This window comes from Amphiura filiformis, chromosome 9 (genome assembly GCF_039555335.1).
Source record: "Amphiura filiformis chromosome 9, Afil_fr2py, whole genome shotgun sequence".
NCBI lineage: Eukaryota > Metazoa > Echinodermata > Ophiuroidea > Amphilepidida > Amphiuridae > Amphiura > Amphiura filiformis.
Window position 1 is genome coordinate 69684648 of NC_092636.1, and position 72089 is coordinate 69756736.

Here is a 72089-nt window from a genome sequence, read left to right on the forward strand (position 1 = left end):
AAACTTAACCAACTTTACTCCTCTCGTAGTAAAATAAAGATAAATAAATGGTCAAAATGAGAGGTTGCCCAATAAGAATTTAGATTTAACTATTATTGGGCAAGCCGTGACCAACAAATAAGTAAAAGAGTTTGCCCAACCAAATAGGTAGAAAGATTTGACCAACTTTTTTGCAGTGTACAGTTAAAAATGAGGGAAAACCAATATTTGATCAATAAATCAATAACTACTTGCCTTGAGTTGCTGAATTTTCAGTGCAGTAGTTGTAGTCCTTGCCCCTATAATATACATATCTTACTTGTTACCATGCGCTATAATTTTTGAGAAAAATGCAAAAATAGGCATAAAATTGGCCAGGGGTGTAGTACCCCCTTAAATGAAGAAAGAAAGAGAGGGTATAGTCAGTTAAATAAGTAAAACATAAATAATTGAATTAATTAATGAATTAATTAATGTCATCCGAGGTCAAAGGTCGTCAGGTAGATGTCAGCTGAGGTCAAAAGTCATATGGGGTCAAGGGGATAAGCTTAAAGTTTGTTCGGCTTATATAAGGCGGAAATTATTTGGCTTTTACTGCGCGCATCAATAAAGTCCCCTCACGCTCGCGTAAATTCACATAAGCGGGCGCCAGTCACACATTACGTAATGCACAACTAGCATAAGTACTGCACCCAACTGCTTGCATGCCATTCTATATCAATACACACAGTGTTATGAGTCCACCTTCTGTAAACCAGTTTCCGGTGCAATAACCGCTCTTGTTGAGCCTCCACCAGTTTCCGGTGCAATAACCCCTCTTGTTGAGCCTCCACCAGTTTCCGGTGCAATAACCCCTCTTGTTGAGCCTATAGCTACAGCTCCATGAAAGTACACACCTGGCTCATGCACATGTCAAATTAATGGTATTATGTTTTATAAAATGTCATAAAATGTTTGATAACATATTGATGAGAAAAGGAAATGTTTGGAGTTTTTAGATGGGTAGGTTTCATTTCAAATATAAATCCATTTAATTGACTTGTCATTACTTTTACATAGCTACAGCTTGATCAAAGCACGCACCTGGTTCATTAATGTCACGCTAACGGTATTGTGTTTTAAAAATGTTAATCAGAATGTATAAACGAATAAAAACTCTGCAAAATTGCATAAAATGCACACATGTACCGTACGATTTCATATGATTACAATCGTTGTGAAATATTTATTAAGAAGGGTAGGTTTTCATTCAAAACATCAATCCATTTAATTTACGTTTTTTACCTAGCTGCAGCTCGATGAATGTACACAGCTGGTTTACTGATATCAAGTTAAATGGTATTATGTTTAAAAATTGTTATCAGAATACAAAAAGCGCATACACACTCTGCAAAGTTGCATAAAATGCAAAATATCAGACAGGGGCATAAAGTCTCAAAAAGATCAAACACATTGTGTATGAACTAAATGTCTATATGTGTACAATACATCCATATCAAAACGATGCACTTGTCGGTTGGTACATGTGTCTTATTTCACACAATAGCTAGGAATAAATACTAGACCCATCTCAAGTGAAGGTCACATCAAATCATCCCCAAGTCACATGGTTCGACAGGAAAAAAGAGAACATGCCTGAAACCATATGATTTGGGGATGATTTGAAGAGACCTGCACTCCAGACGTATGCGGTACTTATTCCCAGCCATTATGTCAAATGAGACACATGTAGCAGCCGACAAGTGCATCGTTTTGATATGGATGTACACATATGTGACATGACCTGGTCCATGGGGGCCAAAGGCAGTAAATTTGAAAATATGGAGTAAAAAACAATAAAATACATAACAAAATACACATCACAAAGCTTCAGAACTTGAAAACCAAGTATGCTAGACCATTGGTCTTTTCAGTATATGATAGCCTATTGTTTGTACAAGGTAATATACATAGTAACTCAATTTTCACAAATGCCTCCTTTGGCGCCCATGGAGCAGATCGTGTGACATATTATAAACTAAATGTGTATATTGTATGTACTTCCAATACTTAGATGTTCAGTTTAATAAACGTGTACACACAAAAAAATTCCCAAAAGATTTCGGAGCCTGTTGAAAGTGTTTAATTAAATATTCACCTCTTAAGCTTCTACCATAACTGTGTAAATCCCAAGAAGAGTTTAAGAAGTATAAATTAAAGATATGTGTTTACACCCTGGTTACACCCTTATGATAATTGCTAACAAATACCTTATCAGTGCGCCCTCTCCTGCCAAAGTTGGCCAGCTGATTTATTCCCATGAATTTTTTTGAACAAATTGTGCTCGGAGCGAGCGACAATTTCCATATTATAATACTAATATGGTAATGAACAATGTAAATTTCACACCTTAAACAGACTCATAATGTGTATCTTTTTTGGAATATGTGTGAAGCATGCAAAATGTTTTTTACTAATTACCATGATTAAGCAGTACATTGTTCACAAATAAACTGCACATTTATGCCTTTCTTCACACCAATTTGCCATAATTAAAGTAAATTTGTGATATTTGCTTAAAAAGCGCAGTGTTTACAATCCTCCGGTCACATGAACACTACGCTGAATGAAGATGCCGTGATGGTGTCACAAGCTAAGTCGCTGCTAACCAAGACTCTGAAAAAGGTAACTTTTTAAGCAAATGTCAAGAATGACAGAGTCCAATATCAGTATCCATGCTGCTAAATTTGTGATGTGAGTCGGATGTCGGGAATATTGATTTTGAGATATAACCAATAATGTTATTCAACTTCCTTTGTGTTTTATTGTTCTGAGCAACACGCCATATCTCTGGAACCATAAATTTAATTATAACGGGTTTTGAGTAAAATAAAGCTCTGAGAATGGCTCATTTAATGAAATTGAAAACTGAATTTTGATTTTGATCGACATCAGACTCATTTCGCTTTTTCGCAGTGGTAGTCTGGGTCCCAGACAGCTTGACCAGTATTGATTTCATCTGTGCTACACATAGCTGCTCAGTGTAGACTTTGAAAAGGCTACAGAGCTGCTCAGTGTAGACTTTGAAAAGGTATACATGTAACCCTGGCATTATAGTCTGCATGTTTACATTAGGCCTAAAAATAAAAATTGTTTGATTGGCGTAACATAAAAAAATATTAGGGTACGTTGGTCGGTCTGCAATTTTTTTTCCTTTACTTTTTTTACACACATTTTAAGCGGTAAATTGCGTATGATAAAGGCCTCGGAACTTTTTTGTTTCTTTTGTTTTTTAATTTTCTTTTTTTTTAATTTTAGAAAAAGAAAAAAGTCTAGGGTCGGACTTATTTTTAGGGTTGGTCGGATTACACCAATCAAACAATTTTTTTAGGCCTTATGGGTGATGCATCAGGATCACTGTGATCAGGATGGTGCAATACACCACCTGTTCATATTTATAGCCATGCTTTGCAGACTGTCAGCATTCAGCGGGTCTCTGTGTATTGAAACAGGTCTACTACTTGTCTGGGGAAACTTTTACTACAGTCAGTCTACTCTGAAGTACAAAGTACCGATGCGGACGCACGCATTGTGCCGACTTTGAAGGCACGCATACCTCAGCAGAGACGCAGCACTGGGTACTGTTTACGCGCTGTATACGCGAGCATTGTCACTTTGTACTTCGGAGTGAACAAACTGTACATTTGTGGAATAGCTGGAAAATTGGTAAGCTGTTTTGCTTTTATTATATAAAATAATATATAAAATCATGTAAAACTAAAAAAAAGGTACTATGATATGAAGTATATGTTGATGTTTGTCAGCCAATTCCGATTAAACATACAGTGATGTGTATATTAATAGGCCGTGATATATAGTATAGACGAATCCAACAAGCCAAATGATGATCAGAATTCAGTCGGCCATTACTGGGTCCCGCCTGCACAAAACTGGTGTTGTTACTGCCCAATTGGGTGGATTAAATGCGCTTAAAAATCAATGTTGAATTGTATTGTGTTGTAAACTTTCATCATTCTTTTGTCTACGTGTAACACGGGTGATGGAATGCAGTTTAATATCCCCGCCAAGGCCACATTATTTCACATTTTAGGTGGAATAGACCTATGGGGGGGACCCAGTTATGGCTGCCATTGAGGTGTGGGAATGTGTGAAATTGGATTGGTCTATATAGGCCTACTGGAAGTATCGTAGTTTTCAAAAGTAGGTTATGGGTAAACCAGAACAAATAAACACATTGAGGATCAATTTAATGATTCATGTTTTTCACTAAATGAATGTGTTCAATTCAAAATAACTGCACAATTCGCTGTCGTAGTGCATGTTAGTAACCTTTGGTTACTGCTCCAAGCCTGGGCTCATACACCTGTTCCAAGTTTTGATATGCCATAGGCTTTGTGTTGTGATCATTTCGATCAGTGGTTCGTAACAAAGAAAGTGTGATCCAGTTGACCTAGCAACGGTCATATTCTAACGTGCACTACGACAGCGAATATAAGCCATGCCTGGAGTACTAGGCTATTTCTGTCAAGTTAATTTGGTATATAATGTATTTTTCACAAAACTATAAATAACTAGATTTCGCGGTTCTCGGGTTGGGCGGTTCTCGTGATAGGCCTATCTCTAATTACCCAACACCCGTTACCCATAATACTTGTCCTAACCTTTCAAACTACTACGATATATGCGCTCAATGATTAATCAACTCTGTTAATGTTTTGTAGCTGTGACGCTTACTTCGGTAGGCTACCCATAATCTGAAAACCCATCGTTCGCCTCTTTCAAACCCTGTCCTGCTACCACATTGGAGGACCCCAAAATACCCCGAAATACATCGCAAACGGGTTATACCATAACTGATGATTTTTATGTCAATGTTATGTCTTGAAAATAGGCCTATTGGTCCGATGAGATGCACCTGTCATGCCTGTTAGTCACACTGTAATGCTTTTCCGATGCGCGAACTGTACTCCGCGCACACTCCCGTTGATACTCGCGATAGCACACCGCGAAAGCACGCGATAGTGAACGCAACGCGCTTGAACGCGATAGCGCATGGACAGAGGACGACGGACACGCCGTAATTAGTATTAAGATAGCTAGTGTTCATGAATTACATATGAATTTGTTTTTACTGAATTTGTGCAGCTAGAGTGTTGCCTAATGGTTAGGGTACTTCAGTGCCTTTAGTGCATGAGGTCCCCACGGTTGTTTGATGTATATAGAATTGGCTTCATTATTAACTAAATGCAAACTAAAGATGGCGCTATTTATCCAAAATCCTATTTCTTTATTTGCAAGGGTTAGGTGAATAATACTGCCATTAAAACAGCTGGAATAGGTGAAACAAGCAACAACGAAATTTTATAAACATATTTTATCAAACAATAAAAGGAATTATTTGTATTAAAAGCTTGAAAGAGTAATTTCCAGTAATTAAATAGCGCCACCAATTTTGTCATTAATAGATACATTTTATATCCAAAAAGCTTTAAAAATACTATAAAAGTGAATAATTTTGTAAAAGAGGGGAAATTAAAGTTGAGAATGACTCAAAAGCTTCTGGATACATTAGCATGATATCACTTTTAGCTGTTTAAGCCTAAAATTTGGTTGTACATTATGTTTTGTTTGAAAAACTAATAAATGATCATATCAAACAACCGTGTCCCGGGTTCAATTCCCAGCAGTGAACATTTGCTGGGATATTGACTTGGGCGAAAAAATATCTGAAATTAATTGGCAAATGACCTCTGTAGATTAAATTCGGACTTCCGCTCTCCACATGAAGGGGGTTGCATGTCCCCTCCACATTTTGGGATGGGGGACACAATATCAAATATCACCCCCCCCCCCCATGTTTTGGTAAATATTTCCCTGTTCTAAGTAGGCTTACTGTAAAAATACAGGCAATATTCGGTAAATTATACCTTGATTTTTGGCTAAAATAGTATGAAATTGAAAAGTGTCTCATGCTCCGCGGACACTTCATCCTCTATAGACTTTAAATTCACCGTGACTGTGGACTAAAATCGTTTGACAAGCTTTGCGTGAACAATACATGCAGTTCCCATAAACTTGACTGGTTAAAAAGCTTTGCCTACTGCTGATGTCTTACCCCTGGTATGTCCTTCAGAATAATTAATGCTTACTGGATAAAAAGTCCAAAAAATCAACTGCAAACTACTTCAATTGGGCCTTGAACACTTTACACAATAATAGTGTAAAAGGTGACCACCAAATGCCTTCATTTGGCGCTCATTTTGTAAAATTTTCTAATGACTGAGGCACCTCAGACCCGGGGTGGTGTACTCAAGTTTGATTTTGATTTTGGAAGTAGACCCATAAATATACCAATTTTTCAAGAAATTTGGACCCATTGATATACCAAAAGTCAAAAATTTTGGCAGAATTTACCCAAAATTGTCTTAGTTTTTACAAATTTTCCCAAAATTTTGGGAAAATTTTGGCTGGATTAAGGAAAAATTGGGCTGTTTTCCGAAAAAATTGAGAACATTTTGAAAAAAGGGCCCATTCATATACCAAAATAGGCTTTGAAAAAGGGGTCATTGATATACCAGAAGGCTGAAAATGCTACCCATGTTTGCGCACGTCCCTTATGGTCATTTGTACTGAGTACCCCCGCCTCAGACACCCCCTGAAAATAATCATTTCTTTATAATAGTTGCACTACCACTAGCAATTTTCGAGGAACAGTGATAAATTAATAATTAATACTAGCATTTGAAGTCAAAGCCGCCGCACCGGCCGGTTTGTGTTCCTTCTTCATGTGCTTGTTATGGTTCAATATTTTATCATCACACTAGTAGATTCAAGTTTGTTGTAATAAAAATTCATATAATTTATGGAATTCAGTTCAAAACCTGATATTTACTTTTTCACCCATTTCACCATACTCAACATTATCAATCATCATAACAAACAAATTATGTCCGTAATCTAGCTTACGAATTATGCATCGTGCAGGCAAATAATATGTGAGAGTAAATGTGGACGACAAACTGGCAACTTGTATTGTGCAAATATTACAGGTGCTTCTGTCAATAATAATATCATTGCAACTTCTGTTAATGATCATATGTGATTACACTAGAGGTCAGGAAGATGTCAAAAGTGAAACTAAAACAGAGTGAGAAGCGTGTACGCTTCTTGCCCAAAAAGGATACACTTTCTTTTGAACTAGAAGTATGTAATACTTTGAATTTACTTCTACGCTCACCTGTAATGGGTTTGAGCACTTTTAATTCCAAAGTTAGTCACCTGAAAAACAATACTTGTTATAATTCATGCATTATATATTACCAAATTACTTATTTGGACTATTGAAGTGAAAAAGCTACATGTGTATATGCATGCATGGACATATGGACCACACCAGGGGGGATGGGGGAAATGCGCTCCAGTCAGAACTATTACCCCCAGTTGCCCCCCTCCCAGTAAAAACCCAAATATATGACTTTTCTGCAAAATTTGTTGATTCCCCCTTCAAATTCACTTTGCCCTCCCTATGCAACAACAAAATTTCTTGCGCCGCCACTGCATGAACTCCAGATAAACGATCTTGGCATATATACATGCCCAACTTACACCAGCCAAATATGTTGTGTTTGTCAGGTAGGCACGACAGCGCAATTATGATATAATGTTGTATTCTAATAATAGACTCAAGTTACCAGGGGCGGATTTAGAGGGGAGCGCACCCGGCGCGCGCCCCTCTATTTTGTGCAGATCGGCGCCTGACTTTGTGTATTTTTGCAGAGCGGCACCTGACTTTGTGTGGGCGCCTAGCTGCGGCGGTGGCTCGGCGCCCCCTCTATTGAAAATTCCTGGATCCGCCCCTGGTTACTGATGTCTCAAATGTTTTAATTGACAGATACAATGACTGTGCGTGGAGTACGGGTAGATTTCCAGAACCTTAATGTGACCATTGATGAGACAACTATACTGAAAGATGTGAGCGGATATGCATTGCCAGGCCAGCTGCTGGCTATCATGGGGCCAAGTGGTAAGAATGATCAATTATCTAAGATTCAGATTCAGATTCAACTTTATTTAGCCACGGTGGGCCCACTTCAACCCTAGGTTCTTCTTCCTTGGGGCGTGCATACTTTTTGGCTATTTTGGAGTCTAGGGGTGGGGCCATGGTGTTAGCTAGCCACCCATCATTTTGGACGGGCAGTTCACTCCTGGGACAGGCGAAATTAAATTGAATTTAGTTCTGTGTCAAAACAAGACCAAATGTTGACAGGCAGTTTTGGTGAAAATGATGGACCCTTGTCAAATCCTAGCTAAGACTAGTGGGGGCCCTTTCATTTCAAGGTGGGTATCATGCTTGTTAAAACTTTTTTGAAAGGATAGTATTTCACAGGCAAGTGATCTACACACATACATTGTTTAGGGTGCAAAAAAGTCAAAAATCACGAAAAAAGGTTATGTATATTTGACAGGACCTCGAACATGAAATATCAAAATTCATAATTAGTGTGTCAAAAATCAGAAAAAGGTATGTCTAAAAGGACCTTGAACATGAAACATCACAAACTTGCAAATTAAATGACCATTTTCTGCTGTGCTAGCAAACACAAAATAAAAAAGTATAGGTTGTTTCCACATTTTGGCAAAAAATTCAAGTATATATCGTATTTTGCCTAAATCGTGTTCAAATTTATATCTTAAAACATCAAAATATTAAAAGAAGTTCTTATTTTCGAGAAAATTGCTTATTTGTGCGTTTATTTCTATTCACCTCCTTTATTGACCATGTGTATGTTATAGTTTTACCACTAGGGTTGTAAGTTTGTTCATTTCGTAATATACCATCACGTCATATCCGTCACAATTTTGTGACGGATATGACGTTCGCCGATGATTTTACTATGAGAGAATCATTTCCGTCATGTTAGGCATGTTCATAAAATTTTAAAATTTGATAAATTCATCTAAAATTGCTTTCATTAAAAAGAGAATCATTTAACTTAAAAAATGAGGGGTCAATCATGTATGTAGGTCTAAAATTGGCAATGTTATGAGGAAAAGTATGCTCGCCTGAATGTCCCAAATTTGGTGTCCCAGCATTATCAATGGCTTCCTATGTCTTAACATGTGTGTATGTATGGCTAAATTTTTGAGCACGAAGGGCCATTTTACAAAAATGCGCTAATGTTTCATGAAATGTGGCTTTCACTACTTGAAAGTATTAAATATTATTCAAATGCATTTTTACTAAAATTAATGCAGGTTGGAGTTTTGAGGGTCAAAATCCAAATTGTCTTCATTTTCCTATTGGATTACACAGTTAAGACAGGATCTTGGATCACAAGAAGCTTATAATGACGCCCTCCCACACATTTTAGAATGTGATCATGCCTAGTCATGTTATGGAGATGATACAGCAGAATTTCCATTCATTGACATCATCTCTGTCACTCTACAGATAATGCCCTGCTTTGACCTTAAAACTGGTCAAATGGAAATGTAATGATATGTTGCATAATCTTGGTTATACTCCCTTCCTCTGTAGGTAAAAAACAAATGTTCTATGTGGGACACATTTTTGGTATCAGTTGAACTTCGTTGCAATTGTGACGGAGATGACGACGGCGACGGAGATGACATTAGCTGCAGAAAAAGCCAAAAAAATACACCAAGCTGCTAATAAAGATTGAGCCAAACACTTTTTTACTACACTGGAGGCATATCTCTTTCTTAATCTGTAAAAAAATTAACAGAAAAATCATTTTGAAATGTCAATTTTCCAAACCTTCAAATATGCACCTTACCGAAGAATGACCCGGGTACAGTCAACATTTAGAACCAAATTTTTGGAAGGTCATTTTGGGGTCACCAGGGGTCATCTGAGGTCAAATTAGTTAAAACTGTTGTATGGGCATAAAACTTGGTGGGTATACCGGTACAGAATCGTCAAATATGGTTAACCGCCTAGTATCTATATGATTCACTAAATGACCCCCTTTTGCACATGAGAGGCTGCCCAGTAGACCCTTTCAGTAAATCCTGAAAACTGCTGCGACATACGTCACAGTGATGCCACTGTGTGGATGATTTCACACATTGTTACTGTGTACTTCACCATGCGTACTAGGGATGTGCATATCATTAAATCGCATAGGCTTTGGGGATCTACCAAAATGACCTGTGCGGTACCAAATTTGCAAAGTCGTTGGATTTTAATCATCTCACCAATTATATTTTGTTGACTCCAGCTTTTATTGTGAAATGATATATTTATATAATATTGGATGGCTTTGAGTGTGATACGAGAATGTACAGCATGAGTCATGAAAATACAGACTGAGCTGGGCTGAGCTGGAAAAATAAACCATCCAATATTATATTATTACATATAATATGAAGCTTTTACGAGTGCCCAAGTACCAAAACTAACATGTTGGTGCCAGTTGGAAACCAGTCATTTAGTGTAACAGGGGTGTGATTTGTCTGCATTTTTTCAGAATTTTTTGTGGCCAAAATTTACGCAGTTTTATTGATTTTCAGCCCATTTTAGGGTATTTTTGCCCAATTTCATGCTGTTTTTTTGGATTTTTACTATTTTCTGGATATTTCACAAGCTTTGAATCACATTCCCGGTGTAATCATTTTGATGATATTTGCAGGTAGAACATAGTGCTCAACAAACTGTGTATCACAATCAATTACACCTGCTCTCCGCATGTACGGGTATGCTTGCACACCTGTTCAGTATTTGAATATCAACGGTATTACTGTGCAGTAATAAAAATTTGTGATGTTACTATAAATAGCGAAATGTTGTGACTGAGTATGTGACTGACTGACTATGTGGGTGAGTTAATCAAAGGCTCTGTCAGTTTCGATCCAAATGTCGCCAAATTCATATACGGGGGATCAAGGAATATACGGAGATGGAAATGGTCAAGAATTGGCCTCAAAATCAGTAAAAACATGAGTTTTTCGGGCAGATATATAGAGGTTGTTTGTTAACGGCCTATGCCAACCAACACATCCACATGTCTATCGTAAACCGTGCCATCGTTAGCGCACCACTTGACTTGCACGCACGGGTGCGCAAAGCCAACTTGCTTGCATATAGGGTTATGGTTTATGGTATACGGGATGGGATAACAGGATTAGGCCTACGAAGACTATAAATATCGTCAGGGTACAGGAGGAAGAAGGAAGCAAAAATAATAAAGAAAGAAATAGAGAAAGAAAGAAAGAACAATAGAAAGAAAGAAAAATGAAATTTACCTTTTCAATGAGTCTACCTGTTCATTAATTCCTCCTGTTTGAGTGAACGCTCCCATTTACTCATCTAGCAGGGACCCAAGCTTAGCGCGGGTGGTCCCGCTAGTATTGCTAAAAGCTTCATATTATATAATATGGAACTGTAATTTAAAGTTCTTCGCCAGAAACCGTCTGGCTTCCTCAAAGCAATTGATGTTGTTATTGATCCATCTGCTTGGAGCGGGAATCAAGACCGGATGTTATTGTTTTACCGGAAGCACTCGATCCTGATGAAACTGTCAGTAGGAAAACAAACGTTTTTTCTTTGATCTTGACAAAGAACTTTAAATAGCTGTTTAATCAACTTACAGACCTGATGAACCTCTTCAGTCAAATATGCAAAGTCTGTGTTGAACCTTTTGTTGAATTCCTTGCACTGATATAGGTTCTGGCAAGACCACTCTACTCAATGTGTTGGCAGGACGGTATGTTGGCACACGTACAGGGGACATTCTGATGAATAAATCACCACTCAACAAGAAACTGAAGAGAAAGATTGCATTTGTGTTACAACAAGATATTCTGTTTGAGAATCTCACCCTTAGAGAAACTCTCATGGTAAGTCTTTGAGCTCTTATACCATATTCGCTCTGCTCCTAATTCCAGAAAAATACAGCACTAATTGTTTGGAATTAAGAAAATATTATCTTGTTTTGCCCAATGAAATACCGTAGAATTCCATCTAGAAGTAAATATGCCTCTAAACAAGGGTTTTTTTAAACGAAAGATATGAAAGGCCAATACCCTTCTCAAAAACATTGCAATAGATTGGTCTTATATACATGTTTGTACAGCTGCCTTTATCAGTAATATAGTTGTTCAAACTCCAAATAAAGTTTTTGTTGAGAGTGTCTGCCTCTTGTCTCTTGTGTCAAAAAAACCTCATATAGACGGAATTTTACGGTATAGTTGAATCGTAATCTTTAAGTTAGTTCTAACTGGCAATAAAAGTACAATTTTTACAATTTGAGGGAAAAGGGCCAAAAATATGCACTTTTTACATGTTTTCTCACAATATTGTAAGTCATAAAATGAGTATTGGTAAAGAGTTGGTTCATAATTTTGACAATTATGCTATTTATGATAATTGGTTATGAAATAGATTAGAAAATGTGTTTTCCAAAAATTAGAATGCGTAACTTGAAATTAGTCTTTGTAAAAGTCTTTGGGATTGATTATCATCAACATATAAAAATGCTCCCCAAAACTGTTTTGGCTCTTTTTTCCAAACATTTACTATATATTAAAATTTTACTTTCATTGAAAGTTAGAATTAACTAAAGGATTAGGATTTAGCTATGTTACATTTGGCAAAACATGGTGATATTTTTTTATCCAAAAATATTAGTGCTGTATTTTTCTGGAATAGGGAGTAATTAAAATCCCCTCGTTCATATACGCCCCACCATTTGTTTTCAACCAAACTGTTCCATAAAAAGAAGATTTTTACCACATCATAATGCATGCAAGTTTCAATTGACCATGTACACAAAGAGGGCTTACAGCAGCAATGTCACTGGTGCTGCTTTGAATGGTATTAAAGCCATAATGTACGATCTTATAATATGAAATTGGTTAATTTTTTCAAACCTGATTTTTTTTGCATATTTGTAATGTTTACACATGTCCCAACTTGCACCTAAATGGAATCGGCCAAATTTGTTGTCCTTGTAGGTCAAAAGAGCAAAGTTCGACATATTATCATAATATAAAAATTATGATAATATGTCCTCCCATAGAACTGTGTGTGAAATGGCCAAAATAACCAGTGGGGTTTCTTTCACTTTACCTTGTTATTTCAACCTAAAATGGACAGCAACCCTTACCGTCAGTTATTACTAATATTATATTATTTCAACATGTTGAATAAAGAATAACAAAATCAAAATTTGACGGAAATCGTACATTAAGGCTTTAATGGTTAACTGGGGGTCGCATGTTCTCATTGCAAGTGTTCAAAAATTAAGAGATATCAGACTGTTAAGGGAACTGGAATGAGCGTTTTGAGCATTTCGACAGCATTTTTTGTGGGACATGAGAGCACATCAGACCTATCGAATTGCATTCTGAATACGAAGAATGTCTTTCTGATATCAAATAATTTTCATTTTATGAAATTCACGATATAATACAAATTTTATGACAAATTATTAAAATTTGATATTTTTCACATTTTGAGATATAACAGTCCTCAAGTAAATTTAATAAATTTAATGATATAGTCTTAAAGTGTATGTAGCTGGGAGGAAAAGCCGACGATCAATTGAAAATTTTGACCTTTCATATTGAAGATATGGATTTTTTCCCAAAAAGACCTAATTTTTTGTGTGTTTTGGGAAAAAATCCATATCTTCAATAATGAAAAAGGTCAAAATTTTCAATTGATCGTCGGCTTTTCATCCCACCTACATACACTTTAGGTAGAAATCATCAGATTTATAAAGTTTACTTGAGTACTGTTAAATATCAAAAATATCAATTTTGAATGATTTGCCATAAAATGTGTATTACATTGCGAATTTCAAAAAATCAAAATTATTTGATATCAGAAGGCCATTCTTCGTATTCAGAATGCAATTCGATATGTCCGATGTGCTCTAATGTCCCACAATAAATACTGTCCAAACGTTCATACCCCTTCCCTTAAGTCAGGCCAGTAACTTTGATTGATTTGTTGTATGTTGCATGGGATCACATATAGTTAATAAAGAATAATATATTCCAAATGATACAATTAATATTTTGAATTAATTTGTCATCCAGTACACAGCCCGTCTGAAGCTACCAGGTGAATTACCATACGCAGACAAGGTTCAGAAGGTTGAAGACATAGTAGATACATTGGACATCAGGAAATGTCTGGACACAAGTAAGGATAAGACCTGGCGTCTTTGGGATTCAGATCAGTAGCGTAGCTAGCGGGGGGAGGCAGGGGGCAGAGTGCACCCCCTGACAAAATGAAAGGAAACAGTGCCCTCTGAAAAAAAATAGACCTGGCGTAAGGAAGGATAAAACGTGGCATCTTTAGGAGTCAGATTTAGGATTATGGTTAAGATTAGGACTATGTTGAGGTTTAACAGAAGGATTACAGTAGGAATCCCAATTGAATTTGGATAATACTAACCAATCATGAGTGCATTGTCATGGTTGGACTCACTTCTGCTCATGCACAGTCGCACACACTGGCGTACATCTAGCAAGGTACGCAAAAATTGTCACGCTATGTCAGGCTGTGTTTATTCAATTGAAATTTGCACTGTAGTTAGAGTCAGGAATAACATATATCAGAAGGTTGAGGACATATTGGATATTAAATTTTAGATTAGATTAAGATTAGGATAAGGATTATGTTAGAAGGATTGGGGTCAGAGGATGAGGACAAGGGATATAAATATTGTTAGACATAATTGCAGAAGGAAATGTATGAACACAATGAACTAGTAACATACCTTACTTGAATTTTGGTGTTATTTTTAACAAAAAGGAGAGTTACAAGTTTTCATTACCCTTCAAAAAGACCACAAATATTTATTCAAAATAAAACAAAAGTACCCTAAGTTATGTTTTTAACATACAAGAAATCAAGCATTTTAATTTATTTTGTAAATCGTAGTCAACAATTTTCATCGATGCACGGTCAAAAAGATCAAAGATCCTTCTTTTTGTTAGGACATGTCTGGACACAAGGACAAATGTGACACAATCAAGGGAAATGAGTCGCATGTCGCTAATATTGATTTTGAGATATTGGCACAGAAAGTGTTCATGTTCTTTTGTTTTATATTGTTTTCAGCGATTGATAAATTGACATAACTTTCTTAACGAAAAGTCGTATCAACATGGGGTTTTCAGTTTCTGAAAGCTCTAAATGTCCTCTTTAGAAATGTATGTAAAACCCATTTTGGACCAGGGTCGACATGTGACTCATCCCCCTTGATCATGTCACAAATGGGCTTCGAAAGATGTGAGGGAGAGGACATAGTGGATACAGTGGACAATGTCCAGGCAAATAAAGGCAATACTTTACAATGATGGGCAAGGCTTTGATAAAGATTAGGGCTAGGTTCTGGGGTTAGGATTAGGACTATGTTTAGGATTAACAGAAGTACATCTCAAATGAATTTCAGAAGATTTAAAGATATAATGAAGAGCCTGTTATCATGATGTGATGACAAAACAGTGGCAGCAATTAGATTAGATTTAGATTCTTATCACATCCGTAATTCTGACTTATTGATCAAATGATTTATTTTTGTGAGTTATTTTCCTACATTACCTTGCTTTTGTTGCTTGAGACATCTGTTTGTGTGTGTGTGTGTGTAAATGTATGTATCTGTATTTGAGTGTAATTCTTAATTTCTGTAATTCTAGTATTATATTTATTAACCTATAATATTTCTTTTAAGGTGGTGTAACGCTCAATTCAGGCTTTTGCCTTTTGTTACATCTCGGCCATCTTTTTTTAAATTCTATTTTGCCATTTTGTTAAACTTGCTTGCATGTATTTTGATATGATGGAAATAAATAAAATATGTATGTATATTAGTATGATGTCATTATGAACCACTTTACTTGACACTTTTTAAAATGTAAAAACCTTATGTGGTTTTTGAACATGACATGAAGAAGTCCGATTAAATTATGCAGATCTCTTATTCTCTAAGGGGACTATCATTTTCTTTGGAAAGTGGGGGGGGGGGGTCCCAGAGCACGCCTTCTTTACACTTACGATTGAAATTTGAATGCACTCTGCAGGTCACTTTCTTCGCTATTAAGTTTTGGTGCGCTCCGCACCTTTGTTCCGGCAATGAATAATTTGTCTTGAGTCTGTGTAGGCAAAATGGGGGTTGGGGTTGGGTGTCATAAAAATCATCCCAAGATATAGATAGGGGGGAGTTGTAAAAAATTTAGCCCGCAATAGGGGGGTCATATTGACTCCAGTCACTGACATAATTGGGATCCCCGCTTCCGACGAAAATGATAGCCCCCTACACTGGCACGTCTGGAACCTCAGAAAGATTATGTGATTTCTTACCTTTGGCCATATACATTTTAAGTTGCGGGTAACAAGTATTTAAAAAAATGGTAGCTTTGAATTAATGTGATGGGATTAAATTTTATTCAATATCTATGCTGACCAACAGATCATTCTAAGGTTTCACAATTAAAATTAATATCCAATATAAATATAGGCCTAGTCTGAGATGCATGCATACATGTGAAATGAAGGTTAATGATTGATATAAGAGTTGAAAAGTGAGCTGTTGTAAACGGCTTATCCACAAAAATAGCGTATTAAGTAAAATTTCAACGTTTTAGGGGCCTGAGCTTTCGATCCTAGCTCTGCCTTTGATAAAGATCCTGCACTCTGCATCCTCCACTCCACTCTGCATTCTCCACTCTGCTCTGCCTTTGATAAAGATCCTGCTAGGCCCCTAAAAAATAGAAGAGATTAACTTTATCGTGCTGGTATCCCTATGTACGTATTAATGTTTTTTACAATATTTATTAATGTTCTTGCAAAGCGGTAATAATATAATAGTTATATTAAATGAAATCGTCTTCATCCAATCGTCTGTGTCCATACTTGTGTTATCTTTAAAGCAAGTAGAAGTAGATTGTCAATGCCACATTATGAAGTATGTATTATTTAAAAATGCATTGACTTTCATCAGTGAAAAAAAGTTCAGCATCCAACAAAAAGTAATTATGTATAGTATGTCATATATGATAAACATATTTTCTTTCTGAATTGGCTGTATTTTTATGTGTAAGAATATCGATCGCATTATCATGTTCACTCTAGGGTAAGTTGGGTCCTATTGGACTCATTGGAACGTTCTAAACGATCCCTTTGTCTTTGCAAGATAAAATGAATTTATTGCAGTAATATCATATGGATATCAGTGTGACATCATGTTCAGCCATCTTGTGCCTAAATCAATATAATTACCTTCTGAAGTAAAAATTAAATCATGTGATAACCTAGAGATGAGCATACAGATATATGAGTATTGATTTATTACCCACAAGATGGCGAAAGGCTAACAGCCTCTGTTAGCTGAAAGTGTAATCCATTTTAAAATTTCACCTGATATTTTTAAAAGGGTTGTTATAAAGAGAAGGGCTTATCAGATTCTTCTTCTTTCCCACAATCACAATGGCAATCCATCGCTGTCTATATATCATTTACAACTGATATTGATTATTATGATTTCAGAAATTGGTAACTCCATGGACAAAGGTTTATCTGGGGGTGAGAAGAAGCGTGCCAATATCGGAAGTGAGCTCCTCAATGATCCTGCCATTCTCTTGTTGGATGTAAGTGTAAAATATGCTAATAGTCAAGTGAGGTTATAAAGAGAGGAAGTAGCTTCTGGTGTCAAGTTCATGGTTCAATAATACAACAGTCCTTTGAGATGTGCATACAACATGAAAGATGATTCTATGTACTATGATTGCATTTCATTGTGTGACCCTTAAGGGTATCCGTAGGGAGAACACTTTGTTTTACGGCCAGGTCTGGCCAGGTGCATGTTTGTTCGCAGTCTACAGGTGTAACTAGGTTGTTGTATATTCTATAATTTTCCTGGTGTGTTAACTGTGATTACATCTAGACACCAGTTTATTTTTTATTTGAACGGGACCCTAATTTAATGAGAAAACGCCGAAAAGAGAGGCCCGGCAAAAGCCGATTTGCAGACAATTTTGTAGCTACAGACAGCTCAGTATTCCATATAACAACTACGGAAACCAATCAGTGCCAGAAGTGTTGATTTATATTTCATCCACTTAGGTTTGGCTTAACCCACTAAAAGGTAAAACTTTAAGGCTGATCATTTTAATTATAAATGTAGTGTGTGTGTAAAAGTATATTTCTCAAAATGGAGGAGAGCGCCTATGACTATTGTCCATTCTGTCTACATGGTCTATGATAATTATTTTCTTACCGAAATATATTCACTTAACACAGACCACGGTTGCCAAACAAATGAGGGCAAACCGCTGGGTCAAATCATTGAAAAGTCGCCTAATATTTTTTTTATCAACCGTTGGTTTCTATGAGATAAAAACTACCAGAAGTCGCGTAAGCCAATGTTGAGAAGTCATGCAATATTTTTCTTAACCATCAATTGGTGTCTATAGGACAGGAAATTGTCGCGAGGAAAATCTTCAAAACTCATCCTATTGACCTAGGCCTATTACATCGCGGGTTTGGCAACCCTGCAATATAGACGAATCCAAGTAGCCAAGTCATGGTCAGGATTTGGTCGGACATCTTTGGGTAGCCGCTAGCACCAACCTGATGCTTTGAGCGTCCGATTGTGCAAATAAAAGCCGCCTAACACCTAGAGAAGATGCAAGGACGAGGAGGGTTAATAGAATAATAGCTAATAATATATATAATGGAGGTAATTCCGCAGGTAATCCCGTCGCATCTATTCATACATATAGTCCTTTTGTTCGCAAGTACATCAATGCATAGATACCGCGTGTAGTTAATCCGATTATTATGTCACTTCAACAGCGAATAGACCATGCTGTGTGTTTTGTCAAGGAACTGTATTGTGTTATTCTTTTGTCTGCCTGTGTTTTCATGAAGGTGTAAAACGGGTGATGGAATGCAGTTTAAAATTTCCGCCAAGGCGAATCATTTCACATTTTGAGTGCATTGTAGCCGACGGCTACCCAACTAAAGGCTGCTAGTCAGGTGTAGGAATGCGTGAATTTAGATTTGTCTATATACAGTTATATAACATCGCACCGCATTGTGAGGTGAACGAACTGAATGTTGACATTGTATTCAGGATTTAAAACAAGAACTGTCTTTAACCAGACAATGCGGTTGGTATAAAACATAGGGTGTGATATCATGATATCAACTTCAAAATCTAAAAACAAAAGTAAAGAAATAATTTAGGGCTAAATAAATAAACAGCGACAGCAGGTGCTATCTTGTCAATAATGATAAGAGGAACATGAAAAAACCAGCAGAGAGCATGCACCCCAGTAAAGAGTTAAATAAAGCAAGGAAAAATCATAATGTGCAGAAGGCCTACTTTTCGGATGATATTCACAGAAACAAAAATAAAGAACTAAAGATCTAAAAACAAAAGTAAAGAAAATGAGGGCGAAATAAATAAACAGCGTACAGCATGTGATGATAATTATACACTTCACCAAAAATTAAAAAATACTTAACACGCGACATAAATAAACAGCCATCTATCAAGAATGACAAGAGGAACATGAAAAAAAAACCACCTAATATATGAGAGCATGCACCCCAATAAAGAATTGCTTTAAAATAAAACAATGAAAAATCATGACATGTGAAATGTATGTTGATACACTTATAAATAATACTCAAGGGTGAAATAAAAAACACCTTATCTACCGATATTTCCACAGTTAAACATACTCAGTGATCACTTGTACTAAAACAAAAATAAAGAAATACTTCACAAATGATAAGAGGAACACATAAAAAATAAATAAGCGAGCATGTCCCAAAAAAATTAGTAAAAGATAAAATAATGATAAAACGTACAAGAAGGGCAAAATATTTGTCGCAAAAACTTATTAAATGCTCATTTGCTCTAAGATATTTAATGTTTGCAATTTACTCCTAGTTTATCATTTATTTATTATTTATCTAGGCTTATATATCTTTTATTTATTTATCTATTAATTTATCTATTTATCAATTTTTTTCAATATCATTATTATTAAGTGCCTATTTATAATGATATTTAAATCTATCAACATTATGCTTACGCATCCAGGAGTTATTATCCCACTTGAAATCGCCATATAAACACAAATTAATAAAGAAATACCCAATGGGTGAAATAAAAAGCATGATCTATCTTTTCAAGAATGAAAAGAGGATATAAAAATATAACAGAGCATGTCCTATAAACATGATAAAGAATTATTTAAAATCGTATAAATGTGAAACATGTAATATGACATATACTTAAGGGATCTGGAATGAGCGTTTTGAGCGCTTTCGATAGTATTTTTGTGGGAAATGAGAGCACATCAGACATATCGATTGCATTCTGAATACTGAAGAATGTCTTTCTCATATCAAATAATTTTCATTTTTTGAAATTCACGATATAATGCAAATTTTATGACAAATTATTAAAATTTGATATTTTTCAAATTTTTGATATATAACAGTCCTCGAAGTAAATTTTATAAATCTAATGACATATTCTTAAAGTGTATGTAGCTGGGAGGAAAAGCCGACGATCAATTGAAAATTTTGACCTTTCATATTGACGATATGGATTTTATTTCCCAAAAGACCTATTTTTTTGGGGGGAAATCCATATCTTCAATACGAAAGGTCAAAATTTTCAATTGATCGTCGGCCTTTCCTCCCAGCTACATATACTTAAAGAATGTATCATTAAATTTATAAAATTTACTGAGGACTGTTATATATCAAAAATATCAATTTTAATGATTTGTCATAAAATGTGTATTACATTGCGAATTTCAAAAATCAAAATTATTTGATATCAGGACATTCTTAGTATTCAGAATGCAATTGATATGTCTGATGTGCTCTAATGTCCCACAATAAATACTGTCCAAACGCTTCATACCCCAGCCCTTAACATAAAACAAAATAAACGGTCATGATAATATGACATTAAGGGCTAACACCACTAATGAAGCGCCTTGGTTGAAATGCACGTGAAAATTAATGTCTTTCTTTGCTCAATTTGAGGCCTTTTTGGCTCTCATAGTTGCCTGATGTACCCGTTACATTTTATTAAGAAACAAGGTAGTATAGTTTCTCTCCATTGATTTTGCAATAGCGTCTCCAGGAGGGGGGCTCAGAGGGCTTTCAGATTTATGCGGTGGGGGGGCTTAATGGCTAAAATCGCCAAAAACCGCCTGATTTTACATATCCCTCTAGCGTTGGTTGTCAGTAGATTGCAGTCACTCCTCATCAAGTGTTGACAAAGACAACAGTGGTTGTTGAAACTGTTACGAGTCGTACTTGACTCAAGGCCAAAATCACCTTTTACCCGAACTCACACGAATGCACAACACAAATACACTGTTTGATTATGCTAACAAAATCTAAGTCTTTAATTGAAAGCACGTTATTATTGGTACAATATATGACAACAAATGCACATACACAATAATCAAATATAATCACTATTTATCTATTTTGTACTTAGCCAGCATTCTTCTTCTTGGCGATCATAAAGTTCTTGCAATGTTCTGGACGACTGATGTAATATATCCTTATTCACTTGTCCTGCGAAAATCAGCGAAGTCCTTTGAACACTTGCATTGATAAATCCTTATGTATAAAATCCTCATACGAAAATGGTGTTACTTTCTCCCAAGTACTAAACTCCTTAAGCGTCGTTCTCCAAACACATTCGTAACTCTTTGCGCAGTTCTCCAAATCACTTTACTCCTTGCGCCGTTCTCCAATATTAAACTCCTTGCACTGCTTTCTCCAAACTTGGTGCTATTTCCACCTTTCACACAATATCTTCAGGAAGCAGGACTCATGCGATGCAGTTGTCCCCACTTATTTTGACAGTTGCGTTGAATCAAAATACCAGACTTCAGCAAGTCGACAGAAGAATATATTTCCTTTCTTGGAAGAATAACGCTCTTTGACGTATTCTAGATCTTCTCCGACAACACTGGTAAATAGTAGCACTTTGACTACATAAAATATTTCTGGTTTGTAATTTCCTTTCCTTCAAGGAATTGGACTGTAAGCATAGCCCAGATCAACACTATCAACTGTGACAATAATTGTGTTTACATTTTCTTATATATCAAGCAAGGGGAAATCCCAAATATTAATAGCCAAATGTGGAAATTCCCAAGCCTTAATTATAGCATGCATTAACCTTTCTCATTACATCACTTCCTGAGGGGAATCCCTGACATCACTTCCTTTGGGGGAATCCTGTGACATCATCTTTACTTTTTACAATCTCAGGGGGTTTTCAAATATTCCAAATTAGATATGATTCAACTTGTTTTGCTCAATTTGAGAGGGGAATTCCCCCAAAATGTCATCACTCATGTAACTTTGTAAACAAAGATAAATAATCAAATTAAATTATTCAGGGCACATCACACCCTCCCCCTTAAAAGAAGAAAGTTCGAATGTAATGAAAACTTTCTTAAATGTTTTCTTTTTTTTACATCATCTTCAAAATAATATTAACTTTGAGTGCTTAACTCAACATACACAGTGACTACTTGTCACACAAGTTCCTTTTAAAGGAATTTTTGTTCATCAGTTTTATGCAATTCTGGACAAGGCATCAGCCATTACATTGTCTTTTCCTTAATATGTTTGATGTCCAGATTGTACTCTTGCAAGGTCAAACTCCACCTCACCAGTCTTTGGTTTTGTTCTTCATCCTGTTGATGAAGGTGAGGGATTGTGATCTGTGAAAACAAGCACAGGGTATACTGTGGTACCCAAATACACATCAAAATGTAGCAATGCTAATAGCAATGCTAGACACTCCTTCTCAATTGTGGAGTAATTTCTCTGGTGCTTGTTGAATTTCCTTGAAAAGTAACATATGGGGTGATCTATTTGATCTTCACCCTCTTGCATCACAACACCTCCACAGCCTATGTCACTGGCATCAACAGTCAACTTGAACTGCTTCTGAAAATCAGGTGCAGTAAGTACTGGTGAACTCATGAGTATTGATTTGACTTTGTGAAAAGCATTTTCACACTGTTCTGACCAAATGAATTTTGCATCTTTCTTCAACAAATCAGTCAAAGGACTTGCTATTTCTGAAAAGTTTGGACAGAACTTTCTATAATAGCCAACCATTCCTAGAAATCTCATGAGTGCCTTCTTGTTTACAGGTGTGGGGTATTGCTCAATTGCTTCAACTTTGGCTTTGATAGGTTTCACCTGACCTTGACCTACAACATATCCCAAGTATGTGACTGTGGCATGGCAAAACTCACTTTTTACCAGATTGACTGTTAACTGTACTTCAGACAGCTTCTTAAACAATTGATGGAGTTGTTCCATATGTGTTGTTCCCAAGTTTGACTGTAAACAATCAAATCATCTACATACGCTTCACATCCCTCTATGTCTGCCACAATTTGATTTACCATTCTCTGAAATGTTGCAGGTGCGTTTTTCAACCCAAATGGCATAACTTTGTATTGGTAAAGACCAAATGGAGTACAAAAGGCAGAAATCTCTTTGGCACGGTCTGTGAGTGGAACCTGCCAGTACCCTTTCAAAAGATCAAATTTGCTAACAAATTTTGCATTCCCAATTTTGTCAATGCAATCATCAATTCTTGGAATTGGGTATGAGTCTGTCTTTGAATGAACATTTGCAGCTCTCATGTTCATGCGACCAATCGGTATGAACCATCAGGCTTGGGAACAAGAATGCATGGTGAACTCCATTCACTACTACTTGGTTCTATGATATCATTGTCTAGCATGTAATTGATCTCATTTTTGAGATGTTCCATTTTCAATGGATTGACTCTGTAAGGATGCTGCTTGATTGGTTTTGTATCACCAACATCTACATCATGAAATGCAGCATTTGTTCTACTTGGCGATCAGGAAATATATTGTCAAATTTGTGAATCAAATTTGCAATTTGACTTTGTTGATCTTGAGAAAGATGACCTAACTTTGAGTCCAAATTAATGAGCACATCAGAATTGTTCAATTTTACATTATACTCTTTGTGCTCCAGCTCTTTATCCTTGTCAAGTGTGACATCAGAATTGTCATCTTTACTCTTGTCTACATTGGCGATTTTGTCTACATCGGCATGTTTGTCTACATTAGCATGTTTTACTGTACACACAGGTTTTGGAATGCCACTGTCACTTCTTTCAACATACTCTTTGAGCATATTTATGTGGCATAACTGCCTGCTCTTGCGTCTACCAGGAGTCTTGATAATATAATCTACTTCACCCACTTTTGACTCTACCTCACATGGGCCATGATATCTGGCTTGTAATGGGTGTCCTGGAATTGGAAACAGTACTAGAACTTTGTCACCTGTTTTGAACACTCTCTCTTTGGCATGTTGATCATACCATTGTTTCATTTTGGCCTGACCCTGTTTCAAGTTTTCTTTGGCGATATCAGTTGCTCTGTTAAGCCTATGCTTAAAATTGGAGACATAATCCAATAAATTGATATCTGATTTCTCATTGAGCCACTTTTCTTTCAACAACTTTAAGGGCCCGCGACTGTGTGTCCAAACACTAACTCAAAAGGACTAAATCCTACAGTGTACTGAACTGCTTCCCTAGCAGCAAACAACAACAAGTGTACTCCCTCATCCCAGTCCTCTGAAATTCCAAACAATATGTCCTGATCATGTTTTTCAATGTTTGGTGGAACCTTTCTAGTGCACCTTGTGATTCTGGATGGTATGCACTTGAGGTATACTGTTCTATACCTAATTGATACATGACCTGCTGAAATACTCCAGAAGTAAAGTTTGATCCCTGGTCTGACTGTATGGACTTGGGGAGCCCCACAAATGTGAAGAACTTGGTTAAAGCTTTCACTATGGTCACTGCTTTAATATTTCTCAATGGTATGGCTTCAGGAAAGCGTGTTGACGCGCACATAATTGTCAGAAGGTACTGATTACCTGACTTAGTCTTTGGTAGGGGACCTACACAATCAATAATAACCCTACTAAATGGTTCATCAAAAGCTGGAATTGGCTTCAATGGAGCAGGAGGTATTTTCTGATTTGGCTTCCCTACTACTTGGCATATGAGACATGTTTTGCAATATTCAGAAACATCTTTTCTGAGAGTGGGCCACCAGAAATGTCTCAGAATTCTTTCATGAGTTTTCTTAACACCCAAATGCCCTGCCATGGGACTATCATGTGCTATGTTAATAACTTCAGTGTGGTATACTTTTGGCACCACAATTTGATGCACTACCTTCCACTCTTCATCGGCAGGTACATCAGGTGGGCGCCATTTTCTCATTAGCACATCATCTTGTTTGTAAAAACAGACAGAATTTTGTTCTGCTTCTTCTAGGGTCAATGCCCTTTGATTGATCTCTTTGAGTTCTGGGTCATTTTGTTGCTCCAGAATCAGCTTGTCATGACTTAATGGGTCTTTTATGGTTTCCCCAATTTGTTCATGCTCAGAGGCTGTGTCATTTTGAGGGGTACTTTTATCCCCAGGAGAAGGAAGTTTATCTTCTTTCTCATTCAACTTTGACACAAATGTGTCTTCCAAATTGTAGCCTAAGTCATCAATTTGGTTGTCCTCAATTGTTTCTAATGAGGCCTTCTTACTCATTGCCCGTGTCACTGCACATGCAGGAAATATCTCCTTTTCCTCACTATTGTCATCCTGTAAACAGGGCTTATCTGTAACTATTGGGTCAGGAAAACCTTCCCCCTGCCAGATCATTTCCTAGCAACATGGACACTCCCTTGACTGGCAATTCATGTCTAACTCCTATGGTCACAGGACCAGAAACTAAGTCAGATGTCAAGTTAACTTTATGGAGAGGTACATTAAGTATTTCCATCCCAATACCCTGGATCAAAGCATTACCAGCTGAACTATCCTCATTAAAGGGCAAAGTTCCTTCCAGAATCATAGGTCTATGCTGTGAATTAGACCAGGATCTGTGATTAGACTGAGATCTCCCTTCTTGTGTACCACCCTGATTTGCTCTAGGTTGGTTATGGCTGAACCTGTTTGAATAACTTCTGTTATGACTACTCGCATTCAATTTGTGAGTTAAGCCATAGTCGTCTGCCATTGTCGCCGCGTCACTTAGCGTCTTAATTTTGCTAACGCTTTCATCCAAGTGGGTTTTATGTCAGCGTGGACACATTTTTTGAACTCTTCTATAAGAACCAATTGCTTAAATTGGCCGAAATCATCTTTGACTTCTTTTGAACCAAGCCACCTGTCAAACATGTGTTCTTTTACTCTAGCAAATTCTACATGGGTTTGATCTGCTTGCTTTCTTGAATCTCTGAACTTTTGTCTGTATGCTTCAGGCACCAGTTCATAGGCCTTAAGGACTGCCTGTTTGACTTCTTCATAATCATTACACTTCTCTAGTGGTAGCGCTGAGATAGAATACATGACCTTACCCACAAAACTACTTTGTAACAGTAGGGTCCAATGCTCTGGAGGCCATTTCAAATTTGTAGCTACCTTTTCAAAATGTTGGAAATACTCACAACATCTTTCTCTTTGAATTTAGGCACAAGCTTTACATACTTTGTAACATCAAACCCTGACTTTGAGGAGAACCTTGATGAGTATTTGTCACCTAGCTTTGCCAACTTCTCTTGTTCAAACTTGTACTTTTCTTCAATTTCTTTTTGTTTCAAATTTTCTTCCATTTCCAACTTTTGTTTTTCAAGTTCCAATTTTGCTACCTTTTCCTTTTCTTCTGTTTCTAATTTGTGGTGCTCAAGCGCCATCTTTTCTTAAGCGTGCTTTTTTCTTCCATTGCTAGTTTTTGTTTTTCAATGTCTAGCCGTTCTTGTTTTTCTTTATTTTCATTCTCTAACTTGATCATTTCCAGTTTTTCTTTTTGGTCCATTTCTATTTTCTTTTGGTCCATTTCCATTTTCTTTTGGTCCATTTCCATTTTCCTGAATTCTAATTGAATTTCCAACTCTTTCAACTTAAATGCTGAGTCCCCACCAATTTCTACTTCAAGTTTCTCTTCCAAATAGGATTCATCAAAATGTCCTCCCCGACCAAAACATCAATCAAAGGCATTTTTGATTATTTGCTTTCTTGTAGCTTGTGTTACTTTCAAGTCATAATGTTTGGCAAATGCTAATAAAGCAGGCTTCTTCAACTCCTCAAACTTCTCCCAATTTATAGTTTCAAGAAACTCTTCTGCTTTGAACTCTGCCATACTGTACTTTCACTTTCAAGACTCAGTATATTAATGTCAACCTTTTTACAGTGTATTTCCCGGACGACAAGCCCCCAATTTTGTTACTGAGTCGTGATTTGACTCAAGGCCAAAATCACCTTTTACCCGAACTCACACGAATGCACAACACAAATACACTGTTTGATTATGCTAACAAAATCTAAGTCTTTAATTGAAAGCACGTTATTATTGGTACAATATATGACAACAAATGCACATACACAATAATCAAATATAATCACTATTTATCTATTTTGTACTTAGCCAGCATTCTTCTTCTTGGCGATCATAAAGTTCTTGCAATGTTCTGGACGACTGATGTAATATATCCTTATTCACTTGTCCTCATGAAAATCAGCGAAGTCCTTTGAACACTTGCATTGATAAATCCTTATGTATAAAATCCTCATACTAAAATGGTGTTACTTTCTCCCAAGTACTAAACTCCTTAAGCGCTGTTCTCCAAACACATTCGTAACTCTTTGCGCAGTTCTCCAAATCACTTTACTCCTTGCGCCGCTCTCCAATATTAAACTCCTTGCACTGCTTTCTCCAAACTTGGTGCTATTTCCACCTTTCACACAATATCTTCAGGAAGCAGGACTGCGATGCAGTTGTCCCCACTTATTTTGACAGTTGCGTTGAATCAAAATACCAGACTTCAGCAAGTCGACAGAAGAATATATTTCCTTTCTTGGAAGAATAACGCTTTTGACGTATTCTAGATCTTCTCCGACAACACTGGTAAATAGTAGCACTTTGACTACATAAAATATTTCTGGTTTGTAATTTCCTTTCCTTCAAGGAATTGGACTGTAAGCATAGCCCAGATCAACACTATCAACTGTGACAATAATTGTGTTTACATTTTCTTATATATCAAGCAAGGGGAAATCCCAAATATTAATAGCCAAATGTGGAAATTCCCAAGCCTTAATTATAGCATGCATTAACCTTTCTCATTACATCACTTCCTGAGGGGAATCCCCTGACATCACTTCCTTTGGGGGAATCCCGTGACATCATCTTTACTTTTTACAATCTCAGGGGGTTTTCAAATATTCCAAATTAGATATGATTCAACTTGTTTTGCTCAATTTGAGAGGGAATTCCCCAAATGTCATCACTCATGTAACTTTGTAAACAAAGATAAATAATCAAATTAAATTATTCAGGGCACATCACAAAACGTACACAGTAAGTGCATTTTCTTGGATCAGATACTACGAACTCTGGTTTACTAGTTTACTCTACCGGTCCTGATGAATTTGTTCAATCAATAACGATATCTGGGGACCAATCACAAGCCAGATTCATTTAAAGATGCATTACATCATGACCAATTTTAGTTAGGCCAGAAATTGGCCTAACTCTCCATAGAATCCCGTGTTAAAAAGTTATCTGCAATCCAAAGTCAGTAGTCCACTTGGGAAGCTAACAAACAGAGGGCGTACGGTGACTGAAAAGATTAGATGTGAAAATCTATCAATTGTGCACAAATAATAATCAGAGTTTTAAGCTTAAATGCAATAGCCAGAAGCACAATTGGCAAGTGGAGTACGGAGAAGTCTAGCTACACCCTGGAAGGGAAAAAAACAGTATTTGAAACGAGGAAATGTGCAATATGACTTAATGTAATAAACACAGCCAAATTAAAAAGTCTCCAGTAGTTCCATCCCCATTTAATCAGAGTCTGATGAGTTTATGGCAAAATAAGTTATATAATAATTTTCTATACACTTTCCTTCAAGGTTGATACCAAATTTGATATCAAAAGTTTAATAATCGTGAGCATAGGAGCCGTTGTTTGGAAATTCGTGCAATTTTAAAAATGACAAATTACGAATTGAACACGCAAAAATCAATGCATGGTATCAGCTTATTATGTGGCCTGAAGCATGCCCGTACAGGAATCATTGTACACTTGCCTCGCACAATTGAAAGAGCGGGTATTTGATTTGCATTTTGACATGCATGGGCAAACCTTTAACCTGCCGGCCTATTCAGGCGACGTAATTCTTGGCACTCACGCTCGCTCCGCTACGTGATACAATTCCCTATGTCATTTTTAAAATTGCACGAATTTCCAAACAAAGGTTTCTATGCTTACGATGATTTAACTTTTGATATCAAATTTGGTATCAACCTTCAAGAAAAGTGTATAGAAAATTATTATATGAATTATTTTGCCATAAACTCATCAGGCTCTGATTAAATGGGGATGGAACTAGTGGAGACTTTTTAATTTGGCTGTGTTTACATTAGAAAAGGCTTAAAAGGCAACTATTAGGCCCTGATTCATATTAATCATCATTTAGGCCTGTAAATTAGATTGTCTGTGTAAATTTAGCAGGATCCGACTTTTTATGACGACTTTCAAAATGTGTTACATTTCAGAAACACCAAGCTGTTTGTGAGGTGGTGTTAGCTGTATGGGTTATAGGTTGAACTTTTTACAATATTTCTGGAAAAAAAATCCTGAAATCCATATATTAATTTTTACAATGGATGTCGTCATCTGACCGTCTGCTTGCAGAAAGGGAAGTTTTGAAGAACTGAGTTGTTTTCCGGCCCCTGTCTGTACAGAAAGTCAGTGAGGGTTATTTACTGGTGTGCACCCTAAAAGGCCCTTGTCATAACCAATGGTGGCGCATGATTTTTCCCGTGCATGAGGGTTTAGGGAAAATTAAATGATATGTCTAAACTTGAGGTTGCATGTGTAAAACATGGTCTTTTTTAACGCATGTTTGGGGTATTGAAATGATATTTTTTTGGCTTGCACAATCATGGTAAAGATCCATGTCATACATAAGAGATTATAGGACATACAATACTTGGTAGGCCTAATGATAATGCGTAAACTTTGTACCTGTTAGGGAACTGAAATCAGACTGAAAACACAAACGTCATTCGAGGCTCTGTCTCACCAGTTGCATTTACAAGGCCCTTGTTATAACCAGTGGTGGCGGATGATTTTTTTTCTGGGGGAAGGGTCACACAAGGTTCTGAACAGAAACGTCACATACGGACCAACCCACACTACCGAGAACCGCGAATGCCGAGAACCGCGAAAGCCGAGAACCGCTCTAGTTTACTATTATTATTACCTCATACATCATATATTGGCAACATGAGTAAAATTGTTAAGGCCATTAATATACACACCCATACACGCATGATAAGTTTTAATGTACTATTCATCTCACTCATTAATTAACCTTTGGAACATTTCACATGCATGCTATTTGTCTCAATGCCTTCTCGGACTGTATATTGGATGGTAACCGTAGATCGATCTGTTAGTCAGCACAGATATTGATATAAAATGGAATCCCATCACATAAATTTAAAAACCCTTTTTTGAAATACGTACTGGTTACCCGTGACTTAAAATGTATGTACTATAATCACAGGAACCAACTTCTGGACTAGACTCTACAACAGCTTGCAGTTTAGTTGGGGTTTTAAAGAAGTATGCTTCACATAGCAAGAAGACTGTGGTGACTTCTATACACCAACCATCCAGTCAGATATTCTACCAGTTTGATCGCCTGATTCTGCTATCAGAAGGAGAGGTAGGTTTATATAGATGATAATAAGGCGATGAAAAAAGTAAACTCTGTTCTACGGGCGGACGGACCTTTCAAGTAGGTCGGTCGGGCTTTTTTTTTCTTTCTTTTTTTTTTTTTTGGAAATGACCCAAAAAATCAGCAAAATCTGTAGATATTAGCAATTTGGAAAAATATATTTTTTTAAATTGTTCTTGAAATTGTCGAAATTTGGGTCGGTATTCATTTGTGCAGGAAAAATTTTTCCCCAATCTGTTCAAAATCTGGGTCAGACTGGCCCGTAGAACAGGGTTTTCTTTTTTCGTCGCCTAATGGTAAATTAGTCATCGCGACACATTATAGTTACATTTTGAATGGAACGGAAGAATGATTTAACACCCCTCCAAAGTCTATGGTTAAATGATACATGGGTGTAAAGTACTAAAATGGAACAATTGAAAAAAGTCAGATTTAGTTTAATAAAAAACACAACAACATTACACAACAACAACTTTACATCATTCTGTGTGTAATGCTACGGGAAAGCCCCAACCCCCTGGACATGCCACTGCTGTATTCTAGGAGGGGGCTCTTAGTTGAAATAAGGGTATAGGGATGCATGTTTGGGCTGCATTTTCAGCCATTTAGTTAAGACTCTCATCAAAATTGGTATAATTTTGAATTTGTTTTTCATCAAATTTGGGTTTTTCAAAGTTGGGTAGATTTTTCTGAGTCCCAGCCGCATATCCCACCTAAATTAAAGTTGTAGAGAACCCCCTCTAGGACTGTATTAACATATGCCCAAAATTGAACAATTTTAGAAAAAGAATGTGTGTGACCATGCATAGTAGAGAGGCCACTTTTTTGGCTACATGGGTCCCGTGCAACATTTTTGGACAAAGGTGCCAGCTGGGTTAAAATTAACCATAAGAGTCTCAACTTTCTGATTAACTTGGCTGGCATTTCTGAAAAGTGACGTGAACTGAGATATTTTGGTTAAAAAATGTGTTTTTTGTGACTTTTTTCCAATTTTTACCAAAAATGTCAAATCTAAAAGTAGCCATAACTTCAAAAGAAAATTGACTGCAACCTTACTTTTTGATCTGAGTAATGGCATATGAATATTTTCTGTGAACAAAAATATTCCATCATACCATAATGAGGCGACATTTGGGTTAAAACATGCTTTTTTCATGCTTTTTTCACAAAATTTGAGCTTTCACCTAATACCAAAATCTGCTTGCTGATGGGGGTAAAGTGAGGAATGAGGCTGTCAATCAAATCACTTGCCTTCAAGGATTTTTTCAGCTTGTCTTTGATATTTTATATATGATTTTCTTTGTATAGATGGTGTATTTTGGTTCAGCCCATGGAGTAATGGGCTACTTCTCAAGCATCAATTTACGCTGTTATATTCCACATTACAATGCAGCAGATTTCATATGTAAGTTATAGATCAACAGTGGCGATGCCACGGGGGTATGAGGGGGCAAATGGCCCCCCCCCAATCAGAACTCTTGCCCGGCCTGTTTCCCCCCAGTAAAAACCCAAAATTACAAAAAATTCACTGTTTTGCGGTAATTTTGCGCAAAATTTGTTGATTTTGCCCACTCAATGCCCCCCCCACGGAAACAAATTCCTGGCGCCGCCACAGTAGATCAAATGACATTCACTTGTTAACAAAATGCAGGCTTTTACATTCTGGTAATACCAATACTCCATGCTGAATAAAAAGTATCTGTATAGAACAGAACCTAAGCTATTTTCTGCTCTCTAAACTTTTTGAGCTTTTAAAATTGTTTACTTGTCTATAAAACCTCTTCAGGTCAGAGTTTTTTTCTTTTTTTTATTCTATAAATAAAACCAAAACTTTCATAATTAACTTGATAAAAAAGGCTAAATGGGTGTAAATTGACACATTTCATGACAGTTTCACTTCATACACATTTTGAACCATTTCCAACAAACTTTTTGTGTTATAAATAATAATTTAGAATGTCAAAATTCTGAAAAGCCTTTTTCCAGAATTTCTATAATTAAGATCAACATTCTTATGTACATAAAAAAAACCCCTTTTCCTGATTCTCAAAATAAGAGTTGCCTGTTGGAGCACAAGCAACATATTTTTTGCTTTTAAACATCAAGAAGAAAGTTAAGATGGGATATTGAACTAAATTAAATAAGAGCCACAGCAGCCAGCAACATCATCACTTGTAACATGGAGTAAATCTGCAGATTAATTTAGATGATGCAATTATTATAAAATCTTTATTCAATTTTAAGATTTAAACAAATTCTCAAAGCAGAAAATACTGGTCAGCTGCCCTTACTTTGTCATAAATATATTTATGTCAGGTCTGGATTCTTAAATATTTTTTTCAACTGGTATTTTTTCTCAGTGGATAAAGTGAAAGGCTCCAAAGAAGAATTAGCTATTATCAATGATGCTGCCAACAAGCGAGCATGGGAATCGTATCGCCCGCGAGCAGTATTATCTCGCCGGGCTTCTCAACAACTGGAGGAAATCATCCATCACACAGCTAGTCATTATACAGAAGGCAAAGAACCTGTTATATCAGAGAGAGAGGGTGAAGATACTGAATCCATTGAATTGGACATGGTTGATGGTGGAGTCGTTACGGAGCTTCCTGATATCAATAATGGGCCAGATATTGTTTTGAATGTACAAGAACCAGTAACAATATCATCAACAGATAAAACCAAACGTACATGCAATCATGGTAAAAATATTGATGCCAATGGCGAACTACCATGGTGTGAGGTGTGTGTAGCTAACGCTTCTCCTTCTAGGAATCGGGCTGAGACAAAGTTGCAGGATATGGACTTGGATAAAAGATGGCCGACCACCTGGTTAGACCAGTATAAGGTGCTAACAATCCGTGCCTTCAAACAATCACGGTCGTTGTTCTTGACCAAAATTGACTTTATTAGACATGGGTTTTTGGCTGTGATCATAGGGATATTGTATTTCCAGCTTGCATTTAGTGAAGAAAGAATCCATGATATCCGTGGTTTGGTGAGTAATCATTTATCAATTTAACCTTTACTACATTTGTATCAGGTTTTTTAATGTGACATAATAGCATTGAATACAGAAAGTATTTGTTATATTCAAACAAACAGACACACACACAGGCCCGGATTTACCTTATGGGGGGCCCTGGGCCAGGCCAAAATTTAGAGGCCCCAAACGCACCATGAGATTTTACTAGGACATCCGCACGAAAAAATGTCAATTTTAGAGTATTTTAGGCCAAATTGATGCTGAATTTTGCTATATAAAAATTGTGCAGTTTTTGTACCCTATTTTGGCCCAAAACATGGTGTTTTTTCGGCTAAAATGGAAGATGCACTCTACACATCTGGCCCTATGGTAAATCCGGCCCTGTACACACACCATCAACTCTATTATATACCCCCCATGGATAAAGCCAGGGGTATAAAAATCCTGTGTGTGTGCAGCGCTAAAGCCAAATTGTAGCATTTGCTGAGGAGGATACCCTCATTTTCTTTTAATTTTTTTTTACACATTATTGTAATGCTCTTCAACTAATCAGGGACTTTGCTGCTTTAAGAGGGCACACCCTAAATATTCCACAAATAACCATCGCAACCAATTAGCAGTGAGTTAATTCCTTGTCCAGGGGAATTTCAAGCTAACTCAATTTTACTTGAATGAATTGTTTTCTTCTTTTCAGTTGTTTATGGGATCATGTGTGTACTGGGATTTGACCCTGCATTCTCTGCCATAACATTATGTGAGTATTTATATGTTCTAAATCTGTATATTGATTTGTAGTTATATAATTATTTCTAGCTTTCATGGCTTATCAATTAAATATGTTATGTACCCCCTCTGGTTATGAAAAGGAATTAAAAAAACCCTTTTATTCCATTCTCTTTTTATGTAAAAGAACGGCAAAAGGTAGGAAGGCTTAATCAGATATATACCAGGAAATAAGAGATTTATACCCTTTTACTTGCAAAAATGACCGCTGATTCTGATGGGGATCCCCCAGGCTTCCAACAGAAAATGGCACTCATAGGGCACGAAAATTGTACACATGTGTCTGCACTGATCGAGCAAACAAGCACACATCCACCTATATTCATCCACACTAGACACAGATTTCCTTTGTTGTCATGTATAACATTATCCATTCCATTCTTAGTTCCAGGAGAGAGAACCGTGATTGATAAAGAACGTTCAGCAGGGACATATCACCTATCAGCTTACTACATGGCCAAGATGACCAGTGAACTACCACTGTTACTAGTCTTCCCTACACTACACTTCACTGTGTGGTATTGGATGGCGGGACTCAATCCTTTTGTTGGGGCATTCTTTGCACAATGGCTGATTCTGATGGCCAATGCTTTGGTTGGACAGGTAGGCTTATTATTTCATCTTGAGCAAAATTGAAAGCTTATCACAAGTTTTTGAATTAATGTAGAGATGCCAACTCTCCTAGATTTTGTGTTCATCTTCCGGCCCCTTGCATAATTCCAAAAATCTCCTGAATTACCGATAAATTGCGTCATCTCATCACATGGGATGCATGCTGGTGGTTTATTTGCTTTATAAGATTTTACAGAGTAAAGGTTATAGCATAAATGTGTTTTTAAGCACATTTTAATACCAAACAGCTAATAATTAGTCACCGGGATGCGACTAATTAAGGCTATGCGGTAGCTGTGATTCATAGAATAAAAAAAAAAGGCGCAGAGATTTATAGTGCGCTACGCACATGCACAACGCCTACACATTGATCCACAAGCCTCAGCACACTTTACAGTTAAAGTATACTTTACTATTAGCCAATTACATGCAATAATGATGTACTAAAGTATCTTATGTAATAGATCAACTGTATATGTTTCTATCATTTATGTAAAGACGAAAGCGATAGAGAACATGGTTTATGTCCTGTTGGACTTTAGTTGCTTGCTGCCCAGGCAGACTTTTCTCTAAAGCCCCCCCTATGGAAGACATGATAGCACTTGGTCAGATAACCTGATAAGTGAGCAAATTACTATACAGATATTTATTATCTTTTTCTTGCAGTCTGTAGGCTTAGCCATAAGTGCCTTCTCATCAGATTTTCGCATAGCCATGTTTCTGCTTGACGTATACGCTTTGTTGGCTCTCATGCTGGGAGGTTTCTTTATTGAGACGATTCCATTCTGGTTGGAGTGGTTGCAGTATATCAGCCATTTCTTATATATCTTTAATCTTCATTTGAGGGTAGAGTTCAATATGCAGCGTGGGCAACTAAGGTAAGAAGACTGATAGTGGTAGCTTGGGTCATGGGCGGGGTACTCAAGTTTGATTTGGTAGGGGTGTGCCACTGAAAATTTGAAAGTGGACACATAAATATACCACTTTTTCAAGAAATTTGGACCCATTGATATACCAAAAGTCAAATGTTCGACCAAATGTAACCTAAATTGTTTTAGTTTTTACAAATTTTCCCAAAATGTGTTGGAAAATTGGCTAGACTGAGGCAGAATCAGTCTAAGGACTCATTTACCAAAATTGGCTTAGAAAAAGGAGTCATTGATATACCAAAAGGCCGAAAATGGTACCCATATTAGCGGCACGTCTCCCGTAAGGTTATTTGTACCAGAGAAGATGTAATGAATGACTAAGTACCCCCGGTCATTGGCAACTATAGGTAAGAAGACTGATAGTTGTTGCTACTATATTCCAGAAAAGATGTCTGTTTTGTTTGCTAGTGAGTTCAATTTGAACTTGCCTTCAGTTTTTGACTTGAATGATACACATAATGTATGTGGGCTCTGGAATTAGCCATTTTTGGCCATCACTTGTTCTAGTGCACTAGTATTCCCATTGATTCATGTTGTTTCTACAGGTTTAAAGTTTCTGGAATTAGCCATTTTTGGCCATCGAACTTTGCCTGTTTTTGTGCCTACATTGATTATTTGTATGTGCACAGTGATTTCCATCACTTGTTCTAGTGCACTTGTATCCCATTGATTCATGTTGTTTCTACAGGTTTAACACTCCTGTGGGCCTTGGAACTGGTAGTTTTTAGCTATCGAACTTTACCTACTTCTAATGCCTACATTTGCTGTTTTTGTCCCCCCCCCCTCTGTGTACAGTCTAGTCTGTTTTTAACGAATTGTTTCCCCATGTCAAGTTGATGTACTAGTACTCTTTTTCTTTCCTTAAAGTAAGAAGACTGATAGTGGTTGGTACAATACTCCCCATTCCAGAAAAAATAGAACTAAATTTTTGGTATTAAAAATTTTTTCATCTTGTTTTGCCAAATGAAATATAGGGTAATCCCAATTTTTGGAAATAAGGGCCAAAAACAGGGTGTTGTTCATATACTGTGACATTCAAGCCTTGTACTAAGACTTAATTTCAGGTTATACATTCTGATTTTTGGAAAACCCATTTTCCTAATATCTTTTATTACCAATTAGGCTATATTAATTTAATTGCTTGTCTCAAAGCTCAACATTGATTTTGGGATCAAATAATTTGCCTTCCTCTGGGTCACAAAAAAAGATTTACAGTATGACAATTAATTTGTTATAATCAAGCTACATTTAATATGATGAAAAATAAGTGGCAGTGCCAGGAATTTTTTTCGGGGATGGGTTGGGCATTAGGGGGCAAAGTGAATTACAGGGTGGGAAAAATCAAGCAATTTTGCCCAAAAATGCCAATTCACCAAAATATTGCATTTAACCTCTCATACATGCATGTCTGTTTGTTCATATACTCACAGGTGTCTTGAAGAGAATAGCATCTATGATGAGTGTTTCCTTGGCAACGCCACCAGTGTAGATGGCAGTGAAGCACTGGACCACCTTGGGGTCCTGGATGTCCCAGTTTGGGGCAGCATTGTTGCATTAGTTTCTTTTATTGCTTTTTTCCGTCTTCTGGCCTACTTCATATTGAAGTACAAGTACAAACCAAAGTAAAGAAATTACATGACCATATAAGGGGCTGTGCAATAATTATGATCCCGGGGGTAAAAATTTCCAAACAGTTTGCCAAATATCGCTTGCCCTGCCCCCTCTCAGCCTGCCAAAAATTCTCCCCCCCCCCCTTTGCACATGCCAAATTTTTGGGATCCCAATATACAAACCTTAAATGGTCTAGATACAATAGAGGTCTATGAAAAATTACTCCGATATTTGTGATATGCTATGATATTTTTGTGAAATAGATTCGGTGTTTTAAGGTACATTGATAATGATGCACATACATTGATATTTATTTAAAATACATGCATTGATAAGACACGTATATTTTGTCATTAGATATTTATTGCGAGTGAGTTGGAAGTTTTGCTCATTTTTGAAGTACATTGAGGTTTTTGAAAAACTGCTCTGATATTTGTGACATATGTGATATTTTGTCAAATAGATGCAGTGTTTTAAGGTACACAAGTTTGTACACGTACATTGATAATGTTTCGAAATACATACATTGACAAGAAGGGTATATTTTGTCATTTTATCCAGAAATGTTACTCATTTTGAAGAGTGGTGTGAGATGGATGTTCACTCCATGCGAGAGTTTTAAATTTTTTTTAAATTTTTGTCTTTGACTTTGAAGGAATACTCTGCAACTCCTCTGGATGAGGTCACCCACAGAGGGTAGTGGGTGCGCATGAGGGTTTGCTAGTTCTTTTTTGCCGAGGTCTCTCTGAGATATGCTGTAACTTGAGTCTTGAATGTGTCTGGGCTTGCTATGTTGATTATGTGTTCAGGAATATAGTTCCATTCAGCAATGGTACGTGGAAAAAAGGACTGATTAAAGCAGTCCTTTTTGGTGAGTGGTCTATTAAAGGCTTTTGTATTCTGCAGACGGGTTGGGCGTTGGGCTGGCTGTAAGAACGTCAATGCTGTTATGGCCACCTGATCATTTACAATCTTGTGCATCATCGTCAGTCTGGAGGCTTTCCTGTGAAGTTGGAGGCTGTCCCGTTGCAGTCAGTTTAGCATCTTAACGCTGCTGTGTGGTGAGTAGTCACTACAGACAAATCTCGCCGCACATCTTTGAACGGCTTCCAGCTTGGTACTTAGGTCAGCAGTATACGGGTCCCAATCTAGTGTACTCTAAGTGTGGTCTTACTAATGACTTATTTCAAGTCAGTGGGGCAGGAATGAAAATTCCTGCGTACTACACCTAATACTCTATTGGCCTTAGAGACAGCTGAGTTAATGTGTTCACCCCATTTCAGATCATTAGAGATATTAACCCTAACCCTACCCGTGGTTTTTGTGCTATCGGAAGGGAAAGAAGGAGCGAAAAAGGAGAGAAGATGAAGAAGAAAGTCACTTGGCACCCCGGGATTCAACCTGGGACCCCTCGCATGCCACGCAGAAGATCCCCAGCATTTAGCTCCACAGGTGACGTTGGCCAGGCCAACGACTCCCTGGGTATATATGACTTGGTCTGATTGCGTCATCAAGTCCCGTGGAATGCATGCACGCAGAGCGTTTTTAATAGTGAGCTTTAGTGAGTCCTAGTTCTGTTAGGGTTAAGAAGGCATATAGGGAAAACATGCATGTAGCTTAACCCTAACCCTACCCGTGGTTTTTGTGCTATCGGAAGGGAAAGAAGGAATGAAAAAGGAGAGAAGATGAAGAAGAAAGTCACTTGGCAACCCCGGATTCAACCTGGGACCCCTCGCATGCCACGCAGAAGATCCCCAGCATGTAGCTACACAGGTGACGCGTTGGCCCGCCAACGATTCCCTGGGTATATATGACTTGGTCTGATTGCGTCATCAAGTCCCGTGGAATGCATGCACGCAGAGCGTTTTTAATAGTGAGCTTTAGTGAGTCCTAGTTCTGTTAGGGTTAATGCCTAAGTAAGAATGGGATTTTAGTTCTTTAAGAGTAGATTGGCCTAGTTTGTATTGATGAGTGGTTTTGTTTCTTGCACGTGATATTTTGGGAGAATGAAGCACTTGTCCGGAAGGTCTGTTGCATTGTTCATGAGTGGTTCACAGAAAATGTTTTTTGCCGATATAGGTTCTATATTAAGTGTTATAGGCTTTGTATTTATGTGTACCTTGATACAATAAAATTATATTTTAGGCTTTCAAATAAATCATATTGTAGAAGTTAACTTGTATCCATGAGAATCAAATGTTTAAAAAGATAAGTTTATGTATAAGAATAACACAAGTTTGTGTTCAAGAATAACTCATCATTCATAATCAAGCATAACTCAAGCGTATAAGGAAAACAAAACAAAAATATAGATGCTTTATTGTTCATTATTAAAAGGGCATTTCGTGAACCACAGCCTCATCCCCCCACTTTTCTCCAAAAAAGTTGAGATTTTTATGTCACTGGAAACCTCTGGCTACAAAATGTTTATATACAAAATATTTCTTGCAGATTAATTCGTTTAGCACAGATATTGTGGAATTTGAATTTCGTTCTGGTATACCAGAACGAAATTACAATACATTGTCTATGGAGCAGTGTAATACACATAATCATGCATAACTCGCAAACGCAATATCGGGATCAACTGAAATTTTGGGAATATGCTTTTTTCGTGGATACCTACTGAAAAATGTCATAAAAAGAGGATGCTAGGATCACGAAATACTCCTTTAATTATTTCATGTCTTATTGACATTAAAAATATGCAATAAATAAAACGAAAAATTATTTCATGCCTTTGACATCAAATGTTTTATGTAATAAATATTATTCATGTCTCATTGACATAAATGTTGTGTGCAATAAACAAGAAAAATGTTAATGAATTTAATTATTGCAATTTTCAAATGCAATTTAATAAAAATAATGAATAATTTTAAAACTGGTGATGTATGTGTTGAAGTGCAATATAATTAATACATAAATGTAAACGTGATGTTGACTAATAAAAAATATATGTAAAACAAAGCTTTTTGATATACAATGTACACTTGAAAGGAATTTAAAATGAAAATTAATTAATATGTTAAAAGGTTTAAAGAAATGAAGTTGTAATATTTCGATGTGCTAAAATGTCAGTATTTATTAAATTATCAAAAAAAAAATTCATTTTATTATTCAATCTATCTTCGATATTAAATTTGTCAACATTCTTGCCTTGAAAAGTTGTACTTTTCTGATATTTCACACATTTTTCTTTAAAAACAAAACCACATCCAAATTATTGTGATCATATTATGCACCGGTTTGGTTAGTGTGATTTTAAATTAAAGATTTCAAAAAGTCTTATGCTCAATATTTTATCGTCAATGTCTTCAATCTATTGACATTGAAAACATTGAAATATTTTTTTTTATAATATTGCAATAGCTTGAAATTATTATATAACAGATAGAAAGAAGTATTGGTATGGTACAACTCATTGTACATTGGTACAACTCATTGTACATTGGTACAACTCATTGTACATTGGTACAACTCATTGTACATTGGTACAACTCATTGTACATTGGTACAACTCATTGTACATTGGTACAACTCATTGTACATTGGTACAACTCATTGTACTTTGGTACAACTCATTGTACATTGGTACAACTCATTGTACATTGGTACAACTCATTGTACATTGGTACAACTCATTGTACATTGGTACAACTCATTGTACATTGGTACAACTCATTGTACATTGGTACAACTCATTGTACATTGGTACAACTCATTGTACATTGGTACAACTCATTGTACATTGGTACAACTCATTGTAAAGAACTCATTGTAACAAAGAAACAAGTTATGAAAACTGTTTTAGATTGGTAAAGATTGTTAAAATTGAAAAATGCTTTTTATAATATTTAAACCTTATAATAAAAAGATGAATGTAATATTGTAACTAACTTTATTTTAATTGTATTTTAAATGTATTAAGTAGAAAAGCAAACCTTTTATTAAATCATTCAACAAAAATATGATTTTAAAAATATTTTACAGCATAATGCTTGTTACATACACCCCAATGTTGTGTGATTGATGAGGACATCATCTTGAAGGAAGGGGAGTTATGTAACAGTGCAGAATGTTGATGGGGGATCCATACCTTTTTCAGGATATTCTTGTTTAAGAAATTCAGATAAATTCAGAATTACGATTACTAGTAATTCAATTCACGATTTTGGATTCGATCCCTTTCATGAACGGCTATTGCGAATCATTCTGATCGACAAAAGTAATTTGTGTATCATTGGGCAGACGGTAATAAAAGCTGTAGCGTGCATGGGTCGCTGTATGATTTTGAAGTCTATGTAAAGTCTGCACAAAAGTAGAACAGCTGTTATAAATACGCCTATAGCTTCAGAACTAGTAATTGTTTCCATAATATTTCTACATAGAAAGAAGGATGATTTATTTATGCGCACTTTGATACCCCATTTGTCAAATGTCGTTTAATATCAACAACACAGTAGTGCTTAAAGAAAAATACCTGAATTTAAAAGTTGCAGTTTACATCAATACAAATAGCTGCAACTTTTAAATTTGGGCATTTTTACTTCTTACTGTGTTACTTTTTGTGCTGACTTTATTTTGATATTGTATGAAGATAATAAACTAGTACCAAACCAAGTGAAGTCTGTGATCAGAACATTATTAATACCAGTGGCCTACCATATCCACCATACCCTTACCACACCCTTACAATGGTGGTAAACGGCCTCGTTATATACACTACACCTGGTTCATGAATATGTCAAATAATGGTACTATGTTTTATAAAATGTCTTATAAAATGTTTTGTAAAATATTGATGAGAAAAGAAAATGTTTGGAGTTATGCAAATATTAAATCCATTTAAAGGAGTATTTCGTGATCCTAGCATCCTCTAGTTATGTCATTTTTCATTAGATATCCACGAAAAAACCTATTCCCAAAATTTCAGTTGATTCCGATTTTATGCTCATGAGTTATGCATGATTATGTGTATTACACTGCTCCATAGACAATGCGTTGTAATTTTCGTTCTGGTGCACCAGAACGAAATTTAAATTTCACGATATCTTTGCTAAACGAATTAATCTGCAAGAAATATTTTGCACATAAACATTATGTAGCCAGAGGTTTCCAGTGATATAAAAATCTCAACTTTTTTTGAGAAAAGTGGGGGGATGAGGCTGTGGATCACGAAATGCCCCTTTAATTAACTTGTCATTACTTTTACTTAGCTACAGCTCGATAAAAGCACACACCTGGTTCATTAATGTCACGCTAATGGAATTATGTTTTAAAAATGTAATCAAAACGTAGAAACGATAAAAAATCTGGGATGGGAGAGAACATCAACCTATTCGAGCATTTATGATCATTTCTGAATTGAATGTCCAAAGTATAATAAAAACTATACATTTTTGGAAATTAAATGAGTCAATGAATCCCATGGTGATGTCAGATTTTTATAAAAATCTTCAGTTTTTGAACAAATCACAACAATTCACTTTGAACCCCAATTTCTTGTGATAACTTTGGTTTGGAGAAAAAAATTCAGTTAGCTTTTCTTGAAGAAGAGACATGAACTTAGGGAAGGCTTGTCTCTTTTTTCAAAAAAAAAAAAAAAAAAACATGTGAAAAAACCACTTTTGTCACTCTATTAGGCTAAAAATTTGCACATAATGGTGTTTTTTTTTAATTTTTTTTAATTTGTCTCTTTCAAAATATTGAAAAAAAAACCATGTGAAAAAATCAATTTTGTCACTCTATTAGGCTAAAAATTGCACATAATAGTGTATATTTAGGCCTATGTTTAAAACAAATATTTTCAAAAAATGAGAAAACCTCCCCACACTTTAGTTTACCTTTTGCTTGCTTATTTTTCGAGTTATCTTGTCACAAAAATTGTGCATGTTGTCAAAAGTGAACTCTGAGAAATCGATGTTTTTATAGTAAAAAATACCAAAAACATCCTTTTATTTGAAAGCGGTAAAACTTTCACGCTCATAAAATCTGTATCTGGAGCAGGTCTAAATATGCATCTTTATGTACCAATGCATATTAAAGGAGTATTTCGTGATCCTAGCATCCTCTTTTTATGACATTTTTCAGTACATATCCACGAAAAAAGCATATTCCCAAAATTTCAGTTGATTCCGATATTATGCTTATGCGAGTTATGCATGATTATGTGTATTACACTGCTCCATAGACAATACGTTGTAATTTCGTTCTGGTGCACCAGAACGAAATTCAAATTTCACGATATCTTTGCTACACTAATTAATCTGCAAGAAATATTTTGTACATAAACATTATGTAGCCAGAGGTTTCCAGTGATATCAAAATCTCAACTTTTTTTGAGAAAAGTGGGGGGATGAGGCTGTGGATCACGAAATGCCCCTTTAAATGTCTGCTTTTAGAGTGCGCCAAAAATTAAAAATCTGAGCCGGACATTTTGACTGCAAATTTTTGTTTTGCATGTTTACCAGAACACATTTGCTGGTGTTAACAACATACCGAATGCGCCTTGCCTGCGTTGGACATACCGCGCACATATAAATCACAATATTTCGCATTCACACATTCGATCCTGACTCATTATTTCCCGCCAATTTGCTAATCATAGTGCTGTCTTGAAGCTTCTTGAGCCATGTGACTTTTTAGAGTTGAAAAAAGTGAAATAAATCGAGCAAGGAGGAAATATTAACAAATGTTATTTGATCAGTTTCATCGGGTGTGGATGAATGTGCCTCACCTTTAAGCACAGATCTGTAGCTCTAGAGGTGGTAATACTAGTAGTCTATAGTCCACATTCCATTTTAAAGGAATTTTTTATTTTAATATGGCCAGACATAATATTGACCAGGGTCACTAGTCCTTTTTCATTGCCATTATGTAGGTCATATGAGATCACATGTTCAAAAGTGTGACTTGCACACACAGTGCTAGTCTGGGTCCCAGACAGCTTAACAAACACAGTGCTTGTTTGCCAGTGCAGTATTGATTTCATCTGCCCTACACAGAGCTGCACAGAGTGCACACTGTAGACTTTGAAAAGGTTACATGTAACCCGGCATTATAGTCTGTTTACATATGGGTCATGCATTTCTTAGGATGGTGCAATACAGGTTATAAGTGCCATGCTTGTAGACTGGATGTCAGCATGAAACTGCCTATTCAGTGGGTCTCTGTGTATTGAAACAGGTCTACTACTACTACTTGTCTGGGGAAACTAGCTGCACTATATTTGTGGAATAGCTGGAAAATTGGTAAGCTCTTTTGCTTTTATATCTAATAAAATCATGTAAAACTAAACAAAGGTACTATGATATAAAATTATAAAGTATATATTAAATGTTGATGTTTGTTACTGTTAGCCAGTTCCACTTAGATCACATGACATACAGTGATGTGTAATGTGTATTATACTAAAAAGTAGGCCATATGTATAGTTTTCAAAAGTAGGTTATACCGGGTATATATTGTTCAAGGCTATATAAAAAATCCTTTGTGTCAAACCTCCAGCGCGTTAGAAAATCGTGTGCATTTAGGTAAATATAAAGTCATAATTTTTTTATATTTCCCTTTTTTTATTTTCGTTTTCAACAAAACCAAAAAAACAAAGCTCAAAGTTGTTGTTTTAATTATTCCAACATGTTCAAGATTGTGAGTTTTACGCAAAATAAAACTGAGCAACTAAAGATATGGGCTGTATGGTATTTTACTTCTTCAACAGTCGTACAGCACATCATATATGGATATCACAGTATAAAAATGCATATACGGTCACCTTGACAAACATTTTAAAAATCTATATTTAAACAATTTTTTTTTAAATCACATTGTGCATTAAGTTTTCAGAAGCTGAAGAGCTTTGAGACAAAGGATTTTTTTAATATAGCCTAAGCAGAATATACATTGGAATAAAGCCATGCCTGGAGTAGATAGGATACTGTCAAATTTGAATTTATATAATTTCACAAAACTATAAGGAAGTGTTCATAAATACTTTGGTAGGGGGGCTGGAAAATATGTAGGGGGTCATAAAATTTTAGGAGTTCTGAATAGGGGGGGGGGGGGTAAAAAAGTTTTGGGTGTATGAACAGGGGGGTAAAAGGTTTTGGGGCACGTGGGGGGGGTGTAAAACTTTAGCAACATTAGTCCTGAAATGTTTCAGTAAAACCAGAACAAAAGTTCTTTCCAGATAAGGGTATTTGATCAGGTCCTTTATGTATTTTGACAAGTCATTCAATAGTCAAAGATATATAAGTATGAAGTGTTAAAAATTATCTTGTTGTCTATAACCTTAATTTTGAGGTTTGTGTCAGTTCCTTCAGGTCTGCTCTTTAAATCAAGTGCTATCTTTGCTCTACTTTAGTGTTGACAATCATAGGCAGAGGAAGCTTGGAGACGGTGGGGTACACGTTTCCACCCCCTAATTTTCCATGGGGACATCCCCCTAAAAATCTTATAGGAGAAAAAAAACCAATAATTGCCCTATGCAACTTTATTAGCACATCAAAAAGCACTGTGTTTTGGGCCCAAATACGGTAAAATTACACAATTTTGTGCTTCGCGATCACGCAAACTGGCCCATCAAATAGCTAAACACACCATTTCGGCAGTAGCGTAGCCAAGGGGCAAGGGGGGAAAGTGCCCCCATGACAAAGATGAAAGAAAAAGTTCTCCTGTCAAAATAGTTTGCACGCTGTCATGCACACATTGTCACAATAAAGGCATTTTCATCCCCATCATGGGCAAAAATAGTGTAAAATACAAAATTTTTGCACGCTACGCGCACACATCGTTCCAATAAAGCCTTTTTTGGAAGTTCAAATACATGAAATGCTAAAATACAGTCTATCTAAAAAACAAAACCGGTATATGTATTTGCAACTGCAATTTGTTTTTGGTCAACTGTGCCCCCGATATTTTATTTCCCCCCCCAAGTTCCAGTAAAACCAGAACAAAATATACTCGTCCCCCGACCCGCTAAATTTCAATGCTTCCATTAACACTGATTCCAATCATAAATGGATGGTTTTTTTAAATACTGGGTTCCCGGGTTGCATAAAACATACTTATGAGCTTTACAAAATGATATAAAACATTTCCACAATTTCACATATCAATGACATGGATTTCATTGCACATCAATACAAATTTTAGTATCATTAATATTTCCTCTGTCCTTTGATGTAGAATGGTACATTAAAATGAGGGGGGGGGGTCAAAATAGTTTTGAACCTAATATGAGGGGGGGGGGGCCTAAAAAGTTTTAGGTCCATTAAGAGGGGGGGGGGGGTCAAAAAGTTTTGGGTTAATTAAGAGGGGGGGGTTAAAAACATTTTTGACATGAAAAAAAAAAAAAATTCCAGTCCCCCCCCCACCAAAGTATTTATGAACACTCCCTAAATAATACAGTCTGCTAGCAAGTGTTGTGGGGAAGATTTCCTATATCCATGCTTTACATAATTATGAATTTGTTTCCCAGGGGGCCACTCAAGTATGATAGTGTACACATTATGTGACCAAATTTGTTTGAAACACCCCTAAACGAGTTTTACCCTATCAGCAAATTTAGCCCCTTAATAAGGTAATTTTATAATTTACCCCTAAATGAGTTTTTGGCTAGTAAGGGACCGTTCACAAACACTTGTGGGGGGGAGGGGCTTGATGCAAAAGGGGGGGGCCTTAAAAATGTTGACCCTCCTAAGGGGGGGGCCTGAAAAAAATGACCACAAATTTTCCTGGGAAAATTGAGTGTATATGCTTTTCATGGGGTTGACCCATAATTTTCACGTCAAAAAGGGGGGGGCCTGACATTTTTGAGATCTCAAAAGAAGGGCTCCAAAAAATTTTCGTGATGAAATATTTTTGCATCAGACCCTCCTAATAAGTGTTTGTGAACCGTCCCTAAAAATGCAACAAATGTACCCTTTTTGGACTCATAATTTACCAAAAATTTCAAAAGGTACCTATAAACAAGTTGTTCAGTTTCAGAAAAGTACCCTATACTCTTGAAAATACTTGTTTTGTTGGTCACACATGCATACAGACCATTTATGCGAGTGCCACCCCCGCCCCCCCCCCCATTTATTTTTACTGAATTTGTAATTGTTTATGATTATGGTACTAACCTTCAGTTCATGAGTTTCCGGGTTCAATTCTCTTCAGTGAATATTTACTGGGATGGGGAAAAATATCTGAAATTAATCGGAAACCAGACTTCCGCTCTCCCCATGGTTCATTTAGAATTGAGTAAATGAATCATGAAAGTACTCCATCCTTCGGAGGGGATGTTAATCTGTTGGTCCCATGCACGGAGAGCTATACCTGTATGTATCTCGCAGCCAGTTTCGAAAAGAGTAGGGTGTTAAATTAACTGTTCCCAATACTGTTGGGTTATCCAGGGTTGTCAAAACCTGAACAAATCATCAAATGAAAAAAAAACCTGCCAACTAAAGAAATAGTTCCACCTGTAAAGGTATAATACCTAGTCTAAATGATGGGGGGTTGGATGGGGGCATGTGGTTGCCCCCTTCCCAGTAAAAACCCAAAATATTGACTTTTTGCATCAAGCTTCTGCAAAATTGGTTGATCCCCCCCTCCCTCCTTGAAATTCACTTTGCCCTCCCAATGCAACAAAAAAATTCCTGGCACAGCCACTGCATGAACACAAGATAAACGATCATTATAAAATTTAATTTGGTTAATTTCTTTAAAACCTGATTTTTTGGCATATTTATATTAAATATTTATACTTGCCCAACTTACACCAGCCAAATGTGTTGTGTTTCTCCGGTCCAACAGAGAAATTTTGACATAATGTTGTAGTCTAACATAAACCCTTATCTCTTCATTGACAGATACAATGACTGTACGTGGAGTACAGGTAGATTTCCAGAACCTTAATGTGATGATTGATGAGGCTACTATACTGAAAGATGTGAGCGGATATGCATTGCCAGGCCAGCTGCTGGCTATCATGGGGCCAAGTGGTAAGAATTATCATTTATTTAAGCTGGGGGCTGAGTTCTTTGTGTTAGGCTATTTTGGGGTCGAGGGGGGCACTTTCAAGGTGGATATCAATGCTTTGTTAAAAAAAATGTAAAAAGGGTAGTTTCTGATGGGCAAGTGATCTACATACGTACATCGTTTAGGCAGTAAGAAAGTCAAAAATCTGAAAAAGGCTATATGTTTGACAGGACCTCGAACATGAAATATCAAAAAGCACATAATTAGTGTGTCGAAATTCAGAAATTGATCCATCTGCTTGGAGCGGGAATCCCAACTGGATATTATTGTTTTACCGGAAGTACTCCTGTCTCCAACATTGGCCTTAAGCAGAGGATCAAAGATGTGACAAAATTGTCAGCAGAAAAACATAAGTTTTTCCTTTGGTCTTGACAAAGAACTTTAAATACTTATCAACAGACCTGATGAACCTCTTCAGTCAAATCTGCAAAGTCTGTGTTGAACCTTTTGTTGAATTCCTTGCATTACATTTAGGTTCTGGCAAGACCACTCTTCTCAATGTGTTGGCAGGACGGTATGTTGGCACACGTACAGGAGACATTCTGATGAATAACTGTTGAATTCCTTGCATTACATATAGGTTCTGGCAAGACCACTCTACTCAATGTGTTGGCAGGACGGTATGTTGGCACACGTACAGGAGACATTCTGATGAATAACTGTTGAATTCCTTGCATTACATTTAGGTTCTGGCAAGACCACTCTACTCAATGTGTTGGCAGGACGGTATATTGGGACACGTACAGGAGACATTCTGATGAATAACTGTTGAATTCCTTGCATTACATTTAGGTTCTGGCAAGACCACTCTTCTCAATGTGTTGGCAGGACGGTATGTTGGCAAACGTACACACGTACAGGAGACATTCTGATGAATAACTGTTGAATTCCTTGCATTACATTTAGGTTCTGGCAAGACCACTCTTCTCAATGTGTTGGCAGGATGGTATGTTGGGACACGTACAGGAAACATTCTGATGAATAACTGTTGAATTCCTTGCATTACATTTAGGTTCTGGCAAGACCACTCTTCTCAATGTGTTGGCAGGACGGTATGTTGGGACACGACAGGAGACATTCTGATGAATAACTGTTGAATTCCTTGCATTACATTTAGGTTCTGGCAAGACCACTCTACTCAATGTGTTGGCAGGACGGTACGTTGGGACACGTACAGGAGACATTCTGATGAATAATTGTTGAATTCCTTGCATTACATTTAGGTTCTGGCAAGACCACTCTTCTCAATGTGTTGGCAGGACGGTATATTGGGACACGTACAGGCGACATTCTGATGAATAACTGTTGAATTCCTTGCATTACATTTAGGTTCTGGCAAGACCACTCTACTCAATGTGTTGGCAGGACCATGCGTTGGGACACGTACAGGAGACATTCTGATGAATAACTGTTGAATTCCTTGCATTACATTTAGGTTCTGGCAAGACCACTCTACTCAATGTGTTGGCAGGACGGTATGTTGGGACACGTACAGGCGACATTCTGATGAATAACTGTTGAATTCCTTGCATTACATTTAGGTTCTGGCAAGACCACTCTACTCAATGTGTTGGCAGGACAGTATGTTGGCACACATACAGGAGACATTCTGATGAATAACTGTTGAATTCCTTGCATTACATTTAGGTTCTGGCAAGACCACTCTACTCAATGTGTTGGCAGGACGGTATATTGGGACACGTACAGGAGACATTCTGATGAATAATTGTTGAATTCCTTGCATTACATTTAGGTTCTGGCAAGACCACTCTTCTCAATGTGTTGGCAGGACGGTATATTGGGACACGTACAGGCGACATTCTGATGAATAACTGTTGAATTCCTTGCATTACATTTAGGTTCTGGCAAGACCACTCTACTCAATGTGTTGGCAGGACGATATGTTGGGACACGTACAGGAGACATTCTGATGAATAACTGTTGAATTCCTTGCATTACATTTAGGTTCTGGCAAGACCACTCTACTCAATGTGTTGGCAGGACGGTATGTTGGGACACGTACAGGCGACATTCTGATGAATAACTGTTGAATTCCTTGCATTACATTTAGGTTCTGGCAAGACCACTCTACTCAATGTGTTGGCAGGACGGTATATTGGGACACGTACAGGAGACATTCTGATGAATAACTGTTGAATTCCTTGCATTACATTTAGGTTCTGGCAAGACCACTCTACTCAATGTGTTGGCAGGACGGTATATGTTGGCACACGTACAGGAGACATTCTGATGAATAACTGTTGAATTCCTTGCATTACATTTAGGTTCTGGCAAGACCACTCTACTCAATGTGTTGGCAGGACGGTATGTTGGCACACGTACAGGAGACATTCTGATGAATAACTGTTGAATTCCTTGCATTACATATAGGTTCTGGCAAGACCACTCTACTCAATGTGTTGGCAAGACGGTATATTGGCACACGTACAGGAGACATTCTGATGAATAACTGTTGAATTCCTTGCATTACATTTAGGTTCTGGCAAGACCACTCTACTCAATGTGTTGGCAGGACGGTATGTTGGCACACATACAGGAGACATTCTGATGAATAACTGTTGAATTCCTTGCATTACATACAGGTTCTGGCAAGACCACTCTATTCAATGTGTTGGCAGGACGGTATGTTGGTACACGTACAGAAAACATTCTGATGAATAACTGTTGAATTCCTTGCATTACATATAGGTTCTGGCAAGACCACTCTACTCAATGTGTTGGCAGGACGGTATGTTGGGACATGTACAGGAGACATTATGATGAATAACTGTTGAATTCCTTGCATTACATATAGGTTCTGGCAAGACCACTCTACTCAATGTGTTGGCAGGACGGTATGTTGGCACACGACAGGAGACATTCTGATGAATAACTGTTGAATTCCTTGCATTACATACAGGTTCTGCCAAGACCACTCTATTCAATGTGTTGGCAGGACGGTATGTTGGTACACGTACAGAAAACATTCTGATGAATAATTGTTGAATTCCTTGCATTACATTTAGGTTCTGGCAAGACCACTCTACTCAATGTGTTGGCAGGACGATATGTTGGGACACGTACAGGGGACATTCTGATGAATAACTGTTGAATTCCTTGCATTACATATAGGTTCTGGCAAGACCACTCTACTCAATGTGTTGGCAGGACGGTATGTTGGGACACGTACAGGAGACATTCTGATGAATAATTGTTGAATTCCTTGCATTACATATAGGTTCTGGCAAGACCACTCTTCTCAATGTGTTGGCAGGACGGTATGTTGGGACACGTACAGGAGACATTCTGATGAATAACTCGCCACTCAACAAGAAACTGAAGAGAAAGATTGCATTTGTGTTGCAACAAGATATTCTGTTTGAGAATCTCACCCTTAGAGAAACTCTCATGGTAAGTGTTGGGGCTGTTATAAACATACAGTATTTGCGCTACTCGTATTTCCAGAGAAATACAGCACTAAGTTTTTGGAATTTAAGAAATATTATCTGTTTTGCAACTGAATAATAGCTAAATTCTAATCTTTTAGTTACCGTAGTCCTAACTACCAATAAAAGTTAAATTTGAGTATTTTTGCAATTTGAGGGGAAATGGGCTAAAAACATGCAATTTTGCAAGACACACCCATCTTCTCTAGGCCCCCATCACTCATTTTCTGACTATATGTGTATCATGAATTGAGCAATATTGAAACATTTACATAAACAATAGATTTTTATTTTTGTTCCATAAAATTTGAGTCCTCACTATCAATGGGGATTGTAGGCATAACTTTGATTGACTTGTTGTATGTTGTATGGGAGCATACATACTTCATAAAGAATAATATATTCCAAATGATACATGTACAATTAATATTTTGAATTAATTTGTCATCCAGTACACAGCCCGTCTGAAGCTACCAGGTGAATTACCATACGCAGACAAGGTTCAGAAGGTTGAGGACATAGTGGATACATTGGACATCAGGAAATGTCTGGACACAAGTAAGGACAAGACCTGGCGTCTTTAGGATTCAGATTTAGGATTAGACCTGGCGTAAGGAAGGACAAGACCTGGCGTTTAGGATTCAGATTAGGAGGAAGGACAAGACCTGGCGTCTTTAGGATTCAGATTTAGGATTAGACCTGGCGTAAGGAAGACAATACCTGGCATCTTTAGGATTCAGATTTAGGATTAGACCTGGCGTAAGGAAGGACAAGACCTGGCGTCTTAAGGAAGGACAAGACCTGGCGTCTTTAGGATTCAGATTTAGAATTAGACCTGGCGTGAAGGAAGGACAAGACCTGGCGCCTTTAGGATTCAGATTTAGGATTAGACCTGGCGTAAGGAAGGCAATACCTGGCATCTTTAGGATTCAGATTTAGGATTAGACCTGGCGTAAGGAAGGACAAGACCTGGCGTCTTAAGGAAGGACAAGACCTGGCGTCTTTAGGATTCAGATGTAGAATTAGACCTGGCGTAAGGAAGGACAAGACCTGGCGTCTTTAGGATTCAGATTTAGAATTAGCCTGGCGAAGGAAGGACAAGACCTGGCGCCTTTAGGATTCAGATTTAGGATTAGACCTGGCGTAAGGAAGGACAAGACCTGGCGTCTTTAGGATTCAGATTTAGGATTAGACCTGGCGTAAGGAAGTACAAGACCTGGCGTCTTTAGGATTCAGATTTAGAATTAGACCTATACTTATAGACAATAGAAATGCCAACATGAAACATCAAAGAACATTATTTTAAGAATTATTTTAGTATCGAAATCAGTAGGAATGGAAAGCGTATGGTGTACATCCTGAAAAATATTAAATGTGCTTGTTCTAGCATTCTGTATCTCCACAAAATAATCAAATTTTTTCTCCTAAATCCTATGTAAATGATTTGCAATGCTACAAATGTTCGACAAATGATAGACATTTTACGCAATATGACATAACTTTAGAAAATATTGGAATATTTTAATGATTGTTTGGTATTTCAGGGCAACATGAGCAAATAATAAGAAATCAAACATCGCGCCAAGGGCGCAACTCGCATGTAATCGAAGGTCGTAAAGATAACCCTGTTTAGGGTCAGGAATAAAATATATGAGAAGGTTGAGGACATTGTGGATACACTGAAAAAAGGAAATGTCTGGGTCTCAGAATACTGACTAATTAAATTTTAGATTTTGATGTTAAGATTAGGATAAGGATTATGTTAGAAGGATTGAGGTTAGGATTAGGATTATGTTTAGGATTAACAGTAGGTCTTGAATGAATTTCAGAAGATTTAAAGACACAGTGGATATGTTATACACAAGAAAGGCCACCATCTGAAATCCTGTTATCACAAGGTGTAGATATAGTATGATGTCATTTTGAACCACTTTATTTGACACTTTTTTTTATAAACCTTGACATGATTTTTGAACATGACATGAAGATGTCCGATTACACAGATCTATTCTTACAAGTCTGGAACCTCAGAAGGATTATGACATTTCTCACCTTTGGCGCTTGTACCAATATAGAGGGCATCAGGGTGACATCAATAACCCTAACCCTACCCGTGGTTTTTTTGCTATCGGAAGGGAAAGAAGAAACGAAAAAGGAGAGAAGATGAGGAGAAAAGTCACTTGGCACCCCCGGATTCGAGCCTGGGACCCTCGCATGCCACGCAGAAGATCCCCAGCATGTAGCCACACAGGTGACGCTGGCCCGCCAACGATTCCCTGGGTATATATGACCTGGGCTGATTGCGTCATCAAGTCACGTGGAATGCATGCACGCAGAGCGGTTTTAATAGTGAGCTTTAGTGAGACCTAGTTGGGTTAGGGTTAAGTCATCTTGTGGGTAAATCAATGTGATAACCTAGAGATGAGTACAACAAGGGGAATGTAACCGTATTGATTAAACAGCTTTTACCTACAAGATCGTGAACAGCCTCTATTGGCTGTGCCTGATTTTTTGTCTAGGCTTGTAATTGTACCACACACACCATATCAGAAAGTGTAATACATTGCATTTTAAAATTCAATGTGACTATTTAAAAACAGGCTGTTATAAAGAGAAGGGCTTACTAGATTCTTATTTTTTTCCAATCCATCACTCTCATCATGATACAATTGATTTTGATTGTTATTATTTCAGAAATTGGTAACTCCATGGACAGAGGTTTATCTGGGGGTGAAAAGAAGCGTGCCAATATCGGAAGTGAGCTCCTCAATGATCCTGCCATTCTCTTGTTGGATGTAAGTATAAAATATGCTAATAGTCAAGTGAGGTTATGAAGAGAGTAAACAAAATACTGACTACTCAGTCTTATATATGATTCTGAGCCTGATGACTCCATGAGATTGGATGACACCTCAGTTGGCAACCTTCTCCTGAACATGGATAGACTAGTGGTATTTACCAAATGATGACCAAATAATGAGGAGAGTGAGCATGTACCGTATTCATTCAAATAACCACCCATGCCCCTATAAACGCCCATCCACTGACTTAACAACAAGCAAACTGTGATAGGCCTATTAGTTTTAAATTAACTGCCCATGCAAATCTGAATCATGGTCTGAAACATACACATTGATGATGATAGATGAATATTATGGGCCTTTGTTATGTATTGTAGGCCTAAACAATGTAAAAAAATAAGCGCCCACCCAAGCTCCCTGGATGGTTAATGGAATGAATACGGTAAAGCATAGAATATGAGTAGAATCTCATTACATGAAATTGTGGTCTAAGCTAACTGGTCTCTGGTAGCTTCAATTCTTGGTGGTACTGCTTGGCTTGGCAATGAAATTAAGATTCAATTGGTAATATCTTTAGATTATATAATTTAGACCATGGGGATAAGTACAAAAGTGAATTTGATTGAAAAGTTCTTTGAGATGTGCATACAACATGATTTATGTATTGAGCAATTTGATAAATTAAAAGGTCCAAGAGCTGGGAAGGTTTCCAGCTGGCCCAAGGGCAAATCCAATGGCCCAGACCTGTTGTAAATATTCTAACATATCATAAATTCATAATTATGCCAAAATCCCAACTGGCCCACTAGGCCATCCAGACAGAAAATGTCCTGGCCCAATGAGAAAACTAACTGTTATGTAAAAGTTACGAAAAAATATCAAGGTTATTTATTTTTATTAGTTTATACTCTCTTAGATAAGTTAGTCGCCATACAAATATCATTATTCTATTTGTTGAGAGTGGACTTTGATCTGTACCACTCGGATACATGTTATCAGCTTGTGGCAGATAAGATTCAATATTAATAATGCTTCGTCATCATCAATGGTCAATTAGTTGCTTATTTACTCAACCTAGTAATATGAACTATACATTTACATTCCACTGAAACCGAAAGTTGTGCTTTAATTTGATTATATTAGAACGAATATTGGGGAATTTTATTGGGGAAGTTAGTATTAAATTTGCTAAAAATACCACGCTTCTCAAGTTGACTGAATTTCAACAATTGGCATGAAACAAAATAACAGTATTAATTTGTATGAATCACTAAGAATTCAATGGCACAATATAACCCAATTTTATAAATTTTCAGATATAAAAAATTGTGTGCAATGAAAGAATTCTTCAATACAAAATATTTCTCTTGAGTCATAAAATTGTACTTGCCAGCAATTGAAAAATACTGAATAATATCGTGAAGCAATGAATAGTTTCAGCAAACATGCATTAAGAGTGTTATTTTTCTTGCCTGTGTGTTGCCATTCGCAGCCAATCATGCAGAGCCTGACTTGCGTGCATTCAATGAGGTAATCATGGCATATTATATTGAAAGTTGAAAGGGAAAGTTTTATATAAAGAACAGAAAATAATCATTCTTGATTTTGCAATTTTAAAATATGAGGTGCAGGTTTTGAGACAAGGTCTGCCAAAAAAGGGACAGTTACTGTTTGTATGTAATGTGTTTATTAGAAGCTGTGGTTTGTGTGATTAGTCATCAGTTGCAGTGTGCTGATTGGTTGGACATGAAGAAGTGGATAAAGGCCTATTCATAAACCAATTTGGTGTAGTTGTAAACTAGGTTTAACATTCACAAAAGGTCACGCTGTATTTTATGTAACCATAACTTCACTATGTTTTAATCACAGGAACCAACTTCTGGACTAGACTCTACAACAGCTTGCAGTTTGGTTGAAGTTTTAAAGAAGTATGCTTCACATAGCAAGAAGACTGTGGTGACTTCTATACACCAACCATCCAGTCAGATATTCTACCAATTTGATCGCCTGATTCTGCTATCAGAAGGAGAGGTAGGTTTATATCGGGGGCACTTCAATTTAAAATGGATATAGATGTAGGGCTGGCACTTTCACACTAAGGGGCATTCGGTGAGAGCAAAATTAAAAAAATATGGGGTCATTGGGTGAGAACATGACCTTTTTTTTCAAATGGAATCTTTGGGTGAGAGCCAAACAGCGACACGAAACCTCGAAAATCAATTTTTAGTTCTAAATGGCTTCAAATTTCTTTTGTATTTTCAAAATAAGTGATAAATGTAAGTTGCTGTTAAAATTGAAGTTAAGGGTCTTTGGGTGACAGATCAAATGGAAAAATAGGGGGTCTTCGGGTGACAGAACATGTGTTCGTAAGATGACAATAATGGTCAATTAGTCATCGCGACACATAGTTACATTTTGAATGGAATAGAAGAATGATTTAACACCGCTTCCAAAGTCTATGGTTTAAATGATATATGGGTGTAAAGCAGATGAAGTACTATGCTAAAATGGAACAATGAAAAACAGTTGTGTATTGTTTAAAAAATAACAACTTTACATCACTCTTTGTGTAATGCTATGGGAAAGCTACAAACCTGTATTATGGGAGAGGTTTTTTTAGTGGTACATGGATGTACAGCAGATTTGGGGTACATTTTCAGCCATTTAGTTAAGGGATGTGGTATGAACGTTTGGACAGTATTTATTGTGGGACATTAGAGCACATCAGACATATCAAATTGCATTCTGAATAATGAAGAATGTCCTTCTGATATCAAATAATTTTGATTTTTGAAATTAAGCAATGTAATACATATTTTATGACAAATCATTAAAATATGGATATAAAGTAAACTTTATAAATATGATGATTTATTCTTAAAGTGTATGTAGGTGGGATGAAAAGCCGACGATCAATTGAAAATTTTGACCTTTCGTATTGAAGATATGGATTTTTCCCCAAAACACACAAAAAAAATTAGGTCTTTTTATCTTCAATATGAAAGGTCAAAATTTTCAATTGATCGTCGGCTTTTCCTCCCAGCTACATACACTTTAAGAATATATCATTAGATTTATAAAATTTACTTCAAGGACTGTTATATATCAAAAATGTGAAAAATATCAAATTTTAATAATTTGTCCCAAAATTTCTATTATATCGTGAATTTCAAAAATGAAAATTATTTGATATCAGAAAGACATTCTTCGTATTCAGAAAGCAATTCGATATGTCTGATGTGCTCTCATGTCCCACAATAAATACTGTCGAAACGCTTAAAACGCTCATTCCAGATCCCTTAAGACTCAAGTCAAAATTGGTATAATTCAGTATTGAAGTTATGTAATGTTACTATGTCAATGGAATCACACGCTTGAGTAATGAACCACGATCGAAACAATCACCATACAAAGTATATGGCACTCAAAGGCATACCAAAATAGCGTGATCTGGTAACCAAGAGAATTACGTAACCACTTCGATGCTGAATTACGGATCTGTTTTTCATCAAATTTGGGTTTTTCAAAGTTGGGTAGTTTTTTCTGAGTAAAGTTTAGATCCCCTTCCGGGACTGTATTATCATACATTTCCCCAAAATTGAACAATATTGGAAAGAATGTGTGTGACCAGGAAAGTTGATGTCAACTTTCTTGGTTTAACAATATTCAGTGAAAGTGTAGCACACTTTAAGTTGCAGCCAAAATGAGATTAGCAGCCAAGTTTAGCTGTATCCATTAGTCTCTATATAAAGGGATATGGTAGTCTAAAGGCAACTTATGGAGTCAAGCCCGCTGTCTTATTCTAAGGTGTCCCTGGTTCAAATCCTGGTCAAGAATACATCATCTTCCTTGATCAAGACTAATAAAGGTGTTTGGTGTGATTGTAACAGATCATGTCTACCCCACATTCAAGCCCATCACCGTTATTCTTCTTCCAAGTTTTGAGTTCAATTGTTCCAGCAATTTGGATTGGAGAAGCACATGTGTATATCAGTGCACATGGAACAGACATGACTTCTGGGGTGGTAACCATGGTAACCACCAAACTACCATGTGTTTGTTCATATGTGATGCGATCAAGCAAACTGAGTCTGATGTCGATCAAAATCAAAATTCAGTTTCAATTTCATTATATGAGCTATTTTCAGAGCTATATTTTGCTGAAAATCCCATCATACCCGGTAATTAGACTTATGGTTCCAGCCAGTTTAGTGTTGCTCAGAACAATAAAATATAAAGGAACTTGAATACTATTGTTGGTTGTTGGTTATATCTCAAAATTAATATTCCCGACATCCGACTCATTTTGCTTGATTGCATCACATATTGCCTAAATGAGACACATTTCAGGACTATTTCATATTATGGGTAATGAGAAATATTTGAGCTTTTACCTAAATACCAAAATCTGCATATTGATTGGGGGGGTAAAGTGGGAATGAGGCTGTCAATCAAACACTCATCCCACCTTTAAGAGTAGTTCAGCTTGTTGTTGATATAATATATTGTGACTTTCTTTGTATAGATTGTGTATTTTGGTACTGCCCATGGAGTAATGGACTACTTCTCCAGCATAAATTTACACTGTTATATTCCACATTATAATGCAGCAGATTTCATATGTAAGTAAAAGACCAAATGGCATTCACTTGTTAAAAAATGCAGGCTTTTACATTCTGGTTAATAATACCTTACTTGCTGAAGTATCTGTATAGAATAGAACCTAAGCTATTTTCTGTTCTGTAAATGCATCAAGAAGAAAGTTAAATTGTGCAAAAATGAAATTATAAAACCTCTCCTGGAGGTAGGTTTGGGCAGAGTTTTTTCTGTTTTATTCTATATAGATAAAGCCAAAAAACTTTCATAATTAACTTAATAGAAAAGGCTAACTGGATGCCAATTGACACATTTCATGACAGTATCACTTCATACACCACACAGAGCGATTGTTTAAACAAACAAACATTTAGAACCATCCCCATTTCCAAGAAATTGTTTACAAAACTTTTTGTGTTATAATTCAGGATGTCAAAATTCTGAAATAAAGCTTTTTTTCAGAATTTTTAAAATTAAGGTCAATATTCTTTATGTACAACAAAAAACCCTTTTCCTGATTCTCAAAATAAGAGTCGACCATTGCAGGACAAGCAACATTTATTTAAACCAATTCTCAAAGCAGAAAATACTGGTCAGCTGCCCTTACTTTGTCATAAATATATTCATGTCAGGCTTGGATTCTTAAATGTCTTTTTTTTTCATCTAATATTTTTTCTCAGTGGATAAAGTGAAAGGCTCTAAAGAAGAATTAGCGATTATCCATGATGCTGCCAAGAAGCGAGCATGGGAATCATTTCACCCAGCAGGATTATCTCGCCAGGCTTCCGAACAACTCCAGGAAATCATCCATCACACAGGTCATTATACAGAAGGCAAAGAACCTGTCATATCAGAGACAGATGGTGAAGATACTGAATTCATTGCATTGGACATGGTTGATGGTAATCATGATGGTGGAGTCGTTAAGGAGCTTCCTGCTATCAGTAATGGGCCGGACGTTGTTTTGAGTGTACAAGAACCAGCAACAATATCATCAACAGACAGTGTGACAGATAAAACCAAATGTACATGCAATCATGGTAAAAATATTGATGCTGATAGTGAACTACCATGGTGTGAGGTGTGTGTAGCTAACGCTTCTCCTTCTAGGAATCGGGCTGAGACAAAGTTGCAGGATATGGACTTGGATAAAAGATGGCCGACCACCTGGTTAGACCAGTATAAGGTGCTAACAATCCGTGCCTTCAAACAATCACGGTCGTTGTTCTTGACCAAAATTGACTTTATTAGACATGGGTTTTTGGCTGTGATCATAGGGATATTGTATTTCCAGCTTGCATTTAGTGAAGAAAGAATCCATGATATCCGTGGTTTGGTGAGTATAATCAACATTTACTACATTTTGTATTGACAGGTTTTTTGAATGTGACATTGTAGCATTGAATACAGAAAGTATTTGTTATATGCAAACTAACAAACAGACACACACACACACACACACACCCCCCCACCATCCACACTATCGCAATACCCCCTTCCCCTTTATGGGTAAAGCCAAGGGTATGAAAATCCTGTGTGTGGGGGTTGCATGTGCATCGATTTCACAATGTATGTTTGAAGACCTTAATTTGAAAGCACAGTGGCAGTGCCAGGAATTTTCCCCATACCCCCCTGCACGCCACTGAAAGCACACCTATTTTGTGAGGACCTATACCCTCCACATATGACTTTACCTGGGTTCTCAGAAGTAACCTATAGTGTAACATACAGCTCAGTTAGAAACATCATATTTGGACTTATATCATATACATGTTGGCTTTTATACAGCGCTTTTCAAGTGTATCAAAGCACTTTACATTTCCACTGTTGTTAGCATATGTCAACTCCCATACAATGCCAAAGGCATGCTCATACTTTTGGATGGTGCTCAATGGACAATATTCCTAACAGCTCCCCATTTCACCCCTGGGTAGAGAGAGGCAAGTGAGAAAACGTGCCTTGCCCAAGTGCACAGCATGATGGCACCGCCAAGGCTTGAACTCGCAATCCTCCATATGGAAAAGTAGTCTCTTTTGCTCAAATAAAAGGGGTCCCACAGTTAAGTAATGGGAGAAAATTGTCTTTTTTCTCTTTCAACTTCAGTTATTATGAAGGGAAAGTCTTTAATTTTTTGGCTCACTCAAGTATATATTAAACTTTACTTTCCCCGATTTTCAAGGAAATCTGATGAAAGACCTCGTCGTACAGGAGCACTAAACACAGCAAGGTATTCCCAAAATCTCACTTGATTTACAGCGAAATACACTGACATGCACCCCGTGTCATTAAAGGAGCGTGCTATAGACGGCCCTCACTTGATAATAGAAAGTCTGATTGACTTGGCTTAAATGGTATTTCCTAGAAATACTTTGCCAGATTCTACTCTCTAAAAAGGAATCTGATTGGTTACAAAGTGCCGTCGTACTGTAGGAAAAACCATACCCTCTTCTGTACAGCCCTGCTTAGTGTGTTGTGTGGTAATGTATGCATTGTGCATTGACCTCGAACGCCTCTGTACACACAGCGTGCACACACTGGAGTCGAGTATAATTTATTTAAAGAGACTTTCATAGGAAAACTTTTCCATATGGATTGCAAGGCAGAGCCTGTATGGCTGCGCTAGCGTGCCCCCACATACGTGTACATCACATCCTCCTGTTCTATTCTTCTGAGGACTATGTGTTTTAAAAACAAACATTCTTTTGTGACATTTGTGACAACACATCACCATTCTGATGATAGATGTATTTTAAGTTAAGTGTCTGAAAGGTGGTGATACATGCATTTAGGGGCATACGTTGGGTGTGTATGGTTAACTAAAAACCAGCTACGAAACGTCAGTATTTAATTTTATGTCAATAAACAGGGGCGGATCCAGGAATTTTCAATAGAGGGGGCGCCGAGCCAACACCGCCGCCGCCACGGCTCGGCGCCCACACAAAGTCAGGCGCCGCTCTGCAAAAATACACAGAGTCAGGCGCCGCTCTGCAAAAAATAGAGGGGGCGCGCGCCGGGTGCGCCCCCCTCTAAATCCGCCACTGATAAACATCGTTGAACACCACCAATTTGTTCAATCTAAATTTTACCTCCCCCAATGTTGTGATGACTCAAGTCAAACGAGTCCAACTTGAATCACAATTTAGTAGTGATTTGACTTGACTCCAGTTTGTGTGGGCAAATGACTTGACTCGAGTCACACTTCCTGATCAGCTGATAGATTGTTTCAGGTTGTTTGTTAGATTTGGTGTTAGATTTTGTCTTGCATTTTGCAAAATTAAAAAATGTGTGACTTCATTGAAATTATGTGTGATATAAGTAGGCCAACTTCTATTTGCAAAGATTTTTTACATTGGTCTTGACCACCCTGTGACTTGACTTGTAACTTGACCTTGGTGACAACACTGAACTCCCCACAAGATTTAAAAAAATCACTTTGTAGTCCAAGGATTTCACTTATGTTACTTGAATGAATTGTTTTCTTATTTCCAGTTGTTTATGGGATCATGTGTGTACTGGGGATTTGACCCTGCATTTTCTGCCATAACATTATGTGAGTATATATTTATGTTCAAAATTCAATTTTGATGCCCAACTCAGATAAAAAAAAAAAAAAATCCCTGTTTGCAATTTTCTTATGTGATAGTTTTCAACTTGTTATAACTATTTCTTTTTTTTGCTTACCAATTAAGCCCTGGTATCTTGATCATGTACTCCTTCTGGTTAAGAAAAGGAATTAAAAAAACTTTTCTTCCCTTCTCTTTTTATGTAAAAGAACAGCAAAAGGTAGTAAGGCTTGATTAGATAGAAATAGGAGATTTATACCCTTTTAATTGGAAAAATGTCTGTCTCTTGAGTGGGATCCCCAGGCTTCCAACAGAAAATGGGACTTTTATGGCACCAAAATTACACACCCGTGTCTGCACTGATAGAGCAAGCAAGCATGCAAGTAAACAAGCAAGTAAGCAAGCAAGCAAGCACACATGCACACACTCACCCCCACTTCCTTTGGTTGACATGTACAGGGTGTCCCAGAAAAAATTACCGAGCGAATGAATTAGAACGTCAGTCGAGAAATAGATATCAGAATCAAAAAATTTAAAATGTAGCGCATAGCTTATTTTGTTGTGCATCACATACGAAAATTTTATTTGATTCAGTTGACTGGTTGCGAAGAAATAAACGATTACATAATGCGTGCATCAAGTCAGTTCATTCCAAGTTTGATAAACAGGCGCTTTTTCTCATAATCGCTCACCGTTTCCTAAAGTTTGTGTATATCATTAAATTTAGTCCAGATTATCTATTTTGTAATTGTCATTCATGCTTTCACTGAAGATAAATAACAGTTTGTCCGAGAAAACTTTGATTTCTGCAATTTGAAACTTTCCAACTTCAATTCTTTATGTTGTGCAAATATGTTTTATTTTAACTTTCTAAAGAATAACAATGATCAAGTGCTTACAACTTTACGTGTGATTTTTTATTGATACTATGCAACATTAATGTTGAAGTTTTAAAATATTTAAACTTTGCATTACAATTTTTTGGAAATATTCCAAAAACATTAATGTGTGTGAGAATTTGTTAAGCCATCTGGAATTCTTTATGCAATAATTCTTTCTGCAACATTTATATCAACATTAACGAAAAAATATACAAGTATTACAATATTACAAGTACCGAGCATCGTCTTACATGCAAGCTTTCATTTTCAATATCGTGCAGGTTTTCAAATTTGAACAAAACCTAATTAAAAGTTTTGCAAGAAACAGATTATTTAAAAAGAACGAAAAGGATTTCTTAGAACTAAATATGAAGTCCATTGACAGTTAACCACTAGTGTACATTGTGTTGAATGATCTTTCTTTCAAACTTGGAATGAAGTGAATTGACACATGCGTCAACCGATTCCAGTAAAATTGGTGTATAAGATGCAGAATAAGATGGGCTACACACTGATGTTTAGATTTTTGGATTCTAATGGCTATTTTTCGACTTACGTCCAAATTCATTTGCTCGGTAATTTTTTCTGGGACACCCTGTAACAATATCCATACCATTCTTAGTTCCAGGAGAGAGAACCGTGATTGATAAAGAGCGTTCAGCAGGGACGTATCACCTATCAGCTTACTACATGGCCAAGATGACCAGTGAACTACCACTGTTACTAGTCTTCCCTACACTACACTTCACTGTGTGGTATTGGATGGCGGGACTCAATCCTTTTGTTGGGGCATTCTTTACACAATGGCTGATTCTGATGGCCAATGCTTTGGTTGGACAGGTAGGTTTATTATTTCATCTTGAGCAAAATTACAGTCGCTTTTATCAAAGCCCCCCCCCCCCACATATGGGGATACAAAATCCAATTTTTTGCAACATTTTTTTGAATCCTCAGGCCTTGTGCTTTCACATGATGCAATTCTGGTGATGACTAGCTTTAGGGAAATGGAAATGGAGTTTGCAAATTCAAGAACTGAGTTTCTCCTGAGTTAGTAATATTGAAACTAAAATAGTGCTCCAGAAAGCATTTCAAGATTGTAAAAATAAATGACTCTGCCATCTCTTGTATACTGCTTCCTGGACCACAACTGGGGCCCTAAGGTGGGCACCCGGCCATTACACGCTACAATGTAACTGTCACTGTATATTTAAAGCTCCCGTATTCTGAAAATGCAATGTTGGCATCTCTCTGTTAATATACAAGACAGAGTTTAAAGTTAAGGCAATCTTAGGCCATCTTCAAGCAAGTAAAGTTATCAGAAATAATAACTACAATAGAAAGTGTGTATTAAAAATTGTATTTCTGTAAATAAAATAATAGAGCCATACTAATTTATATAATCTTTTGCATGTTTTCAATTTCAAGTAGCTGGTATGAGTACAACTTGCACTCAGTTTTATTTCCTTTTCTGTGTGGATACAGTTAGGACAAATTGGGCTATTTTTCGGAAAAAATGACCCATCCATATATCGAAATTGGCCTAGGGGTCATTGATACCAAATGACCAAAAATATGACTCATGTTTGCGACGCATTCCTGTATGGTCATGTGTACTGAGTACCCCCTGGGGTGCAACTTATGATACAATTTCGTCATCGGTTTGCCAGTAGTATGACTCCTAAAAAATGGGGTTGTATTGAAGGTTGTGAACCCGTAGCTGTTCTAAGCACCACCATCATGGGGGACATGATACCTGTTGATCACATAACCTAGTGATCAAATTACTACACTGATATTTATCATCTTTTTTCTTTCAGTCTGTAGGCATGGCCATAAGTGCCTTCTCATCAGATTTTCGCATAGCCATGTTTCTGCTCGACGTATATGCTTTAACAGCTCTCATGCTGGGCGGCTTCTTTATTGAGACAATACCATTCTGGTTGGAGTGGTTGCAGTATGTCAGCCATTTGTTATATATCTTCAATCTTCATTTGAGGGTAGAGTTCAATATGCAGCGTGGACAACTAAGGTAAGAAGACTGATAGTGGTAGCTAGGGTCGTGGGTAACTAAGGTAAGAAGACTGATAGTGGTAGCTAGGGTCATGGGCAACTAAGGTAAGAAGACTGATAGTGGTAGCTACTATTCTCCCTATTCCAGAAAAGTACAGAATTTTAAAAAAAAAAAAAAAAATCCTTGATTCTTGTTTTGTTAAATTAAACAATGGGTAATCCCAATTTTGGAAATAAGGGCCAAAAACAGGGTGTTGTTCATTTACTGACATTCAAGTCATGTGCTAAGACTAATTTCAGGTTATACATTCTAATTTTTGGAAAACACATTTCCTAACATCTTTTATTACCAATTATCAAAATTAACATGAAAACTAAATCTGTCAGCATACTTATAGCCTATTCTCCAAATTTTGAATGCTTAGACTTTGCCAAGTCTCTGAATTTAGTGACTGCAATTGTAAGAAATCATGCAAATTTTCATGTTTTTGGCCCATTTCACCTCAGATTGCAAAACTGTTAAAATTTGACTTTTATTACCAGTTAGAACTAACTAAGGATTAAGATTTAGCTTTCGTGTGGCAAAATAAAACAGGATAATATTTCTTTTATCCCAAAAATTAGTTCTGTATTTTTCAGGTCGGTGAATGTGGTTACTCAGTGCAAATGACCATGACCATATATGGAGATGTACTCTAAATATGGGTCGCATTTGCGACCATCTTGAATATCAATGAAAATGTTCTTAAAACTGCTAAATTTTGGTATAGGAATAGGTAATATGTCTTCTTTTTTCTGCTTTTCCAAACTTTTGGGAGTTGGTCAACACTGCTAATTTTGTGCAAATTTTGGCTAAAAATGTGACCTTCTGCTACATGTAGGTATAGTAATACAGGGATTGATTTTAAGGTGCGCGAGCCCCACGAGCATATATAGCCCTCTTTGTAACCAATCAAAGTAGTTATTAGTAAGTGCCTATAGGGTTAAAAGAGTATTTTGTGATTCTAGCATCTTCTTTTTATGATATGTTTGAGTAGACATGCACAAAAGAAGTTTATTCCTATAATTTCAGTCGATATTGCGATTGCAAATTGTGCATGATTGTAAATATTACATTGTTCCATGTAGACAACTATGCTGTAATTTTATTCTGGTAACACAACGAAAGTAAAAATTTGACAAATTAAAAAATGTCCAATTGTTTTTTGTGAGAAAAGTGGGGGATGAGGCTATGGATCACAAAATGCTCCTTTTATACAAACCAAACTTGAGTCCCCACACCAGGAGCTAGCTATGATTTGAAACATGTATTTTTTCCAGAACTCATTTCATAATTCCATGTTGAATATATATAAAATGAAAGATCAACATTTCTTCTATCACAACATTGATTTTGGAATCAAATAATTTGCCCTCCTCTGGGTCACAAATAAGGATTTACAGTATGACAAAATTTGTAATGATCAAGCCATATTTATGATGAAAAATAAGAGTTTGTTGTGCTATCATGTCAGTCTACAACAATTCACCAAAATATTGCATTTAACCTCTCATACACGCATGTCTGTTTGTTCATAATCACAGCTGTCTTGAAGAGAATAGCATCTTTGAAGAGTGTTTCCTTGGCAACGCCACCAGTGTAGATGGCAGTGAAGCTCTGGACCACCTTGGGGTCCTGGATGTACCAGTTTGGGGCAGCATTGTTGCATTAGTTTCATTTATTGCTTTTTTCCGTCTTCTGGCCTACTTCATATTGAAGTACAAGTACAAACCAAAGTAAATAAAAAACAGATGAGTATTTGTGAATGAGTTCAGTTTTGTGGCAAATGTTGTAAAGAAATTAATTTAGGTGCACAACATGCAAAGATTGTATGTAATCTACTACGATCATCAAACCCAGGAGCTCTGTGTACAGCAAAGAGATTCATTTATTTAGTAGCATTGTTGAGATCAGAAACTGGTTAATTTTGTTAGCCAATTCAAAATCATGTCATCAACTGGGAGGGGGCCAAATATCTTGATAGACTCAAATGCATTCACAAGGAGAGTTAGGGAGGTAATCCAAATCAGAAAAAAAGGCAAGAATTCACTCAACCATGACACAGACAGGTATTCTAGATCATGTTTATGGCCCACTGCTAAAATCAACATCACTTTTGGGAACGTACATGCATCATTAGCAACCAAGTTTTGCGGAAAAAGCAGTGGACTAGTTCGTCTGTGATCAAGCCATCAGACAAGATGGCGAAAGTAATACATTTTGGATTTGGCTAACAAAATGAACCAGTTCAGGAGCTCTATGGTTTTACCAATCAAGAAAGCCAGGTAATCATTTCATTTGTTATTTTGAAAAATGAAAATGAAACCAAAAAACAGAAAAAAAAATCGCACAAAAAACAAAAACTAAAAAAAACCACCAGAATTGTATATTCAAATAAGTAATTAAGTTAAAATGATCAAAATTATTTTTGATAGAGTGACTAAAACAGAAGAAAGCAAAGCCAAAGATAGTTAATAGCATTGTGCATATAGTTTTCAACCACCTAAAATGTGTGTGATTTATACTATAAGAAGGTTGTAATATGATATTGAAAATTTTGTCGAAAGTAAATTAACTAAGATGAACATAAATCATGTGCAATGACCAATTATGCAGAATAACTTGTAGTCAAATAAAACAAAATGATATTCCAATACCTTTGCATGTATGAAATTTGTTGTGTGATTAGCATAATTGAAAGAAATACCAAATATGCATGTGAATCCTGGGTCTCACTACCGGATGTCAATTTTATACCAAAATTGTTTCCCACAAGGTAATAGGTGTATTACGTACTAATAGATGCAGCTCAATTTCCTATTGAAGCGGGATTGAATAAAATAGTATTATCGAATAATCACTAACTTGCTTGATTATATAAAATTCGCGTTTTTAAAATTAGCGCTAATTGTGATTTAAATATAGGCTGAGCGCATGTGCCGATCAATTAAAATTATGAAAATGATGACCAATCATCATTACGCGTCAACTCAGAACCGGTTCTGGCTGGTTGGCTTGGCGTGGTTAACGCATAAGGCGGCGCTTGGGCCATTCTGATTTAGGTGAGAGGTTTGATTGTATATCTTTGTGTTGACGGCAAGTATATTTAGTGATTTTCGCTGTTTTATTATGAATTATGTCATAAAAATGTTATAGATCAGAAAGTCGAATGTTAGGGAATCATTTTGGAACATTTTCGAAATGTCAGTATCGAAATTTAGACTTTTAAATTGCATTTTTGAAGTCATGTATCAGTGATCATTTTGATTGCTTATCGTGCGTAGGCGCTTGCATGTATTCATTTTCCAAAATGTCAGGTCAGGATTTTACATCAAATTTCATATTTTTGGCGATACAAAATTCTATTTATTATTTAATAATCATGTTCCATGTATTTTACCGATCATTTTGATAATATTACCGAAGGTATAGGAAGTAGGATTGGCAGAAGGAGGTGGTGGAAATATTTTTGATCGTTTTTTATTTTTATCTAGCTAAATTTTGAAGAATGAAAAGTCGCCATTTTCAGAGGATTGAAATGTTACGCATGCATGCATAATTATGAAGTCGCATGCATAATTATTGTTGAAGTGAGGGAGGGAGCAAAACTAATTTTGAATATGACAATCATGATTGAGAGGGACGGGATGTATTGCTCTGTCGTGTTAATTAATTATTTTATGGCAAATTTGGGAGGACTTTAAATAAATCATCCTCCTTCTGCTAATGTGATATTTTATTATTATAAAATACTCGCGAGCCATGCCGTCAGCTTTAAACATGTTAAATAAAAACATATTGATATTTTTATGCATGTAGGCCCATATTTTTCATATTATATTAAGGATGTCAAATTCATCCCGGGGAGGGAGAATAATGTTGTGTATCATGAACTATGTAAATTATTTGTGTTATGAATATTTATGTGCAAACAAACATTCTGTACACACGCACACAGAGATATCCATACCCTGGGGACAGGCCTAGATGTGTGTCACACCTATGGGATATTGGCACCCGTGGGTGGTGCTTGCAGGCTTCATAGGAGAGGAGTGGTGACAGAAGGAGGGAGATGAAGCATTAGGTGTGATCGCATAAAGAGAGGCCAGGGGTTAGTGATATTCTGTGAGGTAAGTTGATCATGCATATACACACCATACATATACAAACTGGTTACGGACGCCCCTACCCAGGAGTGTTGTGGATCCGACCCAGGGGGTCGTGTGTCGTCGTTACCTGAGTGTAGACTTGAAGGCGTGCATGAGGGTGCACGTGAAGATCATCATGACAGGTGGAGCGTTACCTTGTGTTGCTTGATGTGAGGGTACAGGGGTGTAGGCGTACCAGAGGAAAGCACACATGGTTGACCCACGGATATATGACAGCAGAAGAAGGAGGCCGAGGATGATGACCTAGGGGTGTACTGTAAGCTCTGTAACCAGTTTTTACACAAATGCATTATATACACACACACTTTAAATTGTAGGCCTATTATTCGGGCTTACGTAATAAAACATTAATTTTATAACCCGGGGGTGGGGATATTTTGTTAAACAAACAGATAATGCAGTATTCTTTATTCTTCTTTTCGATTCTGATTTAGGGGCGGAACATTCTGATTTAGGGGCGTGAGTTATCAGGATCCGATTCAGACATTAATTTCATTGTCTGAGGGTGGGAACCAGATTGAGGGTGAGGAGGTAGTTGGGAGTAATTGTATGTTGTTGAGATTGTTGCTGGTTGTGACTTAAAAGTTAATTAAACGTGTTTATTGTGATATATATAAAACTTTATTGTGCTTTCGTGTTTTCCTTACAAGGCAGTAACGTGGGGTTCTGTCCCCCACAACTTACTCACGTTTCACACAAAACTTACAGTGCCCCCCAGGGGACTGGTGTCAACCCGGTTATCCTGACATTAATAATCCATATATTAGACAAACGGCCGTCCCGCTACAAATTTGGTGTCAGAAGTGGGATACTGATTGTGTGAGGAAACACAGTAGAGGAAGCCGGACGGAGGAGAGGACCCAGGGGGTCAATAAATGTCGGAAGACATGGCAACGCATGGAGAGTGGGAGGTGAGGAGAGAGCAACAATATGTCGGAAGACATGGCAACGAATGGAGAGAGAAGGAGGCGCGGGCTGAGAATGCCCCCTCAAGTAGCAGACAGGTTCCCCGGGGGTGGGGGAATGGCGACCGACGTGGAATGACCAGAGAGGATACTGACGATGGTACCAGTAGTGAAGGGAGTTACAATGGTGTTCCCCTGGTGCCACCAAACACGGTGGAGGAGGGGGGATTTTCAAGTGCTGAATCTGGGGGTGAGACTGATTATGAGTCATCGCTCGAATATTGGTCAGACCCTGAGGACCCTGAAGTGAGGTTTAAATTGCCACGTGCACATGGGGAGGCAAAAAGTGATGAAAGGGAGATGGAAATTGATGACCGACAACCTAGTGCAGTGACAGCACCCGGGGTTAGGTGTTAATGGAGCAGGTCAATCTGCATTAGAGCAGGGTGCGAGACCTAAGGGTTTGTTAACACCTGGGCATGAGCTTGAGAGGGAGAGGGCAGTGCGTATAATTGAAGAACATATGGAGCAAGATAGAATAGACTGTAAAAAACGAAAAGATAAGATAATGGCAAAAGCACGTGAGGGGAGTGATAAATTGGAGAATCATAAGCAGCAAACACGTGGTGAGAGGAAAAGAGCAATACAGGAAGCCCGTGAAGAAAGGGAGAGGGAAAGATCTGAAGATGAACGACAGGAATGGGAGGCTAAATTGCTCAAAAGGGAAAATAAATTGTTGATGACCGAAGCCAAGTTGAGACCAAATGTGTCGTCGGGCACGAGTAGTGACGAGGGTAAAGAAAGAAAGATGAATAGAGGGAGGCGGATGACCAAAAGAAAGGGCGGAAACATGACCCGAGGGGACCAGGATGAAGTACATTACAACGGAAGGGGGAGATTTGTACCCC

At 37.0% G+C, this 72089-nt stretch overlaps 2 protein-coding genes across 2 annotated transcripts; both read left to right on the top strand.

The window, feature by feature from the left end:
- Positions 1-1748: 1748 nt before the first annotated feature.
- On the top strand, positions 1749-38329 carry LOC140160439 (uncharacterized). The gene is made up of 12 exons (XM_072183675.1): positions 1749-3684; positions 7871-8002; positions 11666-11838; positions 14044-14149; positions 17501-17601; positions 30654-30815; positions 32136-32232; positions 33188-33825; positions 34508-34523; positions 34982-35199; positions 35875-36086; positions 37568-38329. Exons 2-12 carry the CDS (start codon positions 7876-7878, stop codon positions 37761-37763), a joined length of 2046 nt encoding a protein of 681 aa, XP_072039776.1. The 5' UTR covers positions 1749-3684; positions 7871-7875; the 3' UTR covers positions 37764-38329.
- Positions 38330-44815: 6486 nt separating this feature from the next.
- On the top strand, positions 44816-68755 carry LOC140161395 (uncharacterized). Its single transcript, XM_072184910.1, has 12 exons — positions 44816-45001; positions 48602-48733; positions 52009-52181; positions 52669-52774; positions 54911-55011; positions 56887-57048; positions 59543-59639; positions 60294-60949; positions 63103-63163; positions 64680-64897; positions 65875-66086; positions 67652-68755. Exons 2-12 carry the CDS (start codon positions 48607-48609, stop codon positions 67845-67847), a joined length of 2109 nt encoding a protein of 702 aa, XP_072041011.1. The 5' UTR covers positions 44816-45001; positions 48602-48606; the 3' UTR covers positions 67848-68755.
- Positions 68756-72089: the final 3334 nt, after the last annotated feature.

Bases quoted from the DNA above. Each gene is read 5' to 3' on its own strand.
- LOC140161395 (XM_072184910.1), top strand. From the start codon at position 48,607: ATGACTGTACGTGGAGTACAGGTAGATTTCCAGAACCTTAATGTGATG. The intron at 48,734-52,008 runs GTAAGAATTATC...CATTACATATAG, and splicing joins GGCTATCATGGGGCCAAGTG to GTTCTGGCAAGACCACTCTT. The intron at 55,012-56,886 runs GTAAGTATAAAA...TTTTAATCACAG, and splicing joins CTGCCATTCTCTTGTTGGAT to GAACCAACTTCTGGACTAGA.
- LOC140160439 (XM_072183675.1), top strand. From the start codon at position 7,876: ATGACTGTGCGTGGAGTACGGGTAGATTTCCAGAACCTTAATGTGACC. The intron at 8,003-11,665 runs GTAAGAATGATC...GCACTGATATAG, and splicing joins GGCTATCATGGGGCCAAGTG to GTTCTGGCAAGACCACTCTA. The intron at 32,233-33,187 runs GTAAGTTATAGA...ATTTTTTCTCAG, and splicing joins CAATGCAGCAGATTTCATAT to TGGATAAAGTGAAAGGCTCC.